At 33.7% G+C, this 72,089-nt stretch overlaps 6 protein-coding genes across 13 annotated transcripts in view; 2 read left to right on the top strand and 4 right to left on the bottom strand.

Annotated features, from left to right (window-relative positions):
- Positions 1-1,575: 1,575 nt before the first annotated feature.
- Positions 1,576-4,849, bottom strand: LOC100801753 (serine/threonine-protein kinase PEPKR2). The gene is made up of 4 exons (XM_003544771.4): positions 4,728-4,849; positions 3,842-4,567; positions 2,757-3,053; positions 1,576-2,277 (listed from the first exon to the last, which is right to left on the bottom strand). Exons 2-4 carry the CDS (start codon positions 4,533-4,535, stop codon positions 1,925-1,927), a joined length of 1,344 nt encoding a protein of 447 aa, XP_003544819.1. The 5' UTR covers positions 4,536-4,567; positions 4,728-4,849; the 3' UTR covers positions 1,576-1,924.
- An 11,745-nt stretch (positions 4,850-16,594) lies between these two features.
- LOC102661697 (uncharacterized) lies at positions 16,595-17,074 on the bottom strand. Its single transcript, XM_006596829.1, has one exon. The coding sequence runs from the start codon at positions 17,072-17,074 to the stop codon at positions 16,595-16,597; it is 480 nt and encodes a 159-aa protein (XP_006596892.1).
- Positions 17,075-21,995: 4,921 nt separating this feature from the next.
- LOC100801209 (phosphoribosylaminoimidazole-succinocarboxamide synthase, chloroplastic) lies at positions 21,996-28,380 on the top strand. The gene is made up of 12 exons (XM_003544770.5): positions 21,996-22,423; positions 22,526-22,627; positions 23,351-23,480; positions 24,188-24,280; positions 24,356-24,444; positions 25,269-25,349; positions 26,267-26,356; positions 26,455-26,544; positions 26,808-26,858; positions 26,938-26,984; positions 27,917-27,974; positions 28,044-28,380. Exons 1-12 carry the CDS (start codon positions 22,082-22,084, stop codon positions 28,101-28,103), a joined length of 1,233 nt encoding a protein of 410 aa, XP_003544818.1. The 5' UTR covers positions 21,996-22,081; the 3' UTR covers positions 28,104-28,380.
- Positions 28,381-32,301: 3,921 nt separating this feature from the next.
- Positions 32,302-47,944, top strand: LOC100799962 (chaperone protein dnaJ 1, mitochondrial). 8 transcript variants are annotated; one of them, XM_041009400.1, is made up of 20 exons: positions 32,302-32,532; positions 32,610-32,718; positions 32,813-32,899; positions 33,017-33,108; positions 36,016-36,099; positions 36,229-36,267; positions 36,487-36,597; positions 36,820-36,861; positions 36,958-37,045; positions 37,723-37,787; positions 37,946-38,008; positions 38,110-38,182; positions 38,563-38,654; positions 40,063-40,134; positions 40,987-41,043; positions 41,754-41,802; positions 41,913-41,982; positions 42,445-42,675; positions 46,425-46,514; positions 47,046-47,145. In XM_041009400.1, the coding sequence occupies exons 1-18, from the start codon at positions 32,506-32,508 to the stop codon at positions 42,503-42,505; spliced, it is 1,281 nt and encodes a 426-aa protein (XP_040865334.1). In that variant the 5' UTR covers positions 32,302-32,505; the 3' UTR covers positions 42,506-42,675; positions 46,425-46,514; positions 47,046-47,145. The 8 variants fall into 8 exon arrangements, with proteins under 8 accessions (XP_040865334.1, XP_040865331.1, XP_006596362.1 ...); XM_041009397.1 differs by lacking the exons at positions 41,754-41,802; positions 42,445-42,675 and adding exons at positions 41,472-41,520; positions 47,619-47,944 and having other exon boundaries at positions 32,303-32,532; positions 47,010-47,252; XM_006596299.4 differs by lacking the exons at positions 41,754-41,802; positions 42,445-42,675 and adding exons at positions 41,472-41,520; positions 47,619-47,944 and having other exon boundaries at positions 32,303-32,532; positions 46,992-47,252.
- An 8,060-nt stretch (positions 47,945-56,004) lies between these two features.
- Positions 56,005-57,482, bottom strand: LOC100817573 (putative clathrin assembly protein At4g40080). The gene has a single exon (XM_003544182.5). It carries the CDS (start codon positions 57,387-57,389, stop codon positions 56,346-56,348), a length of 1,044 nt encoding a protein of 347 aa, XP_003544230.1. The 5' UTR covers positions 57,390-57,482; the 3' UTR covers positions 56,005-56,345.
- An 8,045-nt stretch (positions 57,483-65,527) lies between these two features.
- The window catches only part of LOC100799432 (2-oxoglutarate-dependent dioxygenase 19), a 6,772-nt gene continuing 210 nt past the window's right edge, over positions 65,528-72,089 (bottom strand). Inside the window, exons 1-4 of the mRNA XM_003544769.5 lie at positions 72,016-72,089; positions 68,875-69,110; positions 67,336-67,663; positions 65,528-66,016 (exon numbers count right to left, since the gene is read on the bottom strand). The exon at positions 72,016-72,089 is cut by the window's right edge and continues 210 nt beyond it. Of these exons, the coding sequence (XP_003544817.1) occupies positions 65,774-66,016; positions 67,336-67,663; positions 68,875-69,110; positions 72,016-72,089 (881 nt within the window). The 3' untranslated portion in view covers positions 65,528-65,773. The remainder of the gene's footprint in view (positions 66,017-67,335; positions 67,664-68,874; positions 69,111-72,015) is intronic.

The raw sequence follows: 72,089 nt of genomic DNA, 5'->3' as shown, positions 1-72,089 counted from the left end.
AAAGTAGTAATTCTATTTGAAAAATGATGAATGATTTACGTGCTTAAGAGTTTGCGGTGTTATTTTTCTCAATGAATGTCGTGATAAATTAAGTATAGAATGAAGTGATGTTTATGCATTACAATTCATGATTACAAGGGACGTTGTCTTCTCAACTAAGGGCTAACCGTAGAAATTTCGAGGCGGTAAATTTTATATTTAAGTCCTATTTTAATGTAATTCATTAATTTTCATTTTATTTCTAATTTTTTAATTACAAAATTGTCCCCTCTCTTGTCTTTTTCCCTACTCTCTTTCTCTCTTTATCTTTTTTTAGTTAAAAAAAATGAAAACTGTAAAACAAATTGTACTTTACTTTTAAAGCTCTTAAACCAAAGCCGAACTCTTTAAAAGCTTTTAAAGTAGCTTTTTTCTTAAAAAAAAAAGTAGTCCAAAAATATTCTCAAATCTTAAATACAGAACAAAATGTAACCATAAAATATAATATACTGAGAAAATATATTATGCACGGATAGTGTAAAGTAAAATAATCTTTCAATATTGGCGAATTTTGTTATCATGTCAGATAGGAGTGTTGGTTTGATTTTTTTATTTAAAAGTCACTCAAACTAAATTTAAAAAACATATGCTTACTTTTTCTACTAAACTATTATCTCATTAAATTACATTAAAAAACTTGCTAATAACAATCTAAGAAACTTGTTAATGTGCTAACTTTTATAATAAAAATCTATCAAATTTTCATTAATTTTAAATTGAATATATCTTTAAAAAGTTGTTAAAAAAATAATATATATTATATAAATTCGTGTAAATGACCCTATAAAATACTCTAAACAAATAAAAAACACCCTTATCATCCAAACAAATAAAAAAATTAATTTGGTTCAATTTTAATTTTTTTAGCAATTTTTTATTTTTATTTCTAATCGGTTCTGATTTGAACACCCTTGTTACCGACACATGACCACTAAACTCTAAGATATTTAAAGATACTTAATTGTTTTAAATATGTTAAAGATGTTGAGCATTTAATATTTCATTATAATTCAAGATTGCCTCTTCATTTTATTTATATTTTTTAACAATCAAGGGTAAGACATTACTCATTTTCCATTTTTCCTAGTCCTTCCCTCTTTCTCATTATGGTTTTTTTGGGTCCTCTGTACGGCATCATGTCATACCAAATGGAGAGAAAAATGGAAACCTGCCAATATGGAGTAATTACTCCACCTCACCATGTCCCAATTGTTTTGTACATGTTACCATTTTAATGGTCCCTCAATGGCCCACTGTCAAGTTTCACTGATATCCGTCCATCATGAGTAGAGTGCAGTTAAGTCATGCCAGAGATTTCTTCTCAGAGGGGGCATTCCCTAAGTTGCTTCAATTCATCTACTTTCCAATTTAATCCTGTGAGAATTTGAATTCTTTAAAATGAAGGCTACACCTTAAAAATTAAAGTGCTGAGTAAAAAATGAACGGTTTAAAAATTAATGAAATACAAGCAGTTAAATAATAGGTTCTTATTAGGGTCTTCCAAAAGAAAGAAAGCTAAAGTTTTCACTAAGCAAGTGAAATCATAACAACATATATTCGTATATAAACCCCTTCTCCTGCAAGAGCAAAAACATGCAGCCACACGTTAACATTAATATGTACAAGTTCTGTACAACTGAGTTTTCTCAGCTAATCATTATTAGGCTTTATGGACAGAGGAACCAAAGAAACATACTGTAATTAGATCTCACACTAAAAAGAAACTTGGGAGGGAAACTGGCACCCAGGTCAACCTAATATGGGATGTTAGCATGAAATCCACTTTTGCCAACTGTAGAATGTGTTGGGCTAAGTTTATTATAAAACCCCAGCTAAAGCAGTCGATATTGTGGGTGTATGCCATCGGTGTCAACCTGTCAGTAAGTCAGAATGCTTTACAGAGGTTAGTCTTCATGTTAGATGAACCTTGCTGATCAAGTGGACTTGTGGTTGTGGGACCCCACAACTTGGTCCTCTTTGTTTCGGATATCCTCACACGTGAAACTGCAGTGGAAAGTGCATCAATCCACACACAGTCCTCATGATTCTCTGAATTGCAACTTTCAGAGGATGAAAATGGGCTTGAATAATCCTCATCAAGGGAACCATCATCATCTATCTTGTTTCCTCCTAACCCAGATTCAGGTGCAGAAGCAGCTGCATTTTGGAGCTTCAATTTTGATTTAAAGGGCAACATCTTTAATGTGCGCTCGGTGTAGAACAATATCCATGGATGCCCTGAAATTGAACCATCGAGAGTTAATTTAACATGCAAACAAAATTTAGGGAAAAGAATGAACCAAACCAAAGGTCCTTCAAAGTATTGCTTTAAATTTTTGTTATTAAAAGTGAAAACATTGGGGGAAAAGTGACCTTATCCACATATAAAAGCAACATGTAATAAAAACGACAAAATCAGTGAGAGTTAGCAGATTCTCACTGTTATCCCAACTAAGGAAGAAAACACACACACAGTACAAAATGGTATGACCAGTTAAACACCACTAAGGAGACCAGTAAAGCTTGTTAAAACAAGGCAACCATTCTCACTACTAAGAATCCACGTGATAGACAGATAATTTTCAACAAAACATGGAAATATTATCTACGTTGATTTTTTCAAGATTAAAAAAAAATCAGATTGAATAAACTTTGGTAGTGAGAATCTTTGGTGTGTTCACCATCGAAGCAGGTAAACACTCTACCATAAAACTTACTTAGTACTTCATCAGCTGCTATCCTTGCTGAAACATCCCTTGTCAGCATTCTCCCAACAAGATCTCGTGCAGGTTTAGATATTGATTCCCACACCCCTGTTTGAAAATCTAGTTTGACATTCTTAATTTCCTCAAAAACTGCTTCCGGTGAATCTCCTTTAAATGGAAGACCACCAACCAACAAAGCATGCAGGAGCACCCCAGAACTCCATATATCCACCTTCTCAGAATATCTACCCGACAACACTTCTGGTGCAACATATGCAGGGCTCCCAGCCACACCTGTCAAATTCTGACCTGCAATGCAAATTTTAAACAATGAGAATCAAGGTATCAGAAAACGTTGTGTTTGGACACACGTCTAATACACATGTATAAGTTACAAATCATGTCATATTTGTTCAATAATAAATAAGCTACAGATTGTTGCTTCTGTTGCAACAGGCGTCAAATGCAAATAGACGCAGAACCATACACTCTAATAACTGCAGACAAATCCAGCTCATGCTGCTGCAGGCGAACCCTTTTATAAAATCTTGAGTCAAAGTCCCTAATTGACACTATAAGATAACTTTTGGGATTAAGTTTGGCTAAAGTTTTTAAAAAAACAGTCTGTGGCTGCAATATTGGCCACAAAATCAAGGTTTTCTAAGTCTCTGCCACCTCAAGTTCACATCCACAATTGCAGCTACATTTGTCCACATTTTCCCAATAACGTCAAGGTTTGCGTTCCCAAACAACAATTGCAGCAGCATTTGTTGACAATTTTCAGCAATGTCAAGGATCGCGACGACTACAATCTGCGATTGCAACCACAATTGCAGCCACAATTTGTACTCCATTCCCCTCAACCATCAAGGATCGCGATAAAACCATAACCACAATTTCGGCTGCATCAGCCCACAATGCCAAAGACCACAACCACAGTTGCAGCCAAATTTGTCTTCAATTCCCTGCAATGTCAAGGATAACAACAAAACCGCAACCCCAATTTAAAACCTTTGGCTCAGAGTCCAAATTCTAAAACCTCAATTAACCTAGTCTAACCATATCATCCAAACAACAAGCTCCACACATCAACTTACCCTCAGAAATCCTGATGGCGAGCCCGAAATCCGCGAGCTTGATCTTCCCGGACCCGGTGAGCAAAACATTCTCAGGCTTAATATCCCTATGCACGACACCCATATCATGGCAATACTTAACCACCAACATCACTTCCTTCAGTACCCCCGCCGCCACGTGCTCCGAGCACGGCCCCTCCTTCATCCTATCAACCAACCTCCCTCCAGAACACAACTCCATCACAAGGTGCCAACGCTCATCATCCTCATACACAGCCTCCAGCGTCACCACCCCAGGGTGCCCCGACACGTGCTGCATTATCTCCACCTCCCTGTGCACCGTCTCCTCCCCCTTCCTCAGCGTCTTGCACGCGTGCTCCGCGCCGTTCGCACGTGCGCGGCACACCGTCACCGACCCGAACTTCCCCTGCCCGATCGCGCTGCCCCCGGTCACGTAATCGTCCTCGATCCTCATGCTCCTTCCCATCTGCGTGGCCTTGTCGATGCACCCTATCTTCCGCTTCAAGCCCCGCGACGGCGTCAAGAGTAACGACGCGCCGCGTGAAGGCGGCACCGTCGCCACGCCGCGATCTTCCCTGCACCGCTTGTTCAGCCGCGAACGCCGCTCCAGCGAGTGATGCGACTTCGAAATCTCCGGCAAGTTCGACGACCATCCACTGGCCTCACTTTCCTTTCGTTTCTTTTTCATTTTCATTCGCCGATCGCGTTCACGAAAATTGCACGATCCTGTTTCCCGGCAACACACACACACACACAGAGTATCAGAAGAAAAGAAAATATTATCCGATGCGATGAAAAGGTGGAAAACCCTAGAAATGAGGGATCGGAGGTTGGTGGAAAATGCGTGAAGGAGTGAGTGAAGCAGCGAGTGAGTGTGGTGACTTACCGTACGACACGCGAGAAAAGAGAAAGACGGTGTTTGTTTGTTCTTTCTTAGGAGTGAGTCAGAGAGAGTCACACTCTTTTTGCTTAGGGGACGGGTTTCGTTGATTTTATACAAGTCTTATCAAACTGGATGGTGGTGCTGTTCTGGTGTGGGCTTGACTACGATAAGATTTCGTTGTGGGCGTTGATGATTTTGGCGGCACGGGTCAACGCGTGGAGATGCGGCGGGATTCGGCGTTTACGTGACGTGGCGTTTCTGTTATGGAGTGACGGAAAGTGATTGTTGACACGCGGTTTAACGGATGGGGCCCACTGTGTGGGCAGACTGGGCCCCTGTGCTGTGCTGACTCATATTATGGATGTGCTTGTTTGAAGCAATTTGGAATTTGGAATGTGGGTCAGGTTAACACGTCACTTGGGTGGCTAAAGTTTTCTCCTTGATTAGGAAGTGGACATGTCTTAATTAATAGTGTTCTTATTTGAGTATGGGTGGGTAAACGGGCTCAAGTCTATAGACGTACTCATGGGTCTACAGTCCGCATGGGTTATGGATCAATTTTTTTAAACGGTCTATGATTATGTTATATTTTTCTCTTTTAATCTATCTTTTTCATATCTGCAAATCATAAATAATAAAAATATTAATTCTTATTATTTAAGTCAAAAATAATTGTTAAATAAGTATTTTTAAAGATATTTCAATATATTTTTATTATAAAAAATAGCTCACATCAAAGATGGAGAAACCTCAATCTACTTCAAATATGGAATCATTTGTTGTTGGAGATGTTTAAATTTCATATTTTAGATTTATTGTTTGGATTTTCTTTTTTTAAGATATTATTTATTTTATTGATGTAATTGACTAATTATTGAGATTTTATTTACATTTGTATTGAACTTAATTTCATTGTATTGTATTTTTATTAAAATTAAAATTCTTTTAAAATTAGGCCCGCGGATCGGCCCGTTTGACCCGCGGGGTCCGCGGGGCGGGGACGGACCAATTTAATTGGTTCGTGTAAGAAGCGGGGCGGATTGGTCCAGTCCGCTGTCAATGCGGGCTCATGCGGGAGGGCCTTACACGGGACGGGCCGGCCCGCTTACCCACCCCTACATTTGAGTATTAAATATGAAGAGGTTAAAAATATTTGTTTTTTCTTCTTTCTTTTTTTTATCGATCCAAGAATTTAAGTTAGGACCACAATTTTTCTATCTTGAGTTTGAAAGATAAAAAGAGGATAAAAAGAATTAATAAAACCTCAAATGAGACCTATTGTATAATAATTGTCATAATTAGAATATTTTTTTCCTAGTTCAGAGACTATGGGTGTCTCTCAATCTATTGAGTCAGAGACTAATTTCACTTGTGGAGTGTGATTATCGTTGATCCAGGAAAATTTTACACATATGAGAATCAAAAACGGGATTTTTTGCTAAATAGATCGTTTTCATTCAGATGAACACAACGGAGCTTTACACCATTGTGTCAACCCTTTGGGTTCTGAAATTAGAGTATTTGACTTTTCAATGGGATCTTGATGTATTCTCACAAACTTCAATTTTTTAGACTAGTTATGAGACTAATTTTCAGTTTGGGGTTTAATTACACTTAAAGTTCATCCACCCTCCACAAGAACATATTTTATGGAAATTGAACTCAATTTTTTTTGCCACAAACTCAATGTGTGTTATCAATTGAACTACACTTATTGGGTTTAATTAAGATATTTTACATATATCCATAAAAAAAACTCTTATTACCATTACTCTAATATAATATATTTGGGGTAGTGTCGTGTTTTAGACTCTATCTTATTACATTTAGAAATTTAGTTCAATTGTTGTCTATTTATGTGCTTCGTTTTTCATTGTTTGTCGAGGTCTTAGTTGATAAAAACCCCTATTCAAAGTAGTGACCAAACCTTGACTTTTCATCCTTCATTGTTTGCCTAAGTTTTTTTGTTTTTCATTGCCTATCTAGATTTTAGATAGCTAGCCTGTTCTTAATGACTTTTTCTCCATAGTGTTTTGATGAGCAAGGCATGTTTATATATTTTTTCCTTTCTTGTTTGGTTATGTTTAGGAAATATCAATTTGTTTTAACTTATTTGTTGAAATAAATGTTTATTTTAATAAAATAAACAACTTTTAATTTTTTAGTATGTTTGTCTAAACTGTTTTTACTTAAAAAAAAATTTGCTTATTTTAAGAAACAAATCATATATACTTCTTAAAAAAAATGCTTATATAAAAATACGTTTATTTTAAAATTGTTTTTTTAAGTTTAAAAACGCACCCAAATTAATCTCCTCTTCTTTGAAGGGGAGACTACACCTAAGTTTTTGTCTTCTAAGTTGTATAGCTCTTAACTAGTTAACCTCTTGTTTAAGTGAGGACCATGCATAGGTCTTTACTTTCAAAAAAAAAGAAGAGAGATTTCAACATTTGAGGAATAGTTCCCTTTTAATTGCTTCGATAACTTACTAAATTTTTTCATGCCCAGGAATAGGTTTCTTTTAAGAATTTTTTTTACATATATTTTAATATTATGAATAACTGGATTGGCAAGTATACCAATTCGCATAAGTAGTAATTAAAACGGTAAGTCCGAGTATCGTGTTCACAGGGAATTTGTTATACTTAGATGTCGCATATTCAGTTTTTAAACATTTTCAATTGCAGTAAAATAAAGTAGATGAACTAATTCATGTTTCAAATTCTTGAATTAGTTTTTCTAAACTTAAAAACACATGACAAGACAAACGCAGAACTATATACTCGAACAAATATCAAGATGAAAACGTCGAGGAGTATTCTATTGAACTTTCTCGTGACGTAACTAAATAAGTTTTTCTCTATTTAATATTACTCTAATGTTCTTGCACCGTTAAATTACTCTAGTTATAATTCCTCACATGAAAGAGCCTAACCCTCATAGTTTCGTTCTTAATTCCTCAACAAACTCATTCTAAGCGAGCTGCACTACATACAAGATGCAATATTTACTAGATTACTACACACTATTCCTAGAAATGCAGACTTCTAGCTGCTCTACCAAGTTCTAAGGACTTCAAGCATTTTCCAATACTCAAAACCTAAAAAAGCATATAAATGGGTGATCAAGCCACAAATATGTAAAATAAACATAGATAGAAGCAGAGAACACTAGCAATAACATTAAATAGATAGTTAGAAGTTTTACATCAAGAGTGCTCACTAGAAAAACTCCCCAACAGTGAAGTGTTTAGCCCTCCAATAGCAATAAGGGCTTAATACAAGTGTGAAAATTATGTAGGAATGAAAGGAAATGGCAAGGATGTGAAGAAAACGCCTTCTCTTCAGCCTTGGTGCTTTCTTCCTTCTTTCCCATGTTGCTTGTCTGTTCATTTCCCTTCCTTTCTCAGTCTTTTAAAGACTTTTGAGCTTCTCAGCTTACGAAGGTGCGCTCAGCGAGCATGTCTCGCTGAGCGAGAATTAGTGGTTGTGCGCTAAGCGGACTTGGACGCGCTAATGCGAGAAGAGACAACATCCTCACTAGGCGAGCTGGCTGCATGCTGAGTGTGCTGCTCTGTGGCTCAACATTCTCTAGGGTTTTGTTCTCGCTTAGCGAGCTGACTTCCTCGCTAAGTGGATGAGTCTCGCTTAGCCAATCTGGCTCGTTCAGCGAGCCCTTCAGCAACATTTCAACATCTTCTCTTCTTTAGCCTAAAAATCCAATTAAGTTCAACATTAGTCAACAAAAATAGAGTTTCCACTATATAAATTAACACAAGAATAATTTATTTACAAATCTTGCAAAAGAAACCATAAATTAGAGGTACATTGCTATTTTTTCTCCTATTTTTAATGCATTTAATACTCATGAATAGCAATTAACAAACTTCCCCAAATTTATAGTTTTGCTTTTCCTCAAGCAAAAGAAAATAACGGTGGTTAATCAAAATGGTGTTTGTCTGATTAGTATCAATCACATTAAAAGAGATGACTGAACATGCATCAACCAACAACCTTCCGAATTAGAGTGCATTACATTTAGAGACATGAACATGTGCATTAAGTAGCAAAAGTGAAATAGATTAGCAAGCATGACAAGTATCAAGGAAGGTTAATCAAGCTTTATCCTCACGGTCACTATTTCTCTCATACGCACAAGTGTTTCAAATGATTTCTTCATATAAACAACACACAATTCCCAACTTTTGCATTTCATCTCATTTCATACACCTATGTACACACAATGTGGATCTGAAGGACCTTATTTGGCTTGTAATGAGACTGGGCTAAGAACAATTCATGGTTTTTCTAGGATGCAAAACTTAGGTTCTTGGAGAGCATTCACCCATTAACCACCTTTTCTTTGACCTCCCAACCTTTATTGACATGCCACAATTACAACACAGAGAGTTTTTTTTTCAAATTCTTGTTGTTTTTCTCTTCTTTTTTCTCTCTTTTTTAGCAGATGATAGGTACTGCAACAGAATGTAGTTCTGATTCTTTGTGTATCTGTTACTTATGTCCCTGGAACATAATTTACCCAAAACACTCCCCTAAATTTGGAACAAATTTGTCTTGACCCATAACAATGCTCTCTTATAGCCTAAGATAGGGTGTACAAAGATAGCATTTGCATTTAGCTCAAGGTTCAATGACACATTCATTCACATTTAGGCTCAAAAGGGGTGCAAGGGATTCAATCATTCATTAACGTAGGGTAGCTATTTGGCTAAGTGGCTAAAATAAATTCAATGTGGCCTTCATCATTTCCAAATCATGCATCCATTCAGTATTCAAAGATTCATGCAAAAATTAGTACTTGATGTTAGTCGTTCTCTTACAATTAAGGTTCACACAACTCATCGGGTTACAACAATTAGTTTCACCTTCACTATTTCATTGTCATGCAAGCTAACATTTTCACTCACGCCCCTAATTTCCACACTCTATCTTTCTACATAAAGCAAGCTTGTTCGAGGTCTATGATTTCACAGTGCGAGTCACTCATGTCATGCAATCAATTCAGTTCAAAACAAGATATCAAGACAAACACACCATTTACTGAGGAAAAAATTATGAAAATGCTAGATTAAACCACTGTTCAAATCCAACAAATAGTAAAATAACTAAATAAATAAAGAAAATTGTCTGAAAAACAAGATAATTAAATGGAATCTTGTCACTCCTCAGTCCTGTGCTAGTGTGGGCCATGGATCCCAGGCCCCTATGCTGTAGTGACGTCTGCTACATAATCAACGTCCACGCCCACCTCTGCTGCCCCTAAATCCTCCGCAGCCTCTGGGGTGTCCTCAACAGCCTCCTTATCCTCTAGAGTGCCCTGTGCATCCTGGGCCTTAGGAGCCTCACCTCCCCCAAAAAGGAAGGCTGGACTCCGGGTCAAGCCACTTGCGCTAGATACTCTTGCATGGTCATGATCGGTTGTTGCTGAGATAGGTTTTTCATGCTCTGCATCACCAGGAAAAGGCCATGGTGAATACTCTGCAACATAGGCACGATCAGGTCAATGTTGGGCACGGAGGGGCCAGCTAGAGCTGATACAGGTGTTGGAGGTGTAGGGGCTGAAACTGATGCATCTAAAGGAGCTCGGGCCTTGGCCTTGCGGGACCCTGGAAATGTGATAGAAGGATCCTCAAGGTTCCAACAATTCTTCTGAATGTATGACAAATTAATGATCGGGCTCAGAGACTCAAAGGTCAGAGAATCAGACACAACTCTTCTGGCTAAACATAAGGCAGTGATAAGGGCTGGAAAGCCCAACCGAGAGGAGTTGGACCGAGCGATTTGAGATATCTGGTCTGAGATTATGGAGCCCAAGTCCATGTCTATCTTCATGACCAAGCCATACACCAACCTTGCTCTGTCCATATTAAGATCAGAGGTATGAGAAGTGGGAGCAAGGTTGGAGTAGGAAAGGACAATTCATGTCTGAGCGAGGTTGGTCAGGTCCTTCCTCAAAAGCTTCCACGGAGCCCCCTCAGCATTAAGAACAAACCCCTGCCCTAGTAAACATAATTTGGCTACAATAGCTTGATGGCCAAGGTGAGTGTGGCAGTAGCGGGAGTATGCTGAGTATCTCTCCCCTGACTCAAGCATCACTAGGGTCTCTAGAAAGGTGTTCAATGTGGCGGCATCGAACTTAATCGTCTTCCCCCACACCTTACACTGCCTGGGGGAGCGGTCTTTTGGGTCATATAAGTTGGAGTAGAACTCCTTGACCAAAGCCAGGTCAATATGGTTCTCCATTTGTCTTGTGAGGTTCTTGTGCCACTGGCGGCGCTCCAATTCCCAAAGGAATTCATCATAATGTGAATAAGCCAACTCCACATTCCGCTTAGGGAGGATGTTCCTGTGATGAACATTAATCTCATATCGCTCCCAAGTGATTTCAGACACGAATTTGGAAGTGGCATAAGGCTCTTAGGGCCTAGAAGATGATGCACGTCTCTTTTTAGAGGCCATCTATACCAAAGCACAAAAAAGGATTGAAGTTAGTCAGGAATTTTATTTAAAATTAACTTAACAAAACAAGTAGTAACATAGGGTGTGGTGCTAAGCGAGGTGGGCTCGCTTAGCACGCCTTACAGAAATAACTAAAAGTGGCTTAGCGCGCTGGGCGCGCTTAGCACGACAACACAATAACAGCAACAGTGGCTTAGTGCCAGCAACGCGCTTAGCCGGAAGACATTAGTGGCTAAGCGAGTGTGACTCGCTAAGCCTTATTCCAAACAGAGAAGGAATTGCGCTTAGCGCGACAGTGAACTGAAAAAGACCTAGGCTTAGCGCCAGTAGGTGCTTAGCGAGACTAACTACAGATAACGATGTGGGCTTAGCGAGGGAGACTCGCTAAGCCTTATTCCTGACAGAGAGGTATTTGTGCTTAGAGCGCCATGCGCGCTTAGCACATGATCAAACATTTAGAAATTCAAATTGCTTTGGGCTTAGTGAGACAGGCTCGCTTAGCCCAATTTTATTACAGAGGTGAAATTAGGCTTAGCGCGAGTGTCGCGCTAAGCCACTGTTGGAATGCAGAAAGCCTCAAAGAGCCAGATTAATTTAAGTGTGCTCGCTAAGCGCGGATGGCCGGCTTAGCGAGTTCATCAAATCCCAGAAAAATTCAACCAACATCATAGACTCGCTAAGCCTTAAGGCTCTGGCTTAGCGAGTTCATCCCCAAATTTGCAGAAATTCAGACAAACTTCATGAACTCGCTTAGCGCACAGGGCACGCTTAGAGAGTTCATCCTAAAATCCATAAATTCATAGAAATGTATGAACTTGCTTATCGGAACAGCCTCGCTTAGCGAGTTCATCGCAAACCCATAAATTGAGGCTTGACAACATCAACTCCTTAAGCCACTATATAGGCTTAAAAAGCTTGAGGTTAAGCCTAAACAACTTGACAACAAAATGCAAACATACAATAACCCTAACTACTCAGTACATAAACATTAAACTAACAATAATCAAAGCATACACACTGAGAGAAACAAATAATCACTTAAACATGTCTTCTACCCTAGGGTTTTACATAAACAACAATTGAAACTAAAGGAGAAGGGAACTTACTTGGAATGCAGAGAATGAGTGAAATGCACAGTGCTAGCGGAATGCAAATGATTAGGGTAGAGGGGAAAAAATGCACAATTATAGTGATGATACAAAAGTAACTGCCCTAAGCAATTATGTTCTCTTTTTGCAGTTACGATTTACTCGCTAAGTGCGAGTGTCGCGCTAAGCGAGCACTTTGTGACGTTTGAATTTTCAAAATTTAAAAACACGAGCTTAGCGAGACATGCTCGCTTAGCCCAATTATCCAAATTTTCAACCCGAGAGGTTTTCGGGCTTAGCGCAAGAATGTGCGCTTAGCGAGATCTACAGTTGTGATTGGTCTGCAACTTTCGCTAAGCGAGCCATGCGTGCTTAGCGGATTAAGTGAGAGTGGGTGCAGTGGTGTTGGGGCGCTTAGCGAGGTGATCTCGCATTCTCGCTTAGCACAATTCACATTAAAGCTCACACAGAAAGGTTTTTGGGCTTAGCGAGAGTGTCTCGCTTAGCCCAATTGACATTTAGGCTCACACAAAGAGGTTTTTGGGCCCAGCGTCTAGGTACGCTTAACGAGGCATATGGCACACTTAGTCTAAGTGTCTCACTTAGCCCAATTCAATTAAATCCATAACCCGAGAATGTTTTGGACTTAGCGCATGGGCTCGCTCAGCAAGGAACCCTCTGCCACTAGATAAAGGGTTGGTGCGCTCAGCGAGAGTATCACTCACTCAGCGCGTAGCATATGTCTCGCTTAGCGCGGGTGTCGCGCTAAGCGAGTTGGATGAATTGATTTTTTGCTAAGACTTATCTGATCCATTGAGATTTCAAACAAACTTGTGACCAACCCCATTCCTCAAGTTCACTCCCTTCCACTTTTCTATACTAGCAGTATCAACTATAATAAAATCTACACTAATAAACATTAAAACACAAAAATAAAGGTTGAAAGAGTAAGAAAGCTGGGTTGCCTCCCAGTAAACCCTTCTTTAACATCACTAGCTTGATGTATGTCACCTCTAGGGGTCTTGCAAATGCAGGATGGTGGTTAACCTCTCAATGCTTCCACCATGATACAGTTTTAACCTTTGACCATTCACTACCCAGCTTCTCTCTAGAGCATTTGATTGAGGATCCATCAATTCCACTACGCCATAAGGCTTCACTTCTTTGATGGTGAAGGATCCAGACCACTTCGAATTCAACTTTCCTGGAAATAGCTTGAGTCTTGAATTGAAAAGCAAGACTTGCTGGTCTGGCTGAAAATTCTTCTTCATCAACTTTTTGTCATGGTAGGCCTTCACCTTCTGTTGTACAACTTGGATAACTCATAAGCATTCAACTTTATCTCTTCTAGCTCCAAGAGTTGCAGCTTCCTCTTCTCCCCCGACAGAACTTCATCAAAATTCAGAAACTTTAAGGCCCAGTATGCCTTATGTTCCATTTCCACTGGTAAATGATAGGCTTTCCTATAGACCATTTGGAATGGGGATAGTCCTATGGGAGTTTTGAAAGCAGTTCGATAAGCCCATAAAGCATCATCTAACTTGATAGCCGAGTCTTTCCTTGTAGAGGCCATAGTCTTTTCCAGTATCTGCTTCAATTCCCTGTTAGAAACCTTAGCTTGACCATTTGTCTGTGGATGATAAGGTGAGGCTACTGTATGTGTTACACTATAATGCCCCAACACCTTCTGAAGTCAGGACTCTTGGTACCCCAAAGCATGAGAAGATGTTCTTCTTTAAGAATTTGGCAACAGTCTTTGCATCATTCTTTGGAGTAGCCACAACTTCAACCCATTTAGAAACATAATCAACAACCACCAATATGTACTCATTCCCATATAATGAGGGAAGTGGACTAACAAAGTCAATACCCCAACAATCAAAAACTTCCACCTCGATGATATTCTACAAAGACATTTCATTTCTTCTTGATATACTTCCTGTCCTTTGGCATTGGTCACACTGAGTTACATGCTCATGCACATCCTTGAAAATTGAAGGCCAAAAGAAACCAAATTGCAAAACCTTTGCTACTATTTTATCCCCACTGTAGTGACCCCCACAAGGAGAGTTATGGCAATGCCACAGTATGCTTCTAGACTCCTCCCTGGTCACACATCTTCTCAGCAAATTATTAGCTCCAATTTTGAACAAATGTGGGTCATCCCAAATATAGAAACGAGCATCATGTAGGAATTTTTTTCTTTGCTGCCAATTAAGATCATTGGGAAGGATTCCTGCAACCTTATAATTAGCAAGGTCAGCAAACCATGGTCTCTCATTCACAACTAGCAGCGATTCATCCGGGAACTCATCACGGATTTCCAGTTCCTTCAGAGTGACTTCTTCATTAACTAGTCTTGATAGGTCAGCTACCAAGTTTTTTGATCCCTTCTTGTCTTTAATGACCAGATCAAATTCTTGAAGCAACAAGATCCATCTAATTAGTCTTGGCTTAGAGTCCACCTTTGTTAGAAGATACTTGATAGTTGCATGATCTGTATACATAATGACTTTTGATCCCACCAAGTATGATCGAAATTTCTCCAGTGCATAAACAATGACAAGCATTTCTGTCTTAGTAGTAGCATAATTTAACTGAGCGTCATTTAGGACCTTGCTTGCATAGTAAATGGAATGAAATACCATGCCTTTTATGTATCCCAGCACCGCACCAACTGCATAATCGCTTGCATCACACATTAGCTCAAATTCCTGACTCCAATCTGGTGCTGTAATCATAGGGGCAAATACTAGTCTGGCCTTTAGAGTGTCAAATGCCCTTAAGCAGTCTTCATCAAATAAAAACACAACATCTTTATTGAGTAGGTTACTCAGTGGCTTGGCAATCTTTGAAAAGTCCTTAATGAACCACTGATAGAATCCAACATGTCCTAAAAAACTCCTGACTCATTTTACATTGACTGGTGGAGGCAATTTTTCAATAACATCAATCTTGGCCTTGTCCACCTCAATTCCCTTGATAGAAATCTTGTGCCCCAAAACTATCCCTTCTTGGACCATAAAATGGCACTTCTCCCAGTTGAGCACTAGATTTGCCTCCTCACAATGTTGTAATACCAACTCTAAATTAGTCAGACAACAATCAAATGATGATCCAAACACTGAGAAGTCGTTCATGAATACTTCAATACATTTCTCTACCATGTTAGCAAATATTGCCATCATGCATCTCTAGAATGTAGCTGGTTCGTTGCACAGCCCAAAGGGCATTCTTCTATAAGCAAATATGCCAAATGGACAAGTGAATGCAGTCTTTTCCTGATCATTGGGGTCAACAAAAATCTGGTTGAACCCTAAATAGCCATTCAAGAAGCAGTAGAATGATTGTCCAACCAACTGTTCAAGCATCTGATCCATAAATGGAAGAGGGAAATGATTTTTTCTTGTTGTATCATTCAGCTTTCTATAATTAATGCATATGCGCCAGCCTGTGACTGTTCTTGTTGGGATAAGATCATTCTTCTTATTTCTCACCACAGTCATTCCACCCTTCTTAGGAACCACTTGCACTGGACTTACCTAAGCACTGTCAGAAATAGGATAAATGAGTCATGCCTCCAGCAACTTAAGAACCTCCTTACATACCTCTTCCTTCATCGAAGGATTGAGCCTTCGTTGTGGCTGTCTTACTGGCTTGTACTCAGCTTCCATCATGATCTTGTGCATGCAATATGAAGGACTAATTCCTTTGAGGTCTGATATATGCCATCCAATAGCAGCCCTATGTTTCTTCAAGACTTTCACCAATCGAGATTCCTCTTCATGAGACAGAGAGTTGTTGATCACTACCAATTTTGCTTCATTGTCCTCCAAAAATACATACTTCAAATGCTCTGGAAGGACCTTCAAATCCACCTTGGTTTTCTCTGTAGGAGGATCTTTCTTCAGCTCTTCAAATGGACATTCCTCTGATGGGCTTACTTTTAAGCCATCCAACTCTTCTAGACACTTTCTCAAATCTTTCTCTTCCTCTTTTGTGAGACAATCAACGACATTTATCAATGCTTTCTTCAATGGAGATTGAGATGTCATACCTTGAACCACCATGGAAACTTCATGCTCAACTACTTCCACTTTGAAACATGCCCTGTGGTCATTTGGACGATTGTGTCGAATAGGTTAAAGGTAACCTTCTGATCATCAACACTTATTTCCAAGTTACCGTTGCCCATATCAACCACACATTTGGCTGTCAACATGAAGGGACGACCTAAAATCAATGGAATGTCTGCATCCTTTTCAATGTCCATTATGACAAAATTTATAGGAAATGTGAACTGTCAGGCTTTGACTAACACATCATCCACCACGCCATAAGGTCGTGTGATCGAGCGGTCTGCAGCCTGAAGTGTCATCCTTATGGGTGCGATTTCCAAATTCCCAATTCTGTTGCACATAGAAAGTGGCATCAAATTGATGCTAGCTCCCAAATCAATCAGTGTTTTTCCCACTGACACAACCCCTATTGAACATGGAATAGTTACACTGCCTGGATCCTTGAACTTTGATGGTAGAATTCTTTGAATAATAGCACTGCAATTTCCTTCCACCACTATACTTTCATTGTTTATGTATTTGCCCTTTTTGGTAAGGAGATCCTTCAAGAACTTAGTATAAAGTGACATTTGCTGCAAGGCTTCTCCAAAAGGAATTGTAATGTTCAGCTTCTTGAAAATATCAAGGAAGCGAGCAAAGCATCGCTCTTTGTCCTTCTTTGATGGAACCAAAGGGTATGAAGCCTCCTTAACCGGGTTGGGCATTGCCTTAGATCTCTTTTAGTCCTCTTCTCTCCAGTCTTTTTTCTCTCCACTCCTTTAATCTCTTTTTTTTTTTTTCTCTTCATTTTTTGTTTCCTCCTTCTCACTTATTTCTTTTTCTTTCATTTGCTCTCCTTCTCCCTCTTATTTCTCTTCTACTCCTAGCTTTCCTTCACTGTTTTTACTCTCATCATCCACTGGCACTCTTCCTTGACTTCTAATGATCACAGCCTTACACTCCTCCTTTGGGTTTTTTTCAGTGTTGGCTCCAAAATTTCCAGAGGAATTTTTTGCTAACTGTTTAGCCAGTTGTCCCACTTGAATTTCCAAATTCTTGATTGTTGACTCTGTGCTCTTATGATTGGACATCGAAACCTGCATGAATTGAGTCAGTGTGTCTTCTAATTTGGTGGTCCGCTCATACAGATTAGGCCCTTAATTAGGAGGTCGATTAGAAGGACCTCATTGGTCTTTGTTAAACTGATTTCCAGGGTGTGACTGCCAGCCTTGACCTTGGTTATGAGCAAAGTTTCCTCCCTGCTGATATCCTGCAAAACCACCTGGATGAAATCCTTGCCTATTCTAATTTGCCATATAATTAACCTTTTTGGATGTATCATCTTGAGTCATACAGCCACCAGACTCATGAGCTCCTCCACGTATGCTGCAACCTCCAATTTGCATAACTGCTAAATGAGTAGGTTAAGCTGCCTGCAACTGTGTTGGCAATTTTCTTAAAGTCTCTGTGAGTGATTCAAGCTATTTAGCTAACAGCTTATTCTGCACCAGCAAAGCATCCTATGATGTGAGCTCCAATAGACTTCTCTTTGTGGGAATGTGCGTTCTATCAGGCAAGATGGCATGGTCGTTGGCTGCCATGTTCTCAATCAGTTCCATTGCTTCCTCATGAGTCTTCAATTTTATGTTTCCTCTAGCTGAAACATCCAAAAATTTCTTAGATTGAGGGCGTAGACCATCAATGAATATGTTAAGCTAAATAGGCTCAGTAAACCCATGAGTTGGAGTCTTCCAAAGTAAACCACGAAAGCGCTCCAAGGCTTCACTCAAAGATTCATTAGGAAACTGATGGAATGAGGAACTCGCTGCCTTTCCTTCAACTATCTTTGATTCAGGAAAATACTTCTTCAAGAATTTCTCAACCACCTCTTCCCAAGTCTTCAAATTGTTTCCTTTAAATGACTGCATCCACCTCTTGGCTTCACCAGCTAGAGAAAATGAAAATAGATTAAGTCTGATGGCATCTTCCGGAACTCCCGTTATCTTGACAGTGTTGCATATCTCAATGTATGTGGCTAAATGAGCATAGGGGTCTTCATTTGGCAAACCATGAAAGAAATTTCCTTGAATGAGCTGAATCAAGGAATGCGAGGTATGAAATGTTTGTTGCTTGAACTTCTGGCCGCACTATACTAGTGAAAAACTACGACATAGTAGAACTAGAATAATCTTCAAGAGTGACCCTTGGTGGTTGATCTTCTGCCATTATGTTTGCTTCAGATGCACCAATGCCAATTTATCTCAACTTAGTAGGGAATGATGAGGAAGATTCAGATGACAGAATTCTCTCGCCACTGAGGTTAGCTGTCCTATCTTGTAGCTCTCTTCTTTTCGTTGTTGTGTTGTTTCTTCCACAAGTAGCTTCAATCTCCAAGTCCAATGGAGCTAAGTCCCCTGCTAGAGTTTTACCTCGCATACAAGAAACAAGTTACTACAGAGAAATTAACCAAGACAAGAGATTAAATCAAATTAAAAATAGTTGACAATATAAAAATAATCAATGAATAAAGAATAATTGTTTCCAAACTGTAATATACACATCAAGTAAAAAGAAATTCTCCGGCAACGGCGCCAAAAACTTGTTCAGCTGGATTGGCAAGTATACCAATTTGCACAAGTAGTAATTAAAACGGTAAGTCCGAGTATCGTGTCCATAGGGAATTTGTTATACTTAGATGCCGCATATTTAGTTTGTAAACATTTTCAATTATAGTAAAATAAAGTAGAGGAACTAATTCATGTTTCAAATTCTTGAATTAGTTTTTCTAAACTTAAAAACACATGACAAGACAAATACAAAACTATATACTCGAACAAATATCAAGATAAAAACGTCGGGGAGTATTCTACTGAACTTTCTCATGACGTAACTAAATAAGTTTTTCTCTATTTAATATTACTATAATGTTCTTGCACCATTAAATTACTCTAGCCGTAATGCCTCACATGAAAGAGCCTAACCCTCCTAGTTTCGTTCTTGATTCCTCAACAAACTTATTCTAAGCGAGTTACGCACAAGATAGATTACTACACACTATTCCTAGAAATGCACACTTCTAGCTGCTTTACCAAGTTCTAAGGACTTCAAACATTTTCCAATACTCAAAATCTAACAAAGCATATAAATGGGTGATCAAGCCACAAATATGTAAAATAAACACAAATAAAATCAGAAAACACTAGCAATAATATTAAATAGATAGTTAGAAGTTTTACATCAAGAGTGCTCAGTAGAAAAACTCTCCAACAATGAAGTGTTTAGCCCTCCATTAGCAAGGAGGGCTTAATACAAGTGTGAGAATGATGTAGGAATGAAAGGAAATGGTAAGGATGTGAAGAAAATGTCTTCTCTTTAGCCTTGGTGCTTTCTTCCTTCTTTCCCATGTTGCTTGTCTGTTCATTTCCCTTCCTTTCTCAATGTTTTAAAGACTTTTGAGCTTCTGAGCTTATGAAGGCGCGCTCAGCGAGCATGTCTCGCTGAGCGAGAATTAGTGGTTGTGCGCTAAACGGGCTTGGACGCGCTAAGTTCGAGAAGAAACAACATCCTCGTTGGGCGAGCTGGCTGCACGCTGCTCTCTGGCTCAACATTCTCTAGAGTTTTGTTCTGGCTTAGCGAACTGACTTCCTCGCTAAGCGGATGAGTCTCGCTTAGCCAATCTGGCTCGCTGAGCAAGCCTTTCAGCAGCATTTCAACATCTTCTCTTTTTTAGCCTAAAAATCCAATTAAGTTCAACATTAGTCAACAAAAATGGACTGTATAAATTCACACAAGAATAATTTATTTACAAATCTTGCAAAAGAAATCATAAATTAGAGGTACACTGCTACTTTTTCTCCTATTTTTAATGCATTTAATACTCCTGAATAAAAATTAACATAAACTTTCACGTAATTTTTTTTAGTTCATTCAAAGTTTATAGAATACCTAATGAGAGGGGGCAAAAAGCTTTAAGGGAGCATTTGGTAGGTGATAAGTTTTCTCGTGTCGAAGGAATCATGATTCATGATAATCATGATTTATGAAAATAAATAAAATTTATTTGATTGATCATAAATATTTTTAGAATATTAAGATAAGATTTATGGAAATCAAAATGTTACATTATATTTATACCCATTACTTTAATTATTTACTATAATAATTAATCTAATAGAAGTAACATGATATTTTTACTTTAATAAAAGAAAAGTTTGTCTTGAAAAAGTAAGATTTTTCACCTCTCTTCATGAGAATTTTTGTGTGTAAAACTAACTAAAAAATTACCTTGTTTTGTGTGGATGTTACTACCTCTGTCACTATTTATAAAAACCAACTTTTAAAACTTACTTATTTTTTTATATAAGACTCAATTCATATTGTCTTATACATTAATTATTTTTAAATTAAAAATACTCCTAATTAAATAAGAGAGAAGTTATATTAACATGCATTTAGAAGAGAGAGAGAAACATTAACAAAATGATATTTTTGAAAAATATATAAATTTAGGATAAATTTATTATTATTAACTAAATTAAATACTTTTTTTAATCTTAATGAAATTTTTAATTGAGTCTTATAAATAAAAATGAAGATAATATTTTTTAAAATTAATACCAAACATGAAGAATGAAGATTTTCAATCTAACATCTATAATAGATTAAATTTTTTTCTCCTACAAAAGTCCCCAAAGTGTAACTAAACCCTTAATTAAGAATTAGTCATGACCCATTAAAAGGATCAAAATCATCATGCCTAATAGCCCAACACCCTAATTGCAAAAGTTATCATAATGTTTATATATTAAAAATATTTATTTATTATTAATTTTAATTATTAAAAAGTAAACAAACAGACACATATTACTCCAATCACCCAAAATAGACGTTAAGAATGTTACTAATCATAATATATATATATATATATATATATATATATATATATATATATATATATATATATTCTAATACACTCATCTTATCTTGACATTGATTTATTAAAAATAATATTTATCTTATGTAATACATAATATAAATATTTATTTTATAAAACTAAAAATTAAAATAAATAAATATTTTGAACATATAAATTATATTTTAGATGGACGACAAACAATATATATTGTGATACACAATTACATTTAATTATTAATAATTTTAAAATAGAAGATGAAAAAGGTAGATTGAAATAAAATATTAAATTTTTTCTAAAATCCGACTTGTTAAAAAAACCTCTGAAACTTCCCTTAAGAATTAGCTCACAAACACACACAATTTATAATTTTAGTAAAATTTATTTAATAAGGAGTGATATATTATACTCATTTTATAAAAAAAAAGGAGTTATATATACTCACATAATTTTATAGTTTTCAACCAATTTCAATTAATAATAAACAATATAATAAAAATATTAGAAAAATATATTAAAAACGAGTCCCTATCGCTTCATATATTAAAAACAAATGCCTTTTAGCTATATTTTAATTTTTAGCCATATGTTAACTGGTTGCAGTCTTGTAGATTCCTTCTCAATTTCATTATATTATTTTTTGATGAGACAATTTCGTTATATTATTATATATTTAATTATATTATACGTCAAGTTGTTCTAAGTTTTTACTTTTTACTTTTTACCCTTGCCAAAACGCCAAAACGCAACGCAACGATAGCGAACACAACACAACACAGTAAGTAAAGAGAAGCAGTTTCCAGTCTCCGTCAGTAAAACGATGGGCGACTTCACGGTTGCGTTAAACCCTCCCAAAACCTTCCGCTCCGACAATCTCCTATCCACCACCAACCGCATTTCCCCAGCGGCGCGTGGCTTTCAAACCTCACTCGCGTTCAAACCGCGCGTTTTTCGAGGAATCCGCGCTTCGGTGATGCCAAGAGAGGGCCAGCCACAACAACAACAACAACAAGCGTCGTCTCTCGGAGACGCTCTCGTCAACAGTCCGCGCCGAAACGACGTCGTCGAGGCCATCGGAAGAACCGCATCGCTCTCCAACTGCCTCTCCGAAACGAACCTCCACGCCACCGTTCCCGGCCTCGAGTCCAAAACCCGCGGCAAAGTATGAAACAGTTTTTTTTTATTGTTATTTGTTTATCTGTTTAATAATTATTGGTTATGTGTCGTTTTGATTGAGAAATTGTTTGTTATGATGATTTGGCAGGTTCGAGATATATACGACGCTGGGGATTACCTCGTTTTGGTGACCACTGATCGGCAGAGTGCGTTTGATCGGATTCTTGCTTCCATTCCTTTCAAAGGCCAGGTTTGTGATTTCCTTCGTGTTTTGTTTGATTTTTTACTGAGGATTTGGAGCATCCACGCTTGCGAATAAGAGTCACTGTCCAAAACAGATGTGTGCTATGGTAGACGCCTTGGATTCTCAGTTGCGTTTTATTGTTGGCTAAAATATAACATTGATTTCCTATTTTGCCCGATACGCAATTTTGGTCCCCATTTTAAAGTAGAGACATTTAGTGTCCAATTGGTTGTATATGGTGTATGAGTTATTGTAAAACCCCTGAAAATGTCTTCGATTCCCACGGATAAAAAAAAGAAGAGACATTTAGTTTCCAGTTTTTGAAAATCAGTCATTTTGGTCCAATATTCAATTTTGCATACGCTTTATTTCTTTTATCTTGGTCCAATTGAACCCTAGTCCTAATATTCATTTAAGGTACCAATCAAGAAATGATCTAATTAAAATGTAAGAAATAAAAGAGATAAATGTAAACAAAATTGTGGATTTTTGTAAACTTGAAATTAAATATCTTTATTTTAATATGGGGGACTAAAATTGCAAATTGGACAAAATAGGGGGATCAAAGTTGTATTTTAGCTTTATCGTTTTTGATTTTTTTTCCAATAGGAATGGGGATTCCGTGATGATTAGATAAATGATTATAGAAAAATGCTAGGAACATACCCTATCTAACCTATCTAAACGCTTCGCACTCAATAATCTGATAATTTTGCCTTCCAATTGCAGGTTCTCAATCAGACGAGTTTGTGGTGGTTTGAAAGAACTAAGCATATCGTCTCTAATGCGGTTGTATCAGCTCCAGATAACAATGTTACAATAGCTAGGAAATGTTCAGTTTTCCCAGTTGAGTTTGTTGGTGAGTAATTTGCTAATTCAAAGAATTGTTGTTTGCTTATACAATGACTTGATTAATGCTGATCTTTTTTTTTCTGTGGTTAACATTTCTTTTCACCTTTTAGTTTCTGTTACTATGTAACTTGATTGAATGGGTGTATCGTGTAATTACAGTTTTTCTTTTTCCATTTTATTTTGTAATATCATGTCATCTGTTGGAGTTATTGGGGACCTGAGCTATCATAGAATGTGTCTGAACTTAAATACTAAATCCTCACATAATTGAATTTCTGATTGGAAATGCAAATAGTGTTTTCTGAGGAGTTGTGAAAATAACAAAGATTTTTGTGCTTTTCAGGTTAATTATTACTGTTGCATCTAATTAAATACTTTCATAGCTACAATGATTGTTGATTGATTGGCTTATTAAACTGGAGCCACTTAAACATATTCTTTTACTGCAAGGAGATCTTTTTAAACATAGGATGTAGAATAGGAGTTCTTTTACTCAAAAAGGTAACTAGGGAAAAGAATAGGATAATATTGTGTATATTTCCTTGACAGGCGTTTTGTTTAATTATTTTGGAAGAGCATCCATAAATGGTACTTGAGTAAATGAGATAAAACGATTGCACTCTCTGTTCATTATTATGTAAATTTATTTTGGGTTTTGGTTGAAGATCCACATATTGGAAACCATCTGTTGACACTTATGTTGTCGGCTTGTAGCTAGAGGGTTCGTCACTGGAAGTACTGATACATCTCTATGGACAGTCTACAATAAAGGCGTTCGGAACTATTGTGGAAATGTCATCCCAGATGGTGAGATTTCTTAATTGTGTCTCATTCTTAAAATATATTTGTCTCCTTATCTAATAGGATCTTAGCACATGACAGGAATGGTAAAAAATCAGAAGTTGCCTAAAAATATACTCACTCCAACAACCAAGGCTGCAGATCATGATGTTCCTATCACTCCAGATGAGGTATGATGCCTAGTTTTATCACTTGCAACCAGCTTTTTCACTATGGCTGAAGTTATAGTAAAGGATGAGTTTCACAGGCTACATTGCATGGATACAGATACAATACTGGGTATGGGTATGGGAATTTAAAAAAATCTAGGGTATGGCCACAGTAATATAAATTATGCTTATTTGTGTTTTTTTAATCATTTATATAAAGTTTTATTTTTTTATATGTATATTTTTTTTTTAAGTTTATATTAACATACTCGTACCTTAGATTTTTGGAAAAACCCCATATCTCGTACCTGGTACCGTACTGGTATTCATGCATGCAACGTAGCTAGTTAACTTATCTTAACCTGAAATTGAGGGAGAAATATATAGGGATAGGTGACTGATTTTCTTATAATATTGTCTTGCACTAGCAATTAGTTCCCATTATTAAAAAAAGGGATGCTTGTATTAAATCAGCAATGTTGTTCTCTTCTCAGTTGGCTTTATATTGCAGTTTTTATGTCATTATTTCTGTGAAAAATGAAAATATCGTCCAAGATCAGTGAAGCTCAGCCTTCTTAATAGAAATGATAAGCAATATTATAATCATAGATTTACTTGTTAAAAGTGGAGTCTGGAGTGGTGGACTAACCTGGTAAGTTGGTAAAAGTAAGCATAAATATAAGCCTAAGATGTTCCCATGATTAGTAATAGAATATTCTTGTACTATCCCTTATTCTTGGAGTTACTAACTAAGGTGCGATGATGAACTTCCAACAAATTGATGATCATTTCATAACATTTTTTTTATCTCAATTTCTTACTTTTGTAATGCATTTCCATTGCAGATCATAGAAAGGGGACTGATGACTCGAGCTGATTATGTAGAAGCAAGTGAAAAAGCATTATCCTTGTTTGAATATGGACAGGTAATAAGCTGCTATGTCCAGGGCATTTTCAAATTTGGGAAGTAAAGGACACAACGAAGTGCCTTCTCATTGTAGCCAGGAATATTGCACTTGTAAAATATGATATCTTTTTTCCATTGCACTGAAAAAGAAATCATTTTTAAATAATGTGATAGTATATAAGACATCATTGTCTTTTATTTGGTTTAAATAGATAATGTGTTAGTGACTCATTTACATACTGAAGAAGAAAAAAAGGACATAAGTATCATGGTTTAATTTTTCAATAATGTTTGTTCTGTAGTTATAGGGGTATACTCTTATGAATCAATATGTGAACGCTAAAATCAGTGGACAATGTAAAGATTGTTGAGTTCTGGAAGAGAGTTCCATGATACTCAATGTTATGCATATTAGTTACACCTTTGATTATGATATTGGGTGGTTTAAATACATAGATTGCTTTGCTTATTCTATAGGAAATTATTTCTATTTTTTTTTTCATATATTTGGTTGAGTGTTAGATATCCCATACTTAATGGAATGATTATTTAGTCTGGGGGTTGGAGGCTGAGATAATTAGAAAAAGAGGCATGTTGCCTAAATGCCTATAAATAAGAAAAAGGGTTGAGAGGGAGAGAGAGGCATCTAGTGAATTATGAAGGAATTCAGATTGTTGTGGAAGAGTCCACAGTAAGTGATGGAGATTTGTGTGTAAATCATCACTGACTAGTGACCAAATCTTGATTGTATGATCTGTTCATCCATGGTGCATAGTGTTCTCAAATCATTTCTTTGATACTTGATAGCCTCGCTAGGAATATAGGTGGTTGATCCATCGATTGGTTACTTAATCCTGTGTGCACAATATATATTTTTACAGCTGTAAGTTATTTCCCCCCTGCTTTTTTCACTTTTCCATTTGATTGACTTTTCAGCAAGTGGCTTTGGAGCATGGCCTCATATTGGTAGACACTAAGTATGAGTTTGGGAAGGCAAATGATGGTTCAATTATGTTGATTGATGAGGTTCAATGCTATCCCTGATGGATGATGCATAGTGTTTTCTCTCATGCACTCACAGATTATGTATATAAATGTGATAATTTTTTCTTTCCAAACTCCAGGTCCATACTCCTGATTCAAGTAGATATTGGATTGCCAATTCTTACCTGGAGCGCTTTCAAAATGGTCTTGAGCCTGAAAATATTGACAAGGTATTTTATGTGTATCAACCTTAGTTTTCTTCTAAAAGTGAGGTGTGTTTTTCTTGCTAGTGTACAGATTTAATGCATGTTTCGTATAGATTATTTTTAGGAAAATAATTGCATATTTTTCAAAACCTCTCTCAAGAGTCAAAATAAGCTGAACCAAACATGTACTTAGTGGATGAATGAGCTTCCATCTTCTTAACTTTTTTTTTTTTTTATGAAATATAGATGGTCAGCAATTTGCTAATATTTTAGAATTCAATTTGTAGGAGTTCTTGAGGCTGTGGTTTAAAAGTCACTGCAATCCATATGAAGATGAGGTATTTTACATTTTATACTGCTAATGGATTAACTTAAGTTGTAAAGATGCATCACATCACACTGGTGAATTTTATTTAGGTCCTTCCTGATGCTCCTGAAGATCTTGTCTGTGAATTAGCCTGGCGGTATGTCTACTGGCACTAGTTCCTTTTACACTTGATATATTTTGCATTGAATCTTTCGAGAAATAAACCTGAATATTATATGGTTATTACTTTATCAGACTTATTACTAATTATAATTAAGTAGTTATGCTCTGATTTTTGTTTCTAAGAACCTGGCAGAGATTCAAGTGTCAGATTTGTAACTGTGTTATGTTTAATTCGTATGTACAAATTTGGAATAGAAGAATTGTATTGTGTAGTGTCCTCTTTCTTTTTCTTAAGTGAAAGAAGAAATTCAATTTGGAGGATAAGGGACGCCTGATAATGAGAAAAGGAATAAAATTACAAAAGAAAGGAGAAACCATTCATTTCCTCTCTGTTCTGTTTTGAACTTTTGATCATCTGAACATGCTTTTGCTTAGCATTTCTAAGCTGCCTAAGCTCTTCCATGCCAAAATGTCTTTGTGATGACTAGTAGTTGATGCCCTCTATGGATACTTGCTTTAAACCGCTGGTTTTATGTTATTTAGTTTCAGTTACTAGCTTATAGCCTATTTCATTCTGAATGATTTATAAGAGGTTGAGATTTATATTTGTTTGAATGCTTTACCAGAGCACAAGTATGAGATTCTCTTCTCTTTTCTCTCTGCTCTCCTCTCTCTCTCTCTCTCTTGCGCATGCGACACAACATATTGTCATATTAGATGATGAAAGGAAAACATTGCATTGTTTTCCCATCATATGTGAAGAAAACTTATGACCTATTCTTGCTAGTATGCATTAAAATGAATACAGTGATCATCAGTTTCAGTGTCCTGCTTTCATGACATGTCTATCCTATTTATGCTTGTTTACACTGATCTACTTTCTGTAAATTAACTTATTCTTGATTTTGGATACCATATTTTTCATCTTATTCGTTTAATTGAACATTATACTATTCTGTTGGACAGTTACATTTTCTTGTATGAGACTATAACAAAATCAAAGTTTGAGGTGCCCTTGACCGAGGTAATCCATAAATATTTTTTATTATATTATCTAATGCAATCGATACTAATACAACTTTTCTCCTTGCAGGAGCCTATACATGACCGAATTTCACGAAATGTTGCATCTGCACTGTCATCCTTAAAGTAGCCTGGGAATTATAGGGCACTGTTGTAATTCTGTATTTTAATATCTTAATATAAACTATATCAAAAACTTAAATTAATGGAGAACTTCTCCAAGCAAGTTTTTATTTTTCCTAAGTATAACTTAAAGCAGAAAGGCAAAACAACAGACAGTTTTCAGAAATTTGACATGTGATTTTTTTTAAGAATAAAGAGCTGTTTTTGGAAGCAGAACCCATTGTGTCCTTTGCCTTGTATATTTCATTGTGACAGTACGAGAATTAAATATTATCTGTTCTGTATGAGGAATTATTTGCGCATGTTACTACATTGTGCAATCTTACCTTTCCTTTTCTTTTCTACCATTGTTTATCATCCATTTATTCTTCGGGAGACAGACCGAAGAGAAATGTCAAAATGATGGTGCACTGAGTTAGAAGTATAGAACATTCTCATCATTTAGATTACCCTAAAATCAATATCTGCTGCCACAACAGTATAATGTCGATCCCCATCACAGAGACATTGTCATCATTTAGAAATGTCAAAATGATGGTGCACAGAATAGAAGTAATGAACATTCTCATCATTTATATCTGCTGCTACAACAGCATAATGTCGATCCCCTTGACAGAAACATCCATCCAAAACGTTTAATTGCTGGATAACAAGGGGTACCCTAAAGTGCTTATATTGCATGTGATATTATGCAGGTTCTTCACATCATTGTAAGAGTGGCCTCAACATTATTGGTGCTTTATTATTTTGGAAAAGGTGGCGGAAAGAGATATGATACAAGTACAATAATTTATATGATATCATTTTGTGTCTATTTTTTTATTATATCATTTATTACATTTTAAATTTTTTTCTCTCCTCTCACTTTTCTTCCTTTCTCTTTGTAGTAAGATTTATTGTACAAGGATCATTTTTCTTTTGGTTATACGCAGTTTTTCTGATTTGATTCGTTTAATAAGAACATACAGTTACGCTGGGCTTATGTACGATTTGTCTCCCTGCGTTCGAGGACAGTGATTTCCTCCAGAAAATGAGGAAAAAAAAGAATGGTAATGATTTTTCGTGATTATTTGAGCCCAAAATTACTAGGAATGAACCTGTTTGGTGGTAGCTTCAAAAGCCTAGCATTGGTAAAGGGTGGCCGGGTTTTAGTGATTGGCAACAATGGTTTTTGTCAGTTGTTGATAGGTGGTAACATGCCAACGATTAGTGGTGTTGACTAGACTTGTTGACCACTTTCCAAGCACTTGAAAAAGGTGGAGGTTGGTCGAGTTCTAGTAATCCATTGCAGCAAATGATAGTTGGTAGTGGTTGATGGCAGTTGGTGGCGATAACATGGTGTTGGTAGGTTGATGACGAAGGAGATTGGTCACATGACAAAAATGTTCTCATGGCATGTGATTGAGGATGAGCCTCCTCTACCCGTAGGAATGAAAGTATGGGAATGTTACACATAATCATTCTTGACTTTTGTTTAATTTTTTTTTTCTTTCTGAAATCTTGTATTAAACACGAAAATTTAACATTGTAAAGAATACTTAGAATGAAATAATAATATATGAAAATGTCCTACTTGATCGTATTAAGAGTTTAAAAGGCGGATTAAAAGCAGAGGAAGTAGCCAAATAATTGATCTTTTAAGAACAAAGAGCATTGTATTGTATAGTATGAGACAATTTGATAAAGATTTTTTTATTGGTAGAATTGATACACTCTCAATACTATTGGGTAAGGCGTCAATACTTTTGGCACATGATTTTATCTCTTTTGTTACTGGTTCAAGAAGTGATACTTTTGGCTCTTAGGTTTTATTTTCGTTCTTACTTTTAATTCCTTAACCTTTTTCATCCTTAAAGGACTAAAATAAGGTGAAAAAACTTAAAAGAGTAAAAATAGAATAGAAAAATTCAAGGATTAAAAATATTTTCTAAAAAAATTTAGGGACTAAAAAAATAATAAATCCAACTATAACTTTCACAAAATAATCTCAACCTATCACATTTTATTTTTACATGTATACTTGATCTTCTTAATTGTTTATCATCTTCAATTTACCCTTATTTAACTTTATCTCTAAATTATATTTTGATATATTCTTAAATTGTGAATATTCTAATAAAAACTTTGTATCACAATTTAGAGGGCATCCAACATGAACCATGAAGGTAAGTAGTCTTTAGTGGACCATAATTTTTAACCATTAGATTAATCTCAACCTCACATTCTTATGGTACACCTTCCACAATGTATATTTTCTTCCTTTCAAATCCATAAAGACTTTAGACACTCCTCTCTCTATACTCCATTGTAAGGCTCAATCGTAGTCGCCCCTCCATCGCCTCGCGCCTCAACCGTTGTGGCTCCTCTATCGTTATTCCTCTTTCCTTCTCCCTTTGCTAGTGCCATTGTTGGCTACAACTACGACGAACAATGAGGGTGGTTGGTTTAGATGCGGCTATGGCGAGCCACCCAAAGCACCAACTTGGATGGAGAGGAACATCTACTTCCAAAGCTTCTTGGATGGAGATATGGGATCCTAAACTCGAGCTTCAAATCGAGACCGTTCTCCTGCAAATCGTCATCAAATAAAACATTACTGTGGCATTATGTAGTAGCACCAACTTCAGGAGTTGACCGAAACCAAGGTTTATCATCGTCAACATTATTGCTACTATGAGATCGAACTCACACAAGAGGCATTGCACACAACACAAGTTTGCTTGCTATGCCACAATGTTTGTGAATAATAATGATAATCATGTGAGTATGAAGGAAATGAGAAGAGATGAAGGGGAAAAACAAAATGTCATTATCAAAAATTACATCCGACGATGGCATACAATAGTCGACAATGAAAAATGATTGAAAATTTCTCAAACTTGATAAGGAAAAAGGAATATGATATGGAAGATGCACAATAAAAATGTGAGGATGAGATTAATGTGACAGTTAAAAGTTTTCATTAATTTGTTAGCTTGTCAATTTTTAATCATCTGAGAATTGTGAATCCACGAAACATCACTTACTTTATGGTTCATGCTAGACATTGTCAGCAATTTAAATTATTTATCAATAGTAATAATAAAACCATTCAACAACCATTTATTCTTCCATGCTTCAGCACCTACTTCCTTTGCCACGTGTTTTACTGTTATTGTTTCCTGCACTGTGGCCTCACTTATTTTTACTTTACTGTGCTCTCTTTTACTATACTCTCTCTCTCCTATTTTATCACCATGCAAATACTGTAGCAAAACAATTTTTTCTTGCCACTTCCAACTAGCTTTGCTACAGCCTTATTTTAAAAAATAATTAAAAAGAAAACTTATAAAATTAATCAACCTTTTTTTTACTTCTCTCTTTTACTCTCTCACTTTCTACTTTTCATTTTTAAAAATTCCTGCAACTGCAGGAGTCTCATTCTGGTCAATAATTATATTAAAACCATTCGATCTCTATTTTACTCAGGTACATGTATAACTATACTTTATTTTAATATGTTATTGTTTACTCTCTCCTCTCATTAAGAACGGATCACTGTTTTTTGTTTTTGTTTCTTTTTTCCCTCTGTTTGTGCAAAGCAGAAAGGCTGCCCTCTAGTTCATTATAAATCTACGATATAACTTATATATTTAATGCTTAAATATTTTTTTTCCAGTAATTATTTTTTAGTCATTAAAAATAATTATTTCATTAATCTCTTAAATTTTTGAAAAATTATTTTTAATCCTTTTATTTTTTTCTAATAATATCATAATTTGTGATGATTTCTCAACTCCAAAATATTTTTTGATTTAATTTCTTTAAAAATAATTTGAAAATTTAAATTCATCATAATACTTAAAAAAATCACCATAATTCAACATCCATGTTTGGTTTTTTTCTTCTTTCAAACAGCCAAAATACATAAAAAATGATCACCAATGTCAAATATTTTAGCAATTTAAAATAAAAAAATTGTTTTTAAATAATTAAAATTAAAATTATTTATTGTGACCATAAATTATAAAATTATAAGCACAGTTAATAAAGATAAACTAAAACAATTTTTTAAAGATTCCAGAAATTAATAAAAATAATTTAACTTCTAAAAATAAATAATTACAAAAATTTAAAAGATTAAAAACATAAGTCTATATTTAAAAATAAAAACAAAAACAAAAACAAAGTCCTAGATGTTTATTTTATAAAGTCTAGAATAAAAAGTACCTTGGCACTAAAACGACCCCGTTACAGCATGAACCTAAATCCAATACTCCCCTAAAACCCCGAGTCCCAAAGATCTGAGAGTACGCAGCACCACCGCCACCGGAATCTGTTAGTTAATCGCCGATAACGATTCAAAGCCTTCGTCCCTCTCTATTGCGCAGCTATATCATTATATCCACAAGCCTGTGACTTTGACGCGAATGAGAAGGTTCACGTGGTTCACGCCGGTAAGTGGAGGAACCAAAATCCCAAAATCATTCATTACCGTTGTTCCGTTTTTACACTATCGATTCTTCCAATGCAGTATCGGCGCCATTTGCTTTCGTTCCTGACCTTAGAATCGCTCGTGGATAAAGGAGAATCAACATTCAGCAAAGTCTCGTCGTCTCGCCAATCGTTTTTGCTCGCTCGAGGCACGTTCTGAATTTCTCTTGTTTTTTCTTAATTAATAGTTATGGTTTTCATTTTCTGATTCTTTTTTTGCGGAATTAAATGTTTTATTACCAGCTTTGGTCAATTGTGGTTTCGTCACGAAAACGCAGGAGTCTCTGATTCCGAGAGTACCGTTAAGATATCGTTATTTTCATGCCACAGGTTTTGCTGAGTTAAACCTGAATTACATTGTTAACTGTTTCTAGTTGTATATCAGTGATGTTCAGATATGTTGTAAGGTTTTCATTTTATTTCCTTTTTTTGCTTGTATTGTTCCAGCATTTTCTTCGTCAGCTGACCGAGACTACTATCGAACTCTTGGTGTTCCTGAAAATGCCAGTCAGGACGAGATAAAGAAGGCATTTCACTCGGTGCGTCATTATTAGGAATCTGTTGTTTTGTATGGCTTACGGCATATGTATTGATTGATCAAAGCTATGCTTGTTAGGTAGAGTAATGGTGAAGTCAATTGGAAAAATGCAATGCTTGTTTGGGCAATGGGGGTGATTCAAATTTCATGTTGAATGCTTTTAGTAGGAGACATGAAATTTCATTCCAATTGCTTGGTACTTGGTAGGAGTGACAGCAACGGCAAATTAGATGATCCGGACAAGAGTTCTCAGACTAGTAGTTATTCCCAGTCATGACAGTAATATAGTTTTGTGTTACTAAACCAGGTTTAGCTGTAAGGATAAGGAAATCATATAGTTACTAAACCTTAACAGTTCCCATGACTTATGTCCAGACTATAAAAGACATGTGTGATGGAATAACTACTAGTCTGATAACTCTTGAAGGCAAGACTAACGACTTCCTTATAAGGGTAGGTTTACATTAGGGCTCATTTTTGAGTTCTTACTTGTTTATGCATTGCATTTTTTGCCAAAAAACAAGAGGAAAATGCGACTTCCTTATAAGGGTAGGTTTACATTAGGGCTCATTTTTGAGTTCTTACTTGTTTATGCATTGCATTTTTTGCCAAAAAACAAGAGGAAAATGACTTGGAAGTAAAAATTGGAGAAGATGTTATACTCATATCACAATTGGGATCAATATTACAAAAAAATAGGGAAATTAATGAAGACGCCACACATGATACAAGGAGAAAAACATTGGGAGTTATTTGCGATTGCAAAGTACCTAACAAGCTCAAAGAGAAGTTTTATCGTATTGCTGTACGTCTAACTATACTTTGTGGTTGTGAATGTCGGGCTTTAAAGGAATGAGAGAAAAAAGTGTAGTAGTAAAAATAAGTATGTTAAGATGAATGTGTAGCTACACAAAAAAAAAATGATAAAAAATGATTGTACACAGAGATATTATTGTTACAATTATCAAGGATAAGATAATAGAAAATCTGGTAAGATGGTACGGATACATGCAAAGGTGGCCATTGAAGGCACTGGTGAGGAGAGTAGATTGCATGGTTTTTAGCTTTGTGAAAAGGGATGGAGGGAGGCTAAGAATGACATTAGAGGAAATTATTAATAGGGATTTCAAGGTGAATAATCTCCCTTAGAATTTGGTTTTGAACTGAGCCTAATGACATTGTGTAATCCATGTAATGACCTCTTCTAGGACTAAAGTTTCACTCTAGTTTCTACTTCATTTCCATCTAATATACAAGAGGAAAACCTTTCTGTGAAGGGAAAGTCAACTTAAGGCCATTCTCATTTTCATTTCGTCATCTTTACTACTAAGCAAGCATCTAATATTCTTACTCCTCTTGTTTGTGCCTTTACCAAGGTAACCATAGTTCTTGTTGATTTACATTTTTTATGGCTTTATGCATAATCTAATCTGCATTTATTGTGTTGCTGGCCGATCAATTTATTCACACTTTGAATTTCAGAGTGTGAAGTCTTATGCATGCAGAGAGATACAACTAGTAATAATTTTTGAATACCAAAAGTGCATACACAGTGATGGAAAGATAGTTTCATCTAGATGATAGAATGAGATGTTGTTACATATCTTTTAGTTATGATTTACTAAGTCACATTAGCTAGTTCTGGGATAAGTTAGAAGTTTAGCTTCTATCCACCTGTAAATTATAAATTAGGGTCCCTATTCTTGAAAATGAGATAACCTCCACTTGTACTCTATAAATGTATTCATGTGTCTTCCTCATTTTATGACACATGTTGTGTAAGTTTCTATATCAAAATATCATGTCTCTTTAATTAGTGATCTTATTAAAGGATATTTTTAGTTTTCTTTACTATTTTAATCAATACATAACTTTCTTCAATCAACATTATTAAGTGCAATGGAATATTTACAAATTGTCATTAAAATTATAATTTTTGTAATTAAACTAATGCTAAGATTTTTCAAAATAAGTTTTTTTAAATGTCTTTCTTTATATTTTTTTTATTAACAGTGAAATAATTTTTCTTCAATATTTTTTAAACTTGTATTTTTTTCACCATTAACTTGTATTTCAAATGTCCATGCAATGCATGCGATGCCTGCCAGTTTGGTGGCACATAGTCTTTTTGGTATTTCCCTAACATGTGCTGACTGCTGAGGTTATGAGCAGCTCTGTTCTATTTATGTTTTGATAAATGATTTTGCTTTGCTGTTTTATTTTCCTTTATATATACTGAGCAGGATCCCTTATCCTCCAACATCATATTAATTAGGTTTAAATACATTTTTCGTCCCTGCAAATTAGCGCTTCTTTCATTTTTGTCCCTGAAAAATTTCTTTTTCTGTTTTAGTCCTTGCAAAATGTATTTGTTTTGTTTTTTGTCCTTAAAGCACTATTTAGATAACACTTTTTTCACTGTTCGAAGCATTTTCTTACTGTTCAAAGTGTTATCTAAAGCACTTTAAGAACGAAAAATAAAACAAACACATTTTGTAAGGACTAAAAAGATGTTTTTTTGTAAGGACATAAATTAAAAAAGTGCTAAATTGCAGGGATGAAAAATGTATTTAAGCTTGTTAATTATAATATTATATTCAATTCATCTTAAGGAATTCTTCTTTCATCCATAAAAGAATTACACAAGGTCACAAAACCTAATACATGAAGGGTAAACAATTTCCACTATGTTGTCAAAGGGGTATAACTTGTAGAAATCTCTTTGTTCTGCAATTTAATCTATAACAATTGTTTTTGGAGCTTAGTGCATACTAAAAACAGTTTATGTGAGCATTTTGGTCTTCAATCATGATATATTCTGTCATACTGCTTTGACAATAATATTCCAAAATCAAATGTCTTCGTTTGGCTAATACTGCATTATGCCACACTGTTATGTACTGCGCAGCTTGCTAAAAAGTACCATCCAGATGCAAATAAGAATAATCCATCTGCTAAGAGGAAATTTCAAGATATAAGAGAAGCTTACGAGGTCTTTATATGAAAGTTAATTTTTTTTTCCCTTGCATTTTCAGCCGTATTTAACCCTCCCTTCTTCTGGCTAGGTTTGTTATGGTTTAAACTGATTAATTAACAGTGATATTTTTGCTATGTAATTCAGACATTGAGAGACTCTAAAAAGAGAGCAGAGTATGACCAGGTAGTCCCCCCCCCCCCCTCCCCACCCACTATTAGAATTTCAAATTTGTTATATGTTAGAAAAGAGAGCAGAGTTACTATACGTTAAAAATTTCTGGAGCATCAGTTGGTTAAAGCTGTTCAAAATTTCTGTAATTCATATCTTACACTCTTACTTAGGATGTTGAATTGACTAACATTTTCCCATCATTTTCTCCAACGAACCCCTTTTCAACTGAAGATGCGTACTCGTGGTTCAGAAGACATAGAATATGATCGTGATGATGCAGAAAGGTTTAGAAATGCTTATCGTTCTCATTTTTCTGATTCATTTCATAAAGTATTCTATGAGGTATTTTTTTGCTCTCGTGCATACTGTTGTCTTTTATTAATTAATTAATTGAATATATATATATCTTGGTCATTAGATCAGTTCCTCATACCTTGCATTATATGCTGTGACTTGATATGCTCCTTGTCTCTCTCTACACACACACATAAATTCTTTATGTTTTTGGATTCATTTCACATAAGTATTTGCTGAGGAAATCTCATAATCTTCTTGATCTAACAGATATTTGAAGAAGCAACAACTCAATTCTCATCAAATATAGAGGTTAGCTTAACTCTTGTTTCTCTGTTGTTGTTTCACTTCTTTGAAATATCTTCCTACTTTTCTAGCTTAACTATTTGCCTATTGCTATGCTGATAGGTGGAGATGTCTCTTACTTTCTCCGAAGCAGCGAGAGGATGCACCAAGCATGTGTCATTTGATGCATCAGTTCCTTGTGATCATTGCAGTGAGTAAAGTTAACATATTCTGGGAGTTAAGAAAGCATTGGGTAGAATTTTTTTTCTATACTGGATTTGTATATTATCTATTTCCATTTGTTATTATTTGCTTTAGGAAATGGCAAAAATTGTCTTCATATAAATAAATTTTGATTGCAAAAGAAGTTTAACACATAATCTAGTGTATGTTCCATTGTTATAAGAAGTTTATTTAGTTGAGAACCCCCATTTTTAATTTTGGAGTGGGGGGTTGGGGTTAACTGAGTATATATGTTGTTTCTATTGAAATTTAAGGCAATCCTGTTAGATAGGAATCTTACTTAGAAAAGTCTTATGATGAACCCTATTTTCGAATGATAGAACCTAGAATGTGCAGTGGCTGCATTGACATTGGGTCAGCTTCTCTCTCCCTTTTCCTCTTGCATTGGAGAGATTAGTGATTGATATAAACATTATTGATTACTAATGAACAGGATAAGGTTTACTGATATTTATTGCTTGCTAATCTGTGGCTATAACTAAAATTTTTATAAGCTGCAGAACAATTTTGAGGAAATAATCTAATGTACATATTGCCGGATGTGTAAAGTGTCCCACATGACATCTGGTTATAGTGTAGTGGGCCTTTCCCTTAACATAATGATAACCCCATTTGATGCCATTGACTTTCATTGTTTTAATCCAGATGGGCAGGGCTATCCACTTGATGCCATCCCAAAAGTTTGTCCAACATGCAGGGGCTCAGGTCGAGTAAGTGCCTTCAAAGATCAATGTTGATTATTAAAATGACAAAAATATTTTATAGCAAAATTTGAGCCATTATGAGTCCATTTCTTTGGGGCATTAGAGTTACCAGTTATGACTTATTAATATGTTCTTTTGCTCTTGGTTGTGATTATTTTTCCCAGGTTACAATCCCCCCATTTACGTCAACATGCATTACTTGTAAAGGATCAGGCCGAATCATTAAGGTCTTTCATAAATTCCATGCCAAGTAATCTTGTGAGGTGGTTATCTATTTTTGTGCCATGATCTTTCATAAATTTGTATTTTGTCTATCTATTTTGTGCAGGACTCTTGTATAACATGTGGAGGATCTGGGGTGGTTGAAGGGGTTAAAGAGGTTAAAGTTACAATACCAGCAGGTTGGTTTTTGATACTCGTGACGAAGTTAACTAAAGCCGTATGTTGGTTACAGCCCATCAATGTACCTGAACAAAGTGAAATAAAACTTGGTTGTTGTTGTAGTAGCTTCTTGTTCAGATCGGAAATTCTTTACATACAAATTATAATTTCGACCCGTGTTTCATCTTTCATGCTTAAATTTAAGTTGATATGTAATAACCTTTGATTCCTTTTAAGGTGCTAATTGTTATATAGAAGAATATTTTATACATGGAAAGTTTTTGTCCATGCTGCAGACCTGCCCTGCCTAGATTCGGTTTACCTTTTGCCACTCTTCATATTTTATTGAAAGCAGAATTTCCCCCCATTATTCTTATCATAGTTTTCCATGAATTGGTAGGTGTGGATTCAGGAGATACAATCCATGTGCCAGAAGGTGGGAATGCTGCTGGAAGTGGAGGTCAACCTGGGAGTTTATACATTAAAATAAAGGCAATTTTCTGTCCAAATATTCTCACATTAACATGTGCTACCTGCTGGTCTATGAATCTGCGATTTTAACCAAACTTGGCATTTTTAAAGGGAATGGTACTTGTTTGGGAACACCCGCAATCAATTCTTCCTAGTGTGACATGTTTCATTATAAAATCTATGACAATCAATTTGGGCATGCATCCTAATTACGTTCAACAGTTCAAAATTAATTCCACACAACTTAAAAATAAATGAGCCTATATTCTATCGTGGACACATTAGATCCATACAGTGGCATAGGGCCATTTTGGCAAGCTGGGGTTAATGCCCTGAATGGTTATTAAAGAAAATATTAATTCTAGTCAAAATTTCAGGCTGGCTTCCTCAAAGTACATTTTTTTTCATGTAACTTGATCCATTGTAAGTTGAAAACTTTAATAGACAGTGTAAAGCCAGCCTTGCTTAATATCCAATGCTTGTAAATAAAGTACACCTCTCATTTGGTAGGAAAATGAACACAATTCTGTCTCTTCAGTCTTCAACTATAAAGTATTTGTTTCATAAAGTTTTTTTTATTGTTTTTATTTTTCTCATGTTTATGCATTCATGTTCTAGTATCTGCACATAAAAGACTAATAAAATAAAATCTTAACATACATAACAGGGTTAATGTCCATTTTGGTCATCCAAAGCTACATGTAAGATAACATTGCTCCTCTAGTTACTGGTGATACTAAATTGACACTTTATTTATAAATAGAGCAATGCAACATTATGTAAAATGTTGAATGACCAAAAAGGAAGTTTACTCAACATTTTACAAATTAAATATCTTAACGAAGTTGTTAGTATGTTTTGTTAAATTGTTATGCTTTCATTGATGACTTTATTTTACCTAAAATTTTATCTTGGACTTAGAATGCTACAGGTTAATAGTAAATTGTCATTTCACACTATATAAATATAAATACATGATGCGAGTGATGAAGTAGTTGCAAGATTTTCAGTAAAGTTTGAATTAATACAATTAAATCCTAAACACCATAACAATTATGCTATCAGTGAAAACTCTTGATACAAATAATCTTACTGAAGTGTATAAGTTTCTGTTTTTTGGTCTTCTCAAGAAAAAAAATTCTAACTCTTCCCTGGATCCATAGGTTATTTACTGGGTCAGGGGTAAGGGGAACATCATAGAAGTGCTTCATTTACCTTGATCATGTAATTATGGAGACACTTTTTAACATGTAGTAGCATGTTTAAAAGTATTTCTGTTCCCATCTTCTTGATTATATGTTGCTGTTTAAAAATTAAAACCAGGAATAAGCTTTCTGCTCTAGTAGTATAATGTGTTTGTTGTCATGGCAAATTATGATCTACCTTCTATTCTTATTGGAACATCATTTTTTTTCTTCTGTTGATATAGGTGGCTGAGGATTCAATCTTTGTCAGAGATGGTGCAGATATCTACGTGGATTCTAATATTAGCTTTACGCAGGTGAGAGCTAAATATGTTCTATACTTCCATTACTTTTGGACGTTCAACCATCTGATTAAAGAGGGGAAAAACCTGAGCACCCTTATCATTCTGCATACATAGGGGGAGCACACCTTTCTGCTTCTAGGTTAATGGGCAATTCAGCTGCTAGGCTTGGGGACACAAATTCCTATTAAATTTCTTAATAAGCCCTATGAAGATGAGCCAGAAGTTGCACTACACTATGCTTTCTCTTAGATCTTTTTGTCAAGCATAGTTTCATGTTTACATAGTTTTATTTGGTTCAAAACAATGGTGTTCTCTCCTGCTATTTGAGAACAGTTTTACCTGAAGGAAACTCTGATGTACATGTAGAGATCCAAAAATGTGTTGAAATAAGTTTCCCCTCTCCCTTCAGTGTTTCAACTTGAGGGAACAGATTTATACATATAACATGGAAGGGATATAACTTTAGTTCTTCTTAGGTTGGATTCCTTACAATTTTCTGATGGAATTGTGTCTTGATCAGAATGCTGTAAATATATATTATGTACAGTATAATACACATGTTGTGCTATATCTATGCCCTGATAGCATACAAAACAGTTCCGTTAATTGATAAAAAATCTGTAACAATTATTTCACATTTTACATGTGCTTTATCCTAACATAACAGCTATCTCACATTTTACATGTGCTTAATTCTCACACTTCCTTTATGCTGTTGCATTTATTTTGTCAGAGAAGATTATTTAAAGGGGTCCCATTCTAAGACACTTGCACATCTTTTGCACCTTTCTTATCTAGGTGGGAGTGCAGTGCACCTAAGTTTGTATCAGTGCTATTAATAGAACAATTTTTTTAACATTACAGGCTATTCTTGGCGGCAAAGTTGAGGTGCCTACTTTATCTGGGAAGATGCAGTTAAAAGTAAGACAAGATTTACTTTTTCAGTATTAGTCACTTAAGTTTGCAGATCTTAAATAAATTGGCTGCCTTGTTTAAGCTCTCTAATGAAAGCCTATATGGTTAAGATGCTTTAGGTTCATAATTTTTGGATTCCTTTATATCCACTGAGAAAAAAAGATAATAATATTGGTTTCATAATATCTTTTGTCAAAATGATAACTTTTATGCTTACCATTGAAGTTCATTGTACTGTATTGTATTCCAAATTTCTGTTCCAAATTGTTGAGCTTACTGACTATCTTAGGTGGAAGAAAAACAAGCCTGCTTGTTCTAGCCATATTGTTCCCCTCATCAAATTATGGCTTTCAACTTGCTATAGAATAATTGTTCAGATGACTGCTTGTTTTGACCCTATTTTATCTACTATTGTGTGGTTTATGTTTCCCTAGATACCCAAGGGTGTTCAACATGGACAGCTTCTAGTATTAAGAGGCAAAGGTTAAATGAAAAGTTACCATTGAAGTTCATTGTACTGTATTGTATTCCAAATTTCTGTTCCAAATTGTTGAGCTTACTGACTATCTTAGGTGGAAGAAAAACAAGCCTGCTTGTTCTAGCCATATTGTTCCCCTCATCAAATTATGGCTTTCAACTTGCTATAGAATAATTGTTCAGATGACTGCTTGTTTTGACCCTATTTTATCTACTATTGTGTGGTTATGTTTCCCTAGATACCCAAGGGTGTTCAACATGGACAGCTTCTAGTATTAAGAGGCAAAGGTTAAATTAAAAGTTCCCTCTCTCATTGTCAGTTTTGAACAAGTTTTTGGTCCTTTTCAGTTTTCTCTCGTGGTACTTCAAAAGTATATTTACTATAGTTGTTGATGCAGGACTACCAAAGCATGGATTTTTTGTACATCATGGGGATCAGTATGTACGATTCCGTGTTAATCTTCCTGTGTAGGTTCTTCTTGTATTCAACTCTTGTTTTAGTTTAACTTCATTGTCTTTGAGTAATGTGATATTTACTATGTTAAAGAAGCAATATAATGTTTTTCCTTATAATGTTGCTTTGCTTCTAATTCCATATGGATTTTGGTTGATAATGATATTATGGCATTATGGAAAATGGATTACATAATTGTCGATTCTCCTATTTCCTTTTAGTTGTTATTGACATTAGCAGAATTAGTCTTTTCCATTACCGGACATTTGATTAATTACCTTTTATTGCTGTATCATTGTATTCATTATTTTATAATTTTAAATACGTGTATTGTTTTAGACACATAGTTACCTGAACCTAATATGGTATCAGCAGTCTAGGAAGTTCTCCTTACCTAGCCAGACCTAATATGGGACAGTAATTGCGCATTTTTTTTATTCTACTGCCTCCTTTTAATGTTGTGCCCCCATAAACAGGAGTAAACATTGCCACCAACACTATGTCTGTCACATGCACCTGTATCTGTTTGGTGTGTGAGCCACTTTCCTACCACTCTTTCTGCAAGTGTCCCATGGGCGCACCCACCTTTTGGTGACTCTGTTCCACCCACCACTAGCACACAAACAAGATGCTTTCTGGCTCCACCCCCAATTTGTCTGCTGCCACTGTTAGTTTCACCATTGTATCTCTGTGATAGATACCAACTGGTAAGGGAATAAGGACTGAATTTTATTCAAAAGAAACAAAACAGAAATTACAAATTACACAGGAAACTGAGTAGACTAGTTAATACATAGGTTTCCCCCAAGATGTTTGAGAGCCTGGTCTCTCCCTTCCTAACAACCCACTAAAAAACTGCCTAACCCCCCTGCTGTTACTCCAGAATTTATTCTGCAATAACTGCTTAAGGCAGTTACGTATGATCCTAAAAACACACACATAATTTATTCTGCAATAACTGCTTAAGGCAGTTACGTATGGTCCTAAAAACACACACACCTAATTAAAATAACAACTGCTTGAAATAACTACCATAAACAACAACTGAAACAATTCAATCCTATTAATAAATCTTAAGTCTTGGCTCTCCTCTTATAATATTTACTTATAAGAGGCCTAACACTCTGTTTCCCTATGAGAAACTAATTGGGGCTGCTGCTGTTCAATTATACTTGTGCTTGTTGTCATTCCTCCTCCAATCACTTACTAGTAGCAACTGCATTCTTAACCTTAGATTCAGCCTGCTACTCTGGCTTTGGTTCCCCGAGTCGTCCCTTGCTTCAATGAACTCTTCAGCTTCACCTTTTGAATAAAAAATTTCCCTTGCCTTGTGCAATGGTGTTAGGTCTTTTATAATCCGAATCCCTTATATGCTTACCATCTTATCATCATTTATCTTTCATATTATACCTTTGTATCCTTTATGGATTCTTTGTTATATCTTAAATCACAGTTGAAGCATTGTCTCACCCTCATCCAGGATTGCAATAGGCTATGGTAGTTAAAGGCAAAAGAACTGTTGGTTATCAATGGGTTTATACGGTCAAGATTGGACTAGATGGAAGTATTAATAGTTTGAAACCTTGTCTTGTAGCTAAATATACTCGGATTTTTTTGGCCTAGATTATGGGAACACCTTTCCTCTTGTAGCCAAAATTACCTTTTTTTACTTTTTCTTGACATAGCTTCAACAGCGATTCTGATTGGACAGGTTTTCCAATTTATAGAAAATCCACATCAGGATATTGTGTCCTTGTGGGAAATCTGATCTCATAGAGAAGAGACAAAACATGGTTGTTATTACCCAATGCAGAGGCTGAATATGTGAACTCACATCACATGTCTTTGACATTTATGTTGGATCGAGTGGCTTCAGAATAATTAAGAAGGAGGGTTGAATTAATTATTCCTAAACCTTTACTAATTAAAAATTTACTCTTTTAAGGCTTTTACTAAATTGTTAAGAGAATGAGGAGTAGAAGAGAAACTTAACAGAAAGTAAAAGCGGAAATTAAATGCATAGCGGAAAGTAAAAGAATAGGGAAGAAGGAGACAAACACACAAGAGTTTTTATACTGGTTCGGCAACAACCCGTGCCTACATCCAGTCCCCAAGCGACCTGCGGTCCTTGAGATTTCTTTCAACCTTGTAAAAATCCTTTTATAAGCAAAGATCCATAAGGGATGTACCCTCCCTTGTTCTCTTTGAAACCCTAGTGGATGTACCCTCCACTAGAACTGATCCACAAGAGATGTACCCTCTCTTGTTCTCAGTCAAACCCAAGTACATGTACCCTCTACTTGTACCACAAAGGATGTACCCTCCAATGCGTTAAGACAAAGATCTCAGGCGGTTAAACCTTTGATACTTTGTGAATGGGGATACAAAAGAATCTCAGGCGGTTAGTCCTTTGAACACTTTTGTATTAGGGAAAGGAAAGAATCAAAAGAATTATCAGACTGTGTCGTTTTGAATTCTTTGACAAGGGAGAAGGGAGACACAAAAGAATTCAAACGGTTAGTCCTTTGTTCTTTTGGAAAAGGGAGAAGAGAGACACAAAAAGAATTCAGGCAGTTAGTCCTTGGCGAATTCTTTTTGGCAAAGGGAGAATAGAATGAAAAGATGAATAACACAAGTTTTCAAGGTTTAGAAAATCAAAAAACTTTTGGAAAACTTTTGGTACAAAGAAGAAGAAGTTCAAAGAGATTTAGGGCTTGTAAAAGATTGATTGGAAAAGTGTTCAAGATACTTGAAATGCAAAAGAAAGTCTTGCTTTTATAGACTCTTCATGTCTGGTCAAGACAACCATTAGAAGAGTTATGACTTTTAGAAAAACTTAAAAACCAATTTGAAAAAGTCAAAAACTATTTGAAGAGTTACATCTTTTGATTTTATTCAGAAACAATCACTGGTAATCGATTACCAAATCAGTGTAATCGATTACACAAAACTTTTATGTGAAAGGATGTGACTCTTCACTTTTAAATTTGAATTTCAACGTTCAAAGACACTGGTAATTGATTACCAAAACATTGTAATCGATTACAACTTTTTGAAATTAAATGGAACGTTGTAAATTCAATTTGAAAACTTTTTCAAAACAATTTTGCTACTGGTAATCGATTAAAACAATTTTTGATTAAAGAGAGTAAAAACTCTTTGGTAAACATGTTTTGAGAAAAATCATGTGCTACTCAATTTTTGAGAAAAATTTTCATACTTATCTTGTTTAAGCCTTCGCTTGATTCTTGAATCTTGAGATCTTGAACCTTGAATCTTGATTCTTGACTCTTAACTTTCCTCTTGAGTCTTGAATTCTTCTTGATTCTATCTTGAACTCTTGAATTGTTCTTGATTCACTTGAGCTGTTCTTTGATTGATCTTTGAGCTTTTTGTCATCACCTTTGTCATCATCTTTTGTTATCATCATTGTTATCATCAAAACACATCTGAATCACCTTTGATTCATCATGAAGCTTTGCTTCTACAATTTATTTCAACAATTAAAATTGGGAGATGTCAGTGAGATGAAACTGATTTGCAATAACTTGGATGCTTTTCATGTTGCTTCCAACATAGTTTTTCATGGAAGAATCAAACACAATTGATTGTTACTTTGTTAGAGAAAAAGGTTCTCGCAAGAGAAACTACAACTGGTTTTGTCATTTCCAATGATCAACTAGCTAATATGTCCGCAAAATCTCTTATAGTCGGTCTCAAGCTAAATATATTTGTAACAAGCTTGGTGTATATATTCTCAAACTTGAGGAAGAATATTAGAAAATAACACATGTAGTTGAAATTAAAGTAGCACATGGAGAATTAGTATTTCCTAATTAGTGGGGATTTGATTAATTACCTTATATTACTGTTTCGTTGTATTCATTAGTCTGTAATTATAACATGGTTACTGTTTTAGATGCACAATTACATAAGCCTAATTGCATCGTCTCAAGGACCAACACCAAAGAGTGCCCTTTCCCGTGCCTCTTTGTGTAGCCTGGTGATTTTTGAATTTTTTCTTACTAATTATGAAATATGAATTGTCTTTAATTTTAGGTATTTTTAATTTTTTGAGTATTTTTATATGTATAGTATAATTTTTTATTCTCATACCTCTAATTTTGCTGTAATGGCTGCCTGCAAATAGCAGGCTGCTATATGCATCCCATTATAGTGTTTTTTAGGCTGGCAGGTACGTGCCACTATCTGGATTTGATAACTATGTCTTGTGCTGCATTCTTGCTACCTTTTAATGCCATTTCACAATTTGTGTTGCTGTTTATGATCGTTTATCAAGTTCGTTTTCATGTGATGTTTTTTGTGTCTTAATAAAATGGTATTTGTATTAAGTGCTTGCCTTTTTTCATTTGGTTATTCTTACACATAAGCTCTAGTCTGCATACTGCCAAGTTATATTTCAATCTTCTCACTTCTGGTCCACTCATCCTTTTAGTGAAATCAATGAACGACAACGTGCTATACTTGAAGAACTTGCAAAGGAGGAAATAAAGGAGGGAAGCAACTCTAAATTTGAAGGAAATTGGTATGCACTTTATCTAACTTAGTTCTTGGTATAATTGTTAGTTTTAGTTGCCTATTGTCCTAGTACGACATGATGATTCATGGTTATTTGGATTGGGCTAGTCGGCAATACTGAGATACTATTGTTGAAAATAGTGAGTCAGAATGCTTTTAAATTTAAGTGACTTGCTTGTAAAAAAAGTATTATAAAGTATGCTTTGCCTAAACCTATGGCTATTTGGTTGTAAAGGATTGGGAACAGGGGATAAATGTTCATTATGTATAATTATTCCAATAACTGGTTACAAATACTTGTGTTTGGGTATGAATTGCGTGATCATAAATACCAGTTTCGGCATATCTGATTGCTAGCTTTTATTTATATGTTGCTTAGTATGCTTGCTAGCTTTTATTTATATGTTGCTTAGTATGCTTGCTAGCTTTGTTTAGTTTTGTATGATTTATCAATGTTCTTGAGTCATATCTGATTGTAATGTAGATCCAAAATGGATAACAGGCTTTACCAGCAGCTATCTACTGGTTGAACTTACAGGTGGCAGCAAATTCTTGAACACACGACGGGTCCTAAGTTTATGCTGGAACTATCTATGCTGATATTATTCCTTATCTTCATTAACAAAATGTTGAGCTGATAACTTGATCAAAGACCAAATATGATTGCACAGCCGACTAGCCAAGGGCCAAATATCATTGTGATTGCTACATTCTTCATCCTTACGAAGCATGTAAACAATAAGGGGTATACTACTGAATCTTATCTCATTCACTAAACTTATCTGCTAATTTCAAGCTGTTCTTTTCTTTTGTTTTTTGGTAGCAAAGTAGCAATTGATCAAGATTGCATGCATGCACATGTCGTATTGATTGGTTTTTGTAGAACTTTTCATTTATTTGATTTATTACAAATCATCTGATGATATTGAGTTTTAAAAAAAGGCAATAGGATAAGTGTGCCAAGAAATGCAAATTTCATCATGTTCAATTTCTCATGTCCTTGTTCAGTCATTATCATACTAGGTCCATTAATAGATTGATGTAGGGACTAAATTACCCTTTATTTGAAACGATAACTAACTTTGCTTATTACTCCGTCCCATTGTGCCAGTTATGGATAGAGTGGAGAAAGTAGCAACTGACATCTGTGACGGACTACAGAAATAAACATTATGCTGAATGATGCTATTTCTTGGCGCCCAGTCATTTTACAGGTTAACAATTTTTCAATGATAAGATTGACAGTGAAACCACGGTGAAAATTTATTTCATGAAAATTCTTCTACAATTTTACTGATTTATGCGAAGATGGCCTTGGATTACATATCAGAGATGGGAATTTCCGATGTATATTTTTTCCTTGACATTTTGAAATATATTTTATAGTGCATTTGATGTTATAATTTACCCTGCTACGGGGGTTGGTTTTCTTTGATATATTCTTTTGTGCTTCAAATCATATAACCACATATTACTTTCTGGAATTCAACGAATAATGATTGTCAGTTGCTACGCACAGATTTTTTTTATTAATTGAAAGGTGGTAATTTTGTCAGATTATTTAGAAAAAGTTATAATATTTGTTAAAAATATGCAGCTACAGGTTCGCAAAATATTATTATTAGTCTTATTAATAGCCGAAACTTGAAAGCCGAATGAGCAAAATGTGGCTGAAAATTCTGACACTACTACACTAGTGTATATGAAAACTACAAAAGAACGAATTGGATTTATAAAATAAGGAGTGAAATCTATATATTGGCCATTTTCAACAAATTTTAGTTAATTAGAGAATTTGTTTGAGAGTCTATATTTAGTAGTTCTCAATTATAAATGTATACTCCAATTTTAAGGTGTAGGATGTAGAAGAGAGAGAGGAATCGAATGAAAAAATACATCGATGTACAATGATATTTTTAAATTTTTATTTTCGTTCCAAAATGATAGTCCTATTAATGGTTTTGAATTATTTTTTTTCAATAATATCCTTTTACATGTTACACTCTTAAAAGATCATTATTTTGGAATGGAAGAAATAATAAATAAGAGTTTAATGTTTATGTATTAACAATATAAATCAATTTTATACTATCATGTAATAATAAATTATTGATTGAATTATTTTAAAATAATTATTTTAAAAATTAATAAATTTATTATATATGATGAATTATGATTGAATATCAGTGTAAGTTTTTTTATGTATAACTTTTTTCTCTAAATAATTATAGGCGAGATTTATTAAGTAACTTAATGGTAAAAGGCCCTTAAAATAACTTGAGGGTATTAAGTCGATAGTTAATTAATAATAATAATAGAGAGGTAGAATGCACATACTTTAATGAAATTAATAGTTTGAGCACTCACTAAGTGGACATACATGCAAAACCTGCTATTATTTTATATTCAATTTTTTTTAAGGCATGATTCCCTATATATTTTTATTTTTTCTATTTTTTATCTTTCTTCTCTTTTTCTATTGGAATAATATACACAAACACTAGTTACAATGTAAATACCTTATTTTAACACATAATTTTTCTCTGCCATGTCCGCTTTTCTATCATACTATCTATTATATATACACTTTTCTTTTCCTTCCTCTCTTTCACTAGGTCTATATTAACACTAAGTATACATGAATATTTTTGTTTTTACTCATTGAACCGTTGCATTTTGAAAGGGTGAGAAATGACTTTGCCTTTATGTGGTTTTCCTCTATCTGGGGCCAAAGCTAGCCTTCAATATTGACAATTCAACACAAGCCAAGATAGTGAAATAAACTTTACTTGCAATCATGCATTGGGAGGAAGACTTTGAGGCAGCTCTGTTTCTTGACAACGACTCTTGTTCTTTTTCTTGTCTTGTTTTATCTCTCCATAGAATTAGGATACAAACCCCCAAAGAGAGAGCACCAAAGCAACCCCTTTCTCTGCATGAAAACTCTCTTTGTATACAATAACAGCCAAACCTTCCGCTACTGGAAGAAAAGCAGCAATTATAATACCGGACAACAAAGACGAGGCACAAAAGATAACTCCTATTGCTCCCAAGAAGAAAAACTGCCACATTATAGCACTCCACACCAGCACAACATAGCACTTAGTTTCCCCAAGCTTGTAATCTCTTGCTTCTCGCGAAATCACCTATAAAATTGATCACACACCCAAAAATTGATACACTTAATTTCAACTAATAAACACTACAATAATATTGATTTATCCAAAGAGGGAGGTTAAAAATATACTTTTTATTATTAATTTGAACTCATTAATATTCACAAAATTGCATCTAAGATTTATTGAAAAAAGTGAAATTCAATAGATTTCATAAATTTTAATAACTTCTAATTAATAATAAAAATGTATTATTTAAAAAAGAATTCAATTAAAAATAGTGACAGTATAAATGTTTTTGAGTAAATAGTACATGCAAGTTAAAAAAAAATTCCACTCTTATTTAATTACATGTTGATATAATTGATTGACTTTTATGATAGTAACTATTCTGAAAATCATACTTATAATAAGGTTGCCTGTGTATTAAAATTAATCTTAATTTTTTTTTACATTTATATATTTCTATCATTGTTAAACTACACACGTGAGTCCACTTAGAAGTAATGGATGTATTTATCTCAATTGAGATTAAAATGAATATATGTAGGGATCCTTAAAAAATCAAATTGAGATTTATTTTGGGATATTTACTGTATTGTAATTGTCTTGACGATTATAATCATGAGATTGTTATGTTTGACGGGTCAATTGATGTCTTGATGCGAATTGGATGATAAAATTGAGTGTTCTTGATGTTTTCATATTTTTGAACCTATGATTTTAATTCCTTTGATTTTGATATGATTATGTGAAATTATTTGAGGGGTTTTACCCCACATGTTGCAAGAAACATTTTTGTATAGTTTTTTTTTTGTGTTTTGGACAAGATTTGCTAAATTAGTGTGATAAATTGTTATATTGAGATTATGAAATTGTGTGTAAGTGATAAATTGAATATGTGATGAATTATGAGATATATGTGTATTGAGATATTGTATGTATTGAATTGTGAGCTATGAACTGTATAATCACACGACTGTAAAACCCTTTAAGGGCGACGAGTTAGTGCATGACGAGTATTGTGATGAGATCCACTGTGGGAACTCAAGGAGTTTAATCACTTTGATGCATGACGAGTTAAAATTATTTTGAGAACAATTGAGGAGTTGTGTGTTTTGTACAATTCATAGAGTCTGCGTGTTAATATATTTTCTGGGTTAGACTTGGATCAAGAGGGAGAGGCCTTGATGGACTCTTCGGAGTGCATGTAGGCCTTGAAGGTAAATACACTCGGTTTGAATGTTCCTTCAAGCCTATACTGATTCCATATGGTTTGAGCGTTCTTGTAAAACAGAGTGACCCTGACCGGTCTCCCTATGATTTTACCTTGTGAGAGTGACTTGACTTACTAGTGTGTGATTTGTTTTGTCATGTACTCCTAGGCGCTTGACGAGATTTTTCATTGACATGGTACCACATTGCATATAGGATTAAGTCTTAATATATTTGTTGCATAACACTTGTGTATTGATCGATATTGATTGGTTGAGTGATATTGTGTTTTGATCTTTGAGTATGTGAACGATGTGAAAATGAATGAGACGTGTTGTGTTGAGATGTGATGTTATGTGGCAAGTGGTGGAATGACGTGAGTTGTGTTTAAATAAGTTGTATTTCATTTATATGATATGTATATCTACGTGTTGTCTCATTTCTCTCTATTAGTTAGGAATGTGATAACTCACTTCCTGTGTGCTGTTTGAGTTTGGATCCTGTGATGATCTCGAACCTTGTGTTCATGGGAGTAGATGACTAGGTGGATTCCTTTAAGGAACCTTGAGCCGAAAATGTTTTTGATAAGTTTTAGTTGGTAACAATGAAGTGAATGTAAACCTTTTATCCACGCGAACTCTTTTATGCTTAGAAAATAAAATTTCATTTTATATAATTTCATATTTTCATGTATTTTATTATATATATGTATATTAGGGTAGCGGGTGTCATATGGATCAAAAGTGAAAAAATGCTAACTTACAAGGATCAAAAACATATTTAAGCCACCAAATTAAAATAACCTTTTTTCACTCCTCAAATTGTGAAAGATAACCAAAAAGAAACCATGACAGAAAATAAGAATGTGATAAAAAAAAAGAAATTAATAATGTGAAAGGATATTGTATTAAAATTAGCCCCTAATAAATACTATTTTTTTGAAGTAATTCTGTTTTTAATACGTGTGAAACAACCTAAAAGGTTAATCAATATGTAATGGAGGGAGTGTATATTATAAATGTGTAATGACTACTAAGATTTGAGACAAGCTTCACTAATATATATTAAGCTAGTTATATATGGTTTTGGAAAATCTGGTATTGTAGATTCAACAATTATGAAGGTATTGTAGATTCAACAATTATGAAGTCTAAGAGCCTAAAAGTTACACAAAAATAATTGAGATATAAGTCATGAGATAATGGATTTTGTTATAATTAAACATGAAGAAAGCATAGTAAGAAATACATGCAAATATCAATAATTGCTCCGTAAATTCAATAAAATGCATATACATAGAAATTTAATGGTTTTTATACACTATACTCATTCATTCAAAACTAATTTTTTTATCACAACAAATTTCAATAAGACTATTCCACTATGAGGTTTAGCACATGTCCTTCAATATATTTCTCTTTGTGAGATTTCTTATCTAGTCTTAATGTAGAACTAGACTATTTCACTTTGTGAGACTCCTCACCTATCCTAGGATTATTTCACTAGCCTTCTCACATAGTCTTAAATAAGACTTTCACTTTGAGATCCGTGCATGAACCCGATGTTATACTTAAAGGTTTGTAGGCGCCACGTAGAATTGGCAGCTTGTAGTGTTTAGACTATAGGGTGTTTAATTTGTTGTATTTTCTAAATGGGTCAATTACATATAGGGCCCTGTCAATAATATATCGTTCGTTTTTGCTAACCAAAAAACAAAGACTTTCACTTTGAGGCTTTTATTAATCAAGGAAATCCCAGTTATCAAAAGAATCATTGGCGTGTCATCCCCCATAAGTGATAGATTGAAGCATAACAAAGATTGGGAAGAAATTAAGACCATTTCTAGCTAGAAACATTTCCATAAGATCATATCTTCAACAATTGCACTCCAAATTGCGTTTACCTATTTGCTAGCTTAAGGATCTGTTGGAGGAGTGTACAAGAAGCTTGGACAGGAGATCAAAGGAACCCAACCAAAAGAAATTACGTGAAAACTAAGGAATAAGATATGAAGAATGGATGAAGAAGAAATTAAAATTGGTCAAAGATGAAATAAAGGATATGTTTGTTGTAATATGTGGCTACATTGGATTGGGGAATGGAATGATTTGATCTATTTTGTGCAGCGGCAGGAAAAGGGTTGCAATGTGTAGAATGTAGAAACCCTATAATAAGTTTAGTGTGTGAGAGGTGTGAAGGCATGTGATGAATTTAAAGGAGTTTGTGACACATAATGAATGAGACCATTGTGCGTCTACAACTTTCTTGTTGGTGAAAGCACGTGGTGGTGGGGTTAGTCCAAAAGAGTATAGTAGGATCAATTGATTGTCTTAGCCATGCAAAGGAGTTAATTAAAAATAATAGAATTCTCAATATACACATACATGCATGCATAAATACATATATATACATAGATATTTAATTGTTGTTTTCAGTGTCACCAACCCTATCACCATTGCTAATATCACTATTACCATCATCGTAATTATAATCATTGTCGCTAGCACCATCATTATCACTTTCACCATCATCAACTTTGTCATAATAAGCACCATCACCACCACTATTGCTATAACAATCACCACCATGGTTGTTGTCATCACTCTCACCATTATCGTCATTACTACCATTATCATCACCATTTCATTATTGTTGTCATCGTCATTGCTACTATTACCATCACTGTCATCTCCATTATTGTCACTGCAACCACCACCACCACCACCACTATCATTGTTGCCATCACTCCACATCACTATTGTCATTACCATCCTATCACTGTTTTTTTCACCGTTACTACTCCCACCATTTTCATTGCCATTGTCACCACCGCAACCACCATTACCATCGTTGTCACTACCACTCTTGTCGTTGTTGTTGCCTTGATCACCTCCTACCATTATTTAGTTTGTATCATGGTGTACACCAAACATTGAATAGGATGATGACTTAGGTTATGTTTGGCAAAATTATTTGAAAAAGTGTAAAATGATATAAAAATAATAAAATCATGATTTATTTAAAAATAATAATAATATGGATATTTGATAAATATATTAAGGATAAAAAAGAAAAAAATATAAAAAAAAACTAGAATCTATAAAGTAGAGTTTTAAAAAATGTTACTTCAAGTAGTTTTTTAAAAAAGGCTAGAAGCTACTAAAAAATTTTTGTTTATGAATAATTGAACAAACATTTGAGCTAGTAAAAAAAACTAAAAGTCAATTGAAATGACTTGTCAAATAGAGCCTTATTTTATCATATTTTTGTTTTGTTTGTATATGCTATCATATCTCATCCTATCAGGCTACCAAATGGAACCTAAAAGTTTATTGATTCTTGGTGAATTAGAAAAAGTATTTTAATTTTTATGCAAATTATAAATAAATAAAATATATTTACGTTATTACAAAAAAATAATATTCTAGAAGAATATTTGCTAATAGTTTATATAAATAATTAAACTAGAAAATCAAATCAATAAATTAAATTAAATCGAATGATTTAATTGATTGTCACAAAATATATTAAAGTTATTATATATATGATTTGATATATGATATAGTAAATAAAAATATATTAATTATTTGGATTTGGTGTAAGTTTAAAGACTTAAATATGGTGTCAATGAATTTTATTCCTATATTTAGATGTTTAGTTTGGTCCTTAATTTATTTTTTGGTTTTAGTTTGGTACATAAATTTTAAAAAAATTGACTTTGATCTTTTAAATTAGTATATATGTTAGATTAGCTGGGTCCTTCGTTAGTCTTTATGCATATTTCTAACTAATGTGACAAACACTCATATTTCTCAGTTAGCCATATGTCACACCAAGGTGATCAAATTAGAGTGATAAATTAATAAAAAGATCAATTTTGTCTAATAGAGACACTTTAATTTAAGAGATCAAAAATAAAAAATTTAACATTAGGAATCTAAATTAAAACTAAAATAATAAGATGAGAGATCAAAAGTATATTTTTATTATTAGATATTAAAAGAAGGATAATGAATTTTAATTTAACATATATATAAGATATATTGAATGGTTAAAAGAGAAAGAAAAAACAATAAAAAAATTTAAGTTTGATCCTTTTTACTAATAAAACTAACGTTCGTCAATAAAAAAAATATTAAGTATTTGAATTTGTATATTTATTTATTGGTTATTATCTATTTATTTATGGGCTATTATGCATTTATTTATTATATTTATCAATTTTATTAATAATATTTTTATAAAGACATTTATATCCTAAAAGAATTATAAACTTTTTTTATGATTTTTAGTCGAATTTGACGTAGATGTTGAGTGCTCATTGATGAAATCAACTGTAGACGCTATAGGTCAACCAGAACTAATATTTAATGTAATATAAACGTGGCCAAATCCAATTTGATAATCGTTACACATTTTATTTAACAATCTTTGCGTCCTCAGTTTTACAAATTCCAGCTATATATGAAGTAGCCCATCGTCAAATCCATTACCGCCAATTAAGAATTATTGTTCTATAACATAACTCTCTTTGCTCAAGTTCTTTCTTGACAACTTTTACCAAAACAAACGAAGCGTGAGATTCAAAGGCGACCTCTAAAAAAGTTAGTGCTATTTAGTATTTAGAACCTGATAAATTATTTTTCAATATTTGAAAAAAAAAATCCTTTTAATGTTCTGGCCAACATTGGAGGCCCAGATAACAAAACTAATCAATAATCTGACGACCCAACTCTGTAATTAAACATGCAATATTAAGAAAGCATCAATTGTCACAACAAGCAACTTGAGAAATATATCACAAAGAACACCCAAAAACCATAGAAACAGATATAGATGCATCATATTCCATGCACCGTATAAGGGGGAAACCACTCACGCAGCAAGAGGCAATCGTTAATTAAAAGGCAAACAAAAAGTACTTATATTGATCTATTTTAATTTTATTCACCTGTTGACTTCCTCTAATAGATACACTAGAATCTTATAAGTAATTATACACCAAAGAAAATAATCTACCTAATACTTTCTGGGAACTCCATGAATATTTTTCCCTTAGACTTGTGCAGAACCGATAATATACGACAAATAGATAACAATTCAAAACTCTTAATCATTGCAACACATATGACACGATTAAGTAATAGACGAAAAAGTCACCCTTAATTTTACAATCAAGATTAATCATGAAAAAATCATTCTATACAAAAGAAGAACTTGTAACGAAATTTCCTCTCCTTAATTTCCTAGCCTTGGACCCTCTGTTGGAGAATCTTTTACAGTTATAACATCCCATCCGATTGTAAGTTTTAAAAATCAAAATTAAACAAATTCTCTTTCTCTCTAGGTAGAAATCTCTTTCTCATATACAAGTATATCTCTCTCTTTTCTCTCTTAAACTATGTACAAACCGGCGGAAAAAAGTCACAAAATAAAAAAGAAGAACCAAGAACGAAAAAGGAAAAACAAACAAATGACACCTTATAGACAAAGACCGTTGGAAATTGTCATCCCACCGTTGGAACAGGTTGACACGTGGCCACGCGCCACCCGGTGGGACCGGAATACATAAACTCCCCAGGCTCAAGAAATGGGTTAGTGAACCGAGTCGACTCAGCCAACTCGTTCATGCCCTTTTTCACTACCATCAACCACTTCCCCTCCATCTCCTCCATCACCTCCACCCCCTTATACTTAACCTTTCCAATCAAATCCCAAAACGCATCGTTTCGCTTCCTATTCACAAACAAAACCACCAATTTCTCCCTACACCCCTCCAATCTCTTCATACACCTCACAAATTCCCTCAACTCTCCAACATCCAAATCCTCCACCCTATTTCCACCCTCCTCCACGCGCCGCAAAATCTCGCGTTGCACGCGCCCGTAATCCTCACACACCAATCTCACAACGTTGAACACCAACTCAATTTTTTGGAGATGCAGCGACTCAGGCGCGTGGCTCACTTGCTCAACAAAATCCACGAGACCTCGTATTTCACGAAACAACTCGACACTCGAAAAAACCTCTCTGGTGCCGTCATTCGAGTTTATTAGATAATAACCTAAAACGCGCGAAACGGTTAAGACATGTTCGAGAACATTAGCGTACCATCGAACCCACGCGCTGAGCTCCATGGTTTCAACGTCCGTGTCGTCGCGGAAGGTGGAAACGTTAAGGGCGTTGCGTCCTCCGTTCGAAGGGTAGTGGGAGAGGTTGTCCTTCAACGTTAAGGGTCCCTTTCTCTCGGATACGATGTTGTGAAGAGTGAAGAGGCATTTGAGTGCCACCGTGGCGCTTCGGGTTCTGTGGAGGCGGTCCATGATGGTGTCTATGCAGGTGCGTGACAGGAGATAGGAGCCTTTTCCGGCGGAGAGAACGGCGGCGATTTGCGACGTGGATGGCGGAGCAGAGAGGCGGTGGGTGGTGGCGTGGAGGACATGGATGCGGACGGAGGACACGTGGCGCTTGAGAGAGAGTGATGCTGCGATCACCGAGGCTTTGTCCTTGAGATTGTGCCCAAGATTTCTCAGCCTCTTGCGGAGGGACATAGCGTTAAATGAATAGATGCAAAGAGTGGAGAGTTCAAATGCTTAAATACTTAAATGCATGGTCGTATCCTGTTTTCTCACGGACGTGCAGTTTTCATTTATTTACGAAAAGTAAAATGTTACAGGGAGTTTATACTGTCTCTCCAATAATCCTAGGGTTTTTGATATCGTTAATTTTTTAATCAGTTAAATTATATATGTCCTTTTTTTTATTAAAGATAATTTAAAAATCTGAACCTATAATTTTTTAGTTATTTTCAACATTTTTTATAAAAATTCTTTTGGGATTTAGAATTTAAAAATTTCTTATTATTTTTTTTTAATCTTAAATTTTATAAAAAGTGTTGAAAGTAACTAAAAAATTCTTTGGATTAAGACTTTTAAAATTATTTTTAATCGTATTTTTTAATTTAAAAATTATAATTTTAAAATTTTAAAAATAATAATCAAGGTCTAATTTGAAAAAACAAAAAAAAATTAATAAAAATATGATATTTAATTTGATCGGTTAAAATTTAACGGTATGAAAACTCCTTAAATTATTAGGTTCTCCATAAAAACTTTCATATGGTATTTCCTCGGGTGCTTTTTATAATACATACACCAAAACGTGTTTACTTTTCCGACTTTTGTTTATTCGATTTGAATATATATTTATATCAATTTGCCAACTTTATTGAGCCATAATTTAAAGGCTCGTGCGTGCAATTATTGAGCCTTAATAACACGAGGAAGGAACCACTGTTCGAGATGGATGGAAAGACTACTAGCTAGTAATACTATAGTCTATATATATGAATAAATTTTGTGGAATGCATATTAATTACGTAAATCATTTTGCATTTCCAACTTTTGTTTGTTTAATTCGAATATAGATTTATACCATTTTACCAACTTTATTGAGCTTTCATTCAAAGGCTCGTGTGTGAATTAATACTTTTGAACCTTTATTTTGCAGTCTTTGAATGTTTGCTTTTTAATGCTAAGAGTAAACATTTCGGTTTTTTTGGTGTAGAACTAAAGATCTTGTGTAACCTACTTTAACATGTATTATTAAGCAGACCCTAGTGTTGGGTAAATATTTTTTTTCGAAATTGAATAAGGAAAATTATAATGAAACTAAACGAAGTCATGAAATCTTCTCTCATATCATATTAAGAGGAAAGGCTGCATAGCAACGGGAGGATCTCAGAGGCGGATGTAGAAATTTTCATCGGTGGAGACAATAAATAATTTTAATTTGATTAAAAAAGTTTAAATATGTTTTTAGTCCCTAATAAATTAAAAAAATCCTTTTTAGGGTCTTTAATAATTTTTTTTGCATTAAATTTCTAATAAATTTAAAATTTTGTTTTTAGTTCTATTTATTTTGTTTTAGTTCTTCTAATATATATCTATTTTTTCATTTTAGTTTTTATAAAATTTTGTTCATTTTATATTAGTTCCTTTGAAAAATATTTTATAAGGACTAATAACAAATGATCTATATATTATGGGGACAAAAATAAAAAAAAATATATAAAAAGGACTAAAACAAAATAATAATGACCAAAATATTTTTTGTTTTATTTGGAACTTAATGCAAAAACAATTTTATGAAGGACCAAAAATAAAATTTATTAATTTATTGAGGACTAAAAACATAATTTATTAGTGTCATCTAAAATTATGGAAACAAATTAAATCAAATAAATAAATTAAATGATCAAATTGAATCTAAAAAATAAATTAGATAAAAAAGAATTAAACCTGAAAATTAAAAGGATAAAATAATAAATTTAGTATCATTTTATTCTCTCTATTTTATTTTTTTATATTTTATACATTCATTTTAAAAAAAATTAGCTTATAATACAATACCTACTTTTAGTGGGGACAAAAAAAATTTATTACACGTATACAACTAAAAAAAATTCTTGTGGGAAACCTGCATCCGCCAGTGGAGTGGAGGATGCTAAAACATCATTAAATCACACTCCAAATCACAACCCACAAACCACATTGACTAAAAAAATCGGCACAAACATTACCTTCACAATAGATATGCACCACACGAAACATGCCATCCTAGCTAAAGCATCCTACGAATCTCCTGAATGAGTTGCAAACTGAAAACATTACCAAAAATGCTGACCCAAAATAGTTGCTGCCTCAGAATCCATATGCAGCTAGCTCCAGAGCGTGATACCCTTTCACAAATAGCACCTTCTGTAGATCATCATGTCTTGTGCTCAGATCCACCCTCCCCACATTGTCATTATTTGCTTGAAAAACTCGTGTTGGAATTACAAATATTTTGATGGCGGTGATCGATCTTCCTTCAGGAACAATACTTTTCAAAACAAAATAATAGTAATAATTTCTTATTTGGCTCGTTCAATTTCTGCTTAATCTAATAAATGCGATCGTGCGTGTTGATATTTTGTTTTATATATTTTTAATTGCAGTCGGCTGCGCAGTCCTGCATAAAATCTGTTAGGATGTAAAATTGACACTTGGGTTATAATATTTAGATAACATTAACTAAACCTATAATTTAAAGTGGCAATATGCCAGGTTGTAATCTTGATTCTTGAACAAGTCATGCACTCACGATACAAAGAGATCAGGAATTATTCTTCTCATTATCTTAATGAATAAATTTTGACAAATGTTTACATTACTGGTAAACAAATTGAATATAAAACAATGTATTTTAAAATATCATTAATTCACGTGATCACTATAATTTTAATATATTCCCGAATTGATTTCTAGTGATTTTTTTTTATTAAAGAGTATTAGTTATCAAAATCCATGGCTTCTTTTACAAAAAAGAAAGAAAAAATCCATGACTTCTTTCGGAATAATAAAAAAAAAATACCCATGACCTTTTGTTTGGACAATGTTAAAGGCCCGTTTGGTATTCGATCATGATAGTTTTAAGATATTTTTTTGTTATAATAATTTTCTTGGTATATCCATAGGGTATGATTACTTTATTCTATTACTTATTTTATCTTATTTGTCTAGTATAATTTTTATGCCATAGCATGAGCTGTGTTAGGATATATCAGGATAAAATAGTGCACACTATGTTTATTAAACTCTCGAGTTAACTCGTTATTTTTTGTGAGTTTATTAATTCACTTATTTTTTGTGAGTTGACTCATAAACAAACTTCCTTTTTAGTATATTCGGGATAGACTTGATATAAACTTGATAGACTCTTGAGTTTATTATCAAGTTAATGAGGCAACAAGTTTAAAAAATTAAAGCAAAATGCAAGTCGTTTTGAGTTATTTTCTATGCATTTAGAGTTTAACATACCTTCATTTAGTGTGTTATTCCTGAATTGAAAAATTCTCACTTCTAACAACACCAAATCCTTGATATCTAATAACATCAAACCTTCTATGAGAATGCTCTATTACCACTATCACATTCGCAAGTTAATATTTAGTAGTAATACATTATTAGACTTGTTATTTAAGTATTGTGTGACTGTACGTGGGAAAGAAGAGGATAAGAAATAAGAAGGTTATTTATGTCATTTGAGTTTAAAAAAGAAGGAAAGTGTACTTAGAGAAAAAGGAGTGGATATATCAAGTACCAAAATGTTTTACATTGGTTTTTGCTATGTTTTACAAGCCCATTTTTTTAAGGGCTGTCACCCCATTCGTAATCCTTACAACATTCTTTCTCCTATTTTTATTAATAGAAAAATTAGTTAATGATAAATTTGTTAGATATATTTATAGTTTTTATATTTATAAACAATATGTCTATGTGTAGTTAATTATTGATTTTTTTTATCGTGTGAGACTCGATCATTCATCTATTTTTCAAATTGTGGTAATATATATTTTGACTATATATAATAAAGTTTTATTTTTATAACCCTCTAATTTATTAAGAGTAAGATATTTTGATTAATTTGGAGTTCAATCAAGTGGTAAATAAAATTTAACTAAACATTATTTTCGTTAAGAATCAAACTTGAAAAATAATTTAACTTTAATTTTAGCACATTAATTACTTATGTCCAATAATTTGATTTTTTTTATTAAATTTAATTAAAATTTGTTGTTCTCATTTTCTATCATTTCTATATTTTATTGGTTCTTGGGTGTTTGTGTAGGGAAACATTTATTGATTAATATCTCTCTTATACCACATACAATTATATACATATTTTTTTATACTCAAAATAAAATAATAGTTATGTTATATTTCTTACATATATTAATTTTAAAGAGTTGGTGCAATGAAGTAAAATAAGGTCTTAATATGACAAATCACATATTCAAATTCTCACTCATCTCTTCCAGTGATGTAAATATAAGTATCATTATAAGTCCTCTTTGAGTTCGAAGATTTTTCCTACCTTAGATGGGGGCATCATCCTCTCTTTTCAAATTTTTTTCAAAAAAAATCTCATATATTTGCCATGCATATGAAAATTTAAATTTTCTTTTCAAAGTCATGATTTTTTATATTGCCCCTCTTTATATAAAATTTTTGGCTCGCCCCTCATTCTCAAAAGTATATGTAGACTCTCAAATTTGATAAGTGCATGTATTTATACAATGTTAATTGTGCCATTTATCTTTAGTTCATTTTTATATAATTTTTATATTTTATAATTTAGAAAAGGAATAATGTATTAAAAGGAAAAATATTTTAGAAATTAAGTTTTATAAAAATATATACAATTTTGATAAAAAAAAAGGGTAGTATTGTGATATACACATTAAAAGTTAAAAATACATTAGAAAACCATTTAAAAAAAATATCATGCAATTTTGATAAAAGTGTAAGTAATATTGTCTCACTCATAATTGATCCGCCTCAAACATAAGATATTTTTTAACGAGTAGGAAAGATACACAAAGCTAAAGCCTAGAGAAAGAAACCCTCATGGCATCAGCTAACAAGAAAGTTGCCAGGGGATGAGGTGAGGAATCTAAAATAGTGAACACATCTGCAGATGATGATCCCATGCGAGCTAGCCAATCTGAGCATTGGTTCTCTTCACCATAGACATGGTTAAAACTTAGGAACCGAGGTCTATCTTTGAAAGATAGAATCGTGTTGAGCAAAGCAACATAAGGATGCCACGGAGGTTGATCATGATTAATAAGATCCAAAGCCACAAGCGAGTCTGATTCACATTGAACAATTCTAAAGACTTTGTTCAAAGCGCCACACCTCTGTAAATAGCATAAAGCTCAGCGTCAATGTTGGTTGAATGCCCACATGAACCAGCAAAGTCAATCAACCACTGTCCAAGAGAGTCACGCAGTAAGCCCCCAAATCATGACGAACCAGGGTTGCCAATGGAACTTCCATCAACATTTAACTTGACTGCATGATGAGGAGGTGGTAGCCACGAGACCAACTTAGGTTGTTTATGCCCAGGAGAAGTAGTAACCGCAGAGAGAATGGTATTATGAAGCAAACGAATCTGGTTGATAATGTACTAGATTGATCGATTGTTGTCCTTGAAGACTACATCATTGCCAGCTTTCCAAATATGCCAAGCAGCACAAAGTGAAAAGAATGCCGAAAGAAATATTAAACTGAGATTGAAGTCACATCCTGGAATCCATGCTCATCAAGTATGGACTAGGGATGAAAATGGGTAAAATAGTACACGACATGTTTTTATATCCGTTGGGTAGCTAATTATACTGTTACTAATTTTAATTCTCATTTATTGGGTAACTACATATTCATACTGCTAATTCATATTTTACTTATGTAAAAGATTAACAATTAATAATAAATTAATTAAAATAATTAATATAATTATAATAAAAATTTATTCTTAAATAATCTAAATATAACATTAAAAACATACACATAATATTAAAAACAAACATAACATTGATTCATCTTATTTAAGTTATAACAAAAATAATCATCAAACATAATAATAATTAAAGTTAAAGTTCTAATTACTTAATAAAACCTCAAACTAAAGATTTAAAGATTTAGTGTTTTTTACTCTTAGTGATACTATTAAAGATTAAATACTTAAAAAATTATACATAGTAACAATTATATATATGATATGTGCAAGACAAAGCAGGATACTATAATATCCATAGTTGCGTAAATTTGCAGATATATATCATTCCCGTGTATCCCGTTCTAATATTATGAATAACTATTCGTTCCGCTTAAGGTTTGGAAGTCGCCAGACTTGGTGAGATTGGAAACAAAGCATGTGAAGAATAACTCTCCTCAGCTAGCTGCACCACACCTGCAACAAGGAGCATAGAAAAAGATATAATAACACATTGGAATAATATAAGAGTATCTTGCTCTTAGTTATATCCTTTTTTTTTATAGGGTAAAATGTATTAGATGGTGGAGTACAACGGGTACCCTTACTCATTAAATCCTTGTGTGTATTCAAGAATTAACGTAAACACCAATCATAGAAGGACAGAGATATTTTTCCATCATAGTTTTGATCCATAACTGACTTCTGATATATCATTTCCACCACTTCATCTATGTTCTGTTGAGAAGAATTGAAGCATACTTTTTATGCATCCATGTTGGCTAATACACATCCAAAAAAGTTTCCAGACCTCTGTCTCCTCCCTCCGAAGGATGGAAGAAGAAATGTATCAAAGGTGAGATTTTTTTTCATAATTATTTAAATATTTAATTTTTAATAAATAATGAGTTTCAAAAAGATGTTTATTATGATTAAAATTTGTGTAAAACTAGAGATAAGATCCACTACCAAAAGAAAATTAAACAAATATCAACTCAACACCTCATTTTTCTTATTTATTTTCCACCATTAATGTTTTTTTTTTCTTTTTCTTTTCTGCTCATATATATAAAGGGTCTCAAGGGAGGGGGCCAAGACCCCTGTTTACGCGCTTGGATCCGACCCTATCCCTTCCTGTTTTTCGTCCTTAAAGATGTACGAAACATTATGTTGATTCTATGTTTGTAAAATATACACAAAACTTAATCCCTTTGGTCTATAATACATCTTTTAAGTAGATTTTTTTTTTTTTTATGAAATTCTAGCAATTATGACCTTTCATGTGTAAATGTCTTGACTGCGGGGACATACTGCACCAAAAGATTGTTATTTAGTTTCCTAACTGGGTGACATTTGCGACCTTAGATTAGCTTAAAGCCTTATTTTACAGAATACTTGCCAAGCTAGGGTTCCACCTTCCATGTCCATAAATCATTTTGTTCTTAGATTAATGCTATGGTGTTAATGAGACTAAGCAAGTTGTTAGCCAATGGCCTTTGTCATTCAAATAGGTCTCTTCTCCATCTTAACTTCCTCTCCCCTTTTTCATCCTTCCATGATGTCATATTTTTCACTAAAGTTTCCTTGTCTATTGAGATGTGATATAATCTTCTAAAAGTATTTTTCGTTGTTTCCTATCCGATCTAAGTATCCATCCAAAATAGAGTGGCTCCCTCCTTTCTAACTGATGAAGCAAAATGTGATGAAAAGGGAAACGAGGGTTCAATGTCTTGTTGATTCCTAAAATTATCAAATGTTGAGAATTGAAAAGACCTCCAATTTTATTCATCAAAAGTATGTGTCATAAGGAGGCTTATGTACATATAAACAGAAAAACACTAATGATTCAGAAACCCTAAAGCAAGAAACAATAAAATGTCAAAAAGACCCTTACATAAAGAAAATAGCAAAACTATTCCCTAAAAATAAGATAAAAGATAAAATTGCTGTTTTGACCCTTTAAATGATGGAATTAGGCTAATATATCAACTGGTGCATGGCCTGAAGGAATGTTATATCGCTTAGAAGGTAGTTCCATTCGAAAAAAGGTACTCATTCGTCAAAAATAGTCTTTTTGGGTCAACTCTATTGGTAAACCCTGCACTGCATCACCAACCTTTCTAACAATGGACTTTTCCAATGTGATTCCATTTTCCCATGTGATTTTACACTAATTGACCCAACAAAAGCTCCCTCATTCTAAACTTTTTGTGTATCGAAAGACAAAAGATAAGAATAGCATTTTCATCTAGATTAAGTTAGTGTTGTTGTTCCTATTATTAAAATGTGAAATTTAATTAATTACAAATAACATTTATTTTAACTCATTAATTTCGATTTGATTATTATAAATTACCATTCCCAAATTGCAAATACAATGCTGGTCCAACTTTGTTCTTATGCTTAAACTACAGAACTAGATATTAGACAGTGAAACAAAGGACAATTATATCGACTAGAGAGCTAGACATTTGTGAATGCATTTTCGACTATACGTGTCTCAATTACATTCCAAGCACATCAACTTTAAAATTAAAATTAAATATTGAAACACAAGCATAATTGAGATATTACAAGAAATGCATGGATGGTACTACCTAAGGAGTTATGATTTTCAAATCCGAATATGATCCAAGCAGGACCTTCTGTCCAGTTCATTGCTTTGCTGAAAGTGTATGTAATCTCTGTATTTGATGGCACGGTATGCAGCAGGATTTTCATCTCCAACAAGCTCCGGTGCAGGGCCCACACTGGTGTCAAGGGGGGCCCCGTGTGCTGTAGCAACAGAAATTCTTGTGGCTTTCGTATTCACTACTGCACGATGAAGAACACTCTTGTATTTCCCATTGGTCAGTATCTGAACACAACAAATTTAAAAATGGCGTTTTAGTTCGTTTTCTCAAGTTTGTACCATAATAACAGAGTGAATCTTCCAATCTGTCTACAAGAAATTTGGCAGCAACATGTATTTTTAATAAAACAATAATTTTATCACACAAGATATATGTATTTCAATTAATTTTCAAGTTTGTTTTTCTTTTAACGAATTTATTTGCTTTATATTTAAAGACTAATTAGTACTAATTAATCTATATGGAGAGAGATTAGTTTGTGATTTATTTATTAGTATGCTCTACTTTTAAATTTGGATTTTACACAAGTATACCTTTTTTGTTTACTATTAATTAAACTTTTAAGTATTTATTAAATTTGTTGATCACTAATATATGTTAAACTTGAGGGACAATTTTTAATAGAATTTCTAATTTTTATTTCACTTGGACTCAACTTTATTTAAGGGATCTAATCTTAATTTCATTCAGAGCGATGACATGTTGGTGAAATAATATATAAAATATAATCATATCATTTGATTAAAATATCAACAACAATAATAAAATATGTGTGTATGTATAACTAATTATTAATTTTTTAAACAAATGATTGTAATATAGGAAACATCAACACTTTGTGGAATAACATATCCCCATGTCATACTTTCTGGACGTCAATGAAGTTATTTTCCTAAGTGGTATCTCTGTGTATTATATTCTGAACATTAGTTGTATCTCAATATCCGTGAACTCATAACTTTATTTAAGAGATCTAATCTTAATTTCATTTAGATCGATGACATGTTGGTAAAACAAATATATAAAATATAATCATATCATTTGATTAAAACATCAACAATAATAAAATATGTGTAAAGTATAATTAATTATTGATTTTTGAAATAAATGGTTGTAATATAGGAAACACCAACACTTTTGTGGAACAACATATCACAATCTCATACTTTCCGGATATCAATAAATTTATTTTCCTAAGTGGTGTCTCCATGTATTATATTATGGACATTAGCTGTATCTTAATATCTATGGGGTCCCCGTGTATTATATTCTGGGCATCAGTTGTATCTCAATATCTGTGATGTACATGTTGAATTAAGTTTTTTATAGGTTGTAATTATATTGTGTAGTTTTGATTTCTCACTTTAAAAGAGTTAAATCCAATAAATTTATGAAGGATGGATTCAGAGTTTCATGGCTTGCTAATAATCATTTCTATTTGCTAGGACACATTCATAGAGTAAAAATAGTTTGATAGTGGACACAGATGCAAGTGGATAGAATGGTAGTAAATTGCACCCAAAAGTGGTTGTTGTTGTTTTACCTCCAAGTGATCCCCAGTGTTGATAAGGAAGGAGTTGGGTAAGGCATGGACAGGAATCCACCTGCCCTTATGTTGAATTTGAAGCCCTCCAAGCTCATTTTCCATCAAGAGGGTCAGAAGCCCATGGTCTGTGTGTGCAGGCAGGCCCATTACAAGTTCAGGCTTAGGACAAGGTGGGTAAAAGTTGAGAATAAGAAACTGGGAGCCCAACTCTACATTCAGCCTTTTATGTATGTAGTTTTCTTCAAGCCCTAAGCTTAGAGATATTCCTTTTAGCAACTCTCCAACCACTTCCCTGCTCTTTGTGATGTATTCATCCACAGTTTCGCTGCAAACATTGAACGAGGAAAACATTAATGAATAAGCAATAAACCTATTTTTTGCTAATGGTTTGGTACTGGTTATCATGTATGGTAAACTCTGGGCAGGCACAAAGTAGAATAATGATGCAATATTTGATAAAATAACAACATTATTGGGTCATATTAATTACACTAATTAAATTATATTATAGAACTTACTTTCAGATTTTGGAGGCATGCCCTTACTTTCTTTCTCAGTTTGTTTTAACTGATTTATCATATCGATGTTACTCACCTGACAGTTTAGTTGGTTTGCTTTGCCGTTTATTAATTTTCTTATAAAATAAAGTAAAATTATAGAACTTACTAAAAACCTGCAGATCTATTCTTCATATACACTCATATATTGTTTCTATTTTATTTAGGTATATAAAATATTATAAATATAATTTTTTAAAGAATGAAATAAACTCTTTATATTTTTTTCTTTTTTCTAACTATATATACTCATATTATTTAAATTTATAATATGTATTTTATTTTATATACTTTTATAGCTAATTTACTTTCAGGAAGAAACAAATATAATTCAAATCAGTTTGCAAATATTCATCCAATCACACGCGAAATTGTCTCTACCGATTCAAAACTTTCTTATAGGAAGATGAATGCATTTTTTTCTTTTTCCTTTTTTTTCTTCTTTTCCGAACTTGAGATTAGAAATATGTAGCATATAATTGGAAATAGTGTGACATGACAATGAAATCTATAACGGAAGATTGGAATGGCCCATTAATTTTATAGCAAGGCAAACTTCTTATTAAGTTATATAAATACAACTTGACTTCTTTCCTTTTCCTTTTTAGGCTGTCTCTATACTACTCCTTTGAAACGATATTATTTTCATAATTTTTAAAATAGAATCACAATTAAATATTAATATAATTGTTATGCAACGTCATTTTAAATGAACAACATAGTGACAGCTTAGAAAAGGACAACAGAAAAACCAAATCCATATAGATACATGTAGACAAGTGTATATAGTAAAGCTAGATAAATATATATTATAGACGGAAAGAAGTACCATGCATGGTTCTTTGGTGCCAAAACAAAAGAAACCTCACACACACATCAACATTTAGTTTGGACCCACCAGTCACGGCTGAAAGGTTTGAAAAAGAATAATTAATAGGAGAAAGCACAAAATAAAAGAATAAATGAGAATATATGGTACCTAAAACCATGGGGTTTGGAAGGAACATTAAAGTGAGGGTGAACATGACATTTGAGATAATCTCTCCAGAAAAGCGCCTTGTCCACCATGAGATTGAAGCTTGTCCCATATCTTATTGGATCAAGTACCTTCCCTCCTGCGTACTCCCTTTTTTCTTCCTCACTCAGGTCAAAAAACCTCTGGCTTGCCCTAAGCATCTTATCCATTAGTGTCTCCGACACACCGTGATTAATTAGCTGTATAAAGCAGTTCAAAGTTAACGAGACAACAAAAGTTACATGCATGCATGGCATGCTGAAGGAAACTCCAATATATGCATGTACAGTAGTATTTAACATAATAAGCATATAAAAAAAGAAAAAGATTAATGAGCACCCAAATGCTATTACAGTAGAGAGATAATTAAAGATATAGAAAAGAGAAAAAATGTATATATAATAGGTATTATGATGTGATAAGAAAAGTAAGATAGAAAAAAAATAAAGATTTATTGAGTGATGAAATTTTAAGAATGTCTAAATATCAAGACTTTATAAAAAAAATGCATAATATGAAGTAGAGTAAAGAAAGAAAAAAAATGTGATAAAATTTATAATGTAATAGAAAGAAAAAAATAAAAAGTATTAGAAATAATTATATTTTGATAAAAAAAAAATTAATACTTAATCAATAATTCTTTTTTCTCCCTATCTTTTTCTTTTTATCACATTTTATCATCGCCTAGTTGTTGGATTGCCTCGGAGCGTTAATTGGGATTGGAAGAGGTGAATTGGGAAAAATCAATGGTTGGAATGTTCTCTGTTACATATAATATGGAATCTTCGGGATTTTTAAGGCAAATGTAGTTAGAGGGTACAGACCTCAGACAATTGGATTCAACTAATTCCTTAACACTAAGCATCTTTAATTAATTTCTTCTCTTTCTGGGTTTGGGTGATAGAATGGAGCAAGTTGGGTGAAATATGTGTGGTACGCGGGGCTTTATATAGATACTACGATTCAAAGCTTTAGCTAAAGAAACCAAACTATAGTATTATATGTGGATGTAGATTAATTCGGAAGTGGCCTAGTCTACGCGTAGAAATAACATCTAGAAATCGTTATACGAAATAACATTTTCTAGATATTCTTGTAAAAAACACATGTATACTTGGACGTAAGGATTTCAAAGACTAAGACTTTACATTTTGTTTTTGATAGGTAGAAGAACTTTTATTAATAAGGCTAAATTACAGTTCTTTTTATCTTAACTTTAAAATTTATTTTGATTTTTTATCTTTTAAATTTAAATCAATGTAACTCTTTCGAAATAGTAATTATTTTTTTATTTTTGCACATGATTTTGAACTATTTTTTTTTATATATTTAAGACCTAAAATTTGTTCGATTATATTTCCTTAAATGAAATTATGTTATTCAACTATGTTTGAACAAAAAAAATATTCATAGACACAATGAACATGAGAGTATCACCAACAACAAAAAATGATATTAGATTTTTTAATTTTTGACTTGTTAAATTTACTTTTCACATGATTTTCATCATTTTATGATTCTTTGTTGTCTATAACAAACTGTGTTTTATGTAATTTTCATGTAGTGAAATCTAATGAGACAAATTTATTCTCAAGTCAACAAGGAAAACAATTTTAAAAAGAACAATTGATTCAAATTTAAAGGATAAAAGATAAAAAAAAATAACTTTTTTAAAAGTTAAATGACTATAATATATTTTAAAAATAAAATAAAAGACTTAAGTATACTTTAGCAAATAAATAAATAATAACTTGGCACATGCTAATGTTATTCCAAGTAGTTCTCATAGCACAGATACAAGCAAACAATGGATCTGGACTAATGTACAAGACGTGGTCTACTGATCTTTCTCGTGCACCCTCACCCCCACATTTGGTGTTGCTAGACACGGCAAAGGAGTGATGGGTATTATCTTCTTAATTTCTGATTTTGACTCCTCAATATCTTTTTGTACCTTTTCCAGTTAAAATGTATTATTTCATCCAATATGCGTTGAATACCGGATATTTCGTTTCTAGTTCATATTTATAAAAAGTTTTCTTTTTTTAAAAAAAATTATATTAAATATCTGATTTTAGAAAAAATAAATTAATTATTACACATTTATTTTTAACTACTTATATATCAAAAATTTATTATAACACATTTGTCTATAAAAATCATCTATAAATAAATATTAAATTATATAAAAATTCTAAAATAAAATTAAGAATAATAAATAATGGAATGAGGATTAAGTAAATATAAGATAGGTAAATAGAAGATGGTAATGACATTCTCATCCTGATCCAATTAAAAAATGTCGGATAATTCTTAAATTTGAACTTGTAACGATGAACTCGAATACTTCTCATTAGAATGGAGATGAATTCATACAAATACCACAAGTACAAATTTAATTGTCATGCCTTAGTGTTACCACACAAAGAGACGCCACCAATCCCCCAATTCAAATTCAATGCAATTAACTCATCATCAAATCTTATCACCGCACCACGTATCAATTCCAATTTAAATCTTATCCAATCAATTATCCTCATCACCGCAACAAATTGCATCCAATGCATCAATAATACTGAGGGTTTAAACCAATTTAAAGTAAAAACAAAAAAATTGCACAAAATATTGAAAATCAAACTAAATTATAGTTATAATTTTTGAATTTATTTGAATGCTTGTGTTTAAACATATAGATCGTTTTGCAGTTTCTGTTTTTAAGGGTAGTCTGATCCGAATTAGAGGATCCGGAACAATTTTTTAAAATTTGTAACCTAATTTGAAAGTGTTATTTGTTCTAGATTCGGTGCTCCGGGACAAATTTTTGCAATCCCGATTGAAAATTTTGGAATAAAAAAATATAACAATATATATGTTCCGGAAAAATGTAAATAAGCATCTTATACCTTATTAGTGCCTCCGACACACCGTGACTTATTAGCTAAATAAAGTAGTTCAAGAGTTACGCATGAATATTGCATGCGGAAGTAAACTCAATATGCACTTGGAGAAGTTAACGAAAGCATGTAAACACATGCATAATATAAAGTTTGAGGTTATTATATTTATACCATGAAGACAACACAACAAAAAAAGAAATATTTATACCTTGAAGAAACCCCAATCGCGACAAGCATTGCCTAGTTGTTGGATTCCCTTGGAGCGTTCATTGAGATTTGAAG

This window comes from Glycine max, chromosome 14, assembly GCF_000004515.6.
Source record: "Glycine max cultivar Williams 82 chromosome 14, Glycine_max_v4.0, whole genome shotgun sequence".
Classification (NCBI taxonomy): Eukaryota; Viridiplantae; Streptophyta; class Magnoliopsida; order Fabales; family Fabaceae; genus Glycine; species Glycine max.
Note: the sequence above shows the minus strand (reverse complement) of the source record. Positions and strands in the feature narration are given on the sequence as shown.

What these genes read in the sequence shown, in the direction of transcription:
- LOC100801753 (XM_003544771.4), bottom strand. Translation starts at nt 4,535, where the DNA reads ATGAAAATGAAAAAGAAACGAAAGGAAAGTGAGGCCAGTGGATGGTCG. An exon ending in CGCCATCAGGATTTCTGAGG is followed by an intron (nt 3,054 to 3,841) that starts GTAAGTTGATGT and finishes TTTGCATTGCAG; the next exon opens with GTCAGAATTTGACAGGTGTG. An exon ending in AGCAGCTGATGAAGTACTAA is followed by an intron (nt 2,278 to 2,756) that starts GTAAGTTTTATG and finishes GTTCAATTTCAG; the next exon opens with GGCATCCATGGATATTGTTC.
- LOC102661697 (XM_006596829.1), bottom strand. Translation starts at nt 17,074, where the DNA reads ATGCCCAACCCGGTTAAGGAGGCTTCATACCCTTTGGTTCCATCAAAG.
- LOC100801209 (XM_003544770.5), top strand. Translation starts at nt 22,082, where the DNA reads ATGGGCGACTTCACGGTTGCGTTAAACCCTCCCAAAACCTTCCGCTCC. An exon ending in TTCCTATCACTCCAGATGAG is followed by an intron (nt 24,445 to 25,268) that starts GTATGATGCCTA and finishes TTTCCATTGCAG; the next exon opens with ATCATAGAAAGGGGACTGAT. An exon ending in AGCCTGAAAATATTGACAAG is followed by an intron (nt 26,545 to 26,807) that starts GTATTTTATGTG and finishes TTCAATTTGTAG; the next exon opens with GAGTTCTTGAGGCTGTGGTT.
- LOC100799962 (XM_041009396.1), top strand. Translation starts at nt 32,506, where the DNA reads ATGAGAAGGTTCACGTGGTTCACGCCG. An exon ending in GGTTCACGTGGTTCACGCCG is followed by an intron (nt 32,533 to 32,609) that starts GTAAGTGGAGGA and finishes CTTCCAATGCAG; the next exon opens with TATCGGCGCCATTTGCTTTC. An exon ending in CTGGGAAGATGCAGTTAAAA is followed by an intron (nt 41,044 to 41,753) that starts GTAAGACAAGAT and finishes ATGTTTCCCTAG; the next exon opens with ATACCCAAGGGTGTTCAACA.
- LOC100817573 (XM_003544182.5), bottom strand. Translation starts at nt 57,389, where the DNA reads ATGTCCCTCCGCAAGAGGCTGAGAAATCTTGGGCACAATCTCAAGGAC.